The 72,089-nt window shown below is 37.6% G+C and overlaps 1 long non-coding RNA gene across 3 annotated transcripts; it reads right to left on the reverse strand.

Moving 5' to 3' along the window:
* Positions 1-20,959: 20,959 nt before the first annotated feature.
* Positions 20,960-49,828, reverse strand: LOC103877175. Of its 3 annotated transcripts, none has more exons than XR_002516801.2 (6): positions 48,751-49,828; positions 47,907-48,028; positions 43,212-43,295; positions 41,735-41,864; positions 37,330-39,834; positions 20,960-27,942 (listed from the first exon to the last, which is right to left on the reverse strand). It is a non-coding gene; the product is annotated as an uncharacterized LOC103877175 (long non-coding RNA). The 3 variants fall into 3 exon arrangements; XR_636763.4 differs by having other exon boundaries at positions 37,330-37,382; positions 48,751-49,812; XR_002516802.2 differs by lacking the exon at positions 37,330-39,834 and having other exon boundaries at positions 48,751-49,809.
* Positions 49,829-72,089: the final 22,261 nt, after the last annotated feature.

The raw sequence follows: 72,089 nt of genomic DNA on the forward strand, positions 1-72,089 counted from the left end.
AACTCTTTGATTTGAACTTTAGTTCTCTCTTTTAAGATTAACAGACTTTTCTTCAAAGTAGAAATGTTAGAATAATTTTCATTTGTATCCTATGAGAAGAAAGGATACATATTAACTCCTTTCCAGAATCACTAACAAAGCCTTTGAAAGAGAAGTCCTTGAACCTGTAGGAAAATAAATTACCAGATTCCAAAAGAGAGGAAAATGTAATGTAGAAATTTTAGAATGTTTGATAAATTTCCTTAAAATTTAAAAATAAACTTTGTGAAGATTTTGAAAGTATATTACTGGTGAGTTAGCACACATTCATATTCCAGATAGGACAAAGGACAATCCACTTTCTTCTGATGAGGGTATGCCTTTTTACTCGAGAGGCCAAAACTTCTGCAAGGACTTTTGCCTACATTTTGTTTGTCATGTTGGATTATGTAGTCATTTATTCAACAATAAATTATTTACTTTCCATCAAATGAGGCATAGGTGCAAGATACTAATGGTAAAGAGTAAAACATAAACCCTCCCAGTAATAATATTACAATCTAGAGATGGAGGCCAAAGGCTAAATAATTACAATAAAATATATTACATCTTATGATATTGATGTATGAAATTTAATGGAAGAAACTAGCTGGGTCCTAAACAATGTGAGAAATGGTCCCCAGGGGAATAGAAATCTAAACGACTTGAAGGATAAATAGGAACAATCATGTGTTAGGCACAAAAAAAGGATATACTGAGTCACCGAAGTGAGGTGAGTGCAGCACATTTCATTGAAAACAGCACTTGATGACCAAAGGCTCTGGGATGAGGCACTGGCTTGTATCCTGGGCAACTAGCTATTTGCTTAGATACAAAAACAGGGAAGACATACTGAGAGGGGACTATCATGAGTCTAGTCTGAGCATGTGAAGTTTGAGGGCTGTGATTTATATAGATCTATGTATTCAAGTTGGGAAATTAGTAGATAGCTGGATATCAGCTCTGGAAGCCATGAGTAGTTACGGCATGAAAGCAGAGTTTGGGAAGCCATCAAGGTCTAGATAGGCATTAAAGCTACAGGAGTAAATGAAAATTTCAGTAGGGGTGGTTGTGGAATCAGGACAGATCATGGCTTAAGATGGATTCTTGATGAACACTAACTTTAAGGCAGAGATTCTCAAGGGAATCCCCTGACTTAGAAGCAATTCGATGCTTGTTAAATCTATGAAACCATTGTCTCTTACAGTGAGGCTCATGCATTTATATTCATATTAAAGCTTTGGAACTAGTGATCTGAGGGCTTACTAAAGGAAAAAAACTCAGGAGAAGGTTTTAAAGGGAAGAATTAGGGAAATTTAAGGAAAAACAAGAGGATAACATTGTTTCAAAAAGAGGCAGTGATTAATAATGACAAATGTGATTGAAAGTTTGAGTAAGAAAGGTAGGAATTGCTATTGTGTCAGACCCAGATATTTTGTTGGTATCTCTCTGGTAAATGCAGTTTCAGTGGTGTCAGGGAATCAGGAGACAGACTGCCCTGAGTGAAGGGTGGGGATGGAGCAGGAGGGAAGGAAGTAGTTGGAGGAGAATGAGTAAGTAGCCTTGTAGACACTTTAAAGAAGCCTGGCCATGCAAAGGTAGACCAGAGATATAAAAGTGGTAGCAAAGCGGGGAGCCTTTTTACGAGAGTGGAGAGACTTGGATGATCATGGGAAGAGATTGAGAGAAAGGAGTTAGTGATAGGGGCCTAGGCTTCATGAGGGATGGGATCTAGGGCTGATGTGGAGAAAATGGTATCTGAGAATACCCAACAGCCCACCTGTGGTGACAACAGAAAAGGAGGAAGGTGAGTTGGATTTGGAAATCTCTCTGGCATTTGGAAATTTGATGGCAAGATTTTTCATATCTCTCTTCCATCAGATTGTTTTACAATTATTTTGGAGTTTCTCTTTTTTCTCCCTTGGTTGAGTGTCCTCTTTTGTATGTGCGGTATTTATGTTAGGTTTCATTACCCAAGATTTCAGTCAGACAACTTTTTAAGATGAATTGAGTGGTTAAAAAAAAAAAGAAAGTACTTTGAAATAAATTATGTAGCATAAAATTATCTAGTTCTGTTTTTTGTTTGTTTCTTGCTTTTGTGGAAGTCAACTGTAGATCAGAATATTCTTAGCATTAGCAATATGTGTTTTTTACTAATTCTCAAAATATTCCTGATACTGCAGTCTACTTTGTTTTAAAAGAAACTCTCTATCCATTCTCAATCTCCAGCAGAGAACAGAAACTCAATGTAATTTTTTGTTTGTTTGTTTTTCGTTTTTTGAGATGGAGTCTTGCTCTGTCGCCTAGGCTGGAGTGCAGTGGCACAATCTTGGCTCACTGCAAGGTCCGCCTCCCGGGTTCACGCCATTCTCCTGTCTCAGCCTCCCAAGTAGCTGGGACTACAGGCGCCCGCCACCATGCCCGGCATATTTTTATATATATATATATATTTTTTTAGTAGAGATGGAGTTTCACTGTGTTAGCCAGGATGACCTTGTGATCTGCTCGCCTCGGCCTCCCAAAGCGCTGGTATTACAGGCATGAGCCATCACACTCGGCCACTCAATGTACATTTTGAATGAGTGAAGGAACAAATCAACCTCACCCCTTCCAATTCTTCCTCTAAATGGATCCTGCCTCTTATGTTTACACCTAGGTTTCTAACTGGGGTGACTGGGAGTCACTTGAATAATTAACCTTTGTAGAGCCCCTGCTATTTGCCAGGCGTTATGCTAAGTCCTGAAAGTTTAGGTTAATTTAAAATTATCTTCATCTCACTCCTGCCTCTCACCACCTGCATCCTCGGATTCTAACTCAAGCTAATTGTACTCATAAATGCCCCTGGGTTCTTGCCTTTCCGCCTCTAACCGCTCTGATACTGCTTGAGTCTGTTGCCTCATGCTCTCTCACCGGACACCTGGCCAGCCTCCTGTCCGAGCCCAGGCTGCTTTCTTTTGTCACTCCTCCTACCTGTTACATTCCTCTTAAAGTTATCCTCCAAAAATATCCAATACATTCATGTCACTGATCTGATTCTAAAATGTTCATTATTCTTAATTAGTTTTTGGATAAAAATCCTAAATTCGAATTCTGAATCCTAATTCCAGATTCGTTTTTAGGATAAACACTTTCTAGCTGAACCACCCTTATTCTGGCCTTCGGTGGTCTGTCATTTCTCAGCTCCCTCCCGGGACACATCCCCTCCTGCCACCCTCACATTCTTGTAGCTCTCTAAGTCATTTCAAGTCCCATGTCTTTGCCTCTTTTTGGAATACGCTTCCTCCTCATAAATTTCTGCCCATCCTTTTATTTTTATTTATTTGTTTTTTTTTTTTTTTTGAGACGGAGTTTTGATCTTGTTTCCGAGGCTGGAGTGCAGTGGTGTGGTCTCTGCTCATTGCAACCTCTGCCTCCTGGGTTCATGCAATTCTCCTACCTCAGCCTCCTGAGTAGCTGGGATTACAGGTGTGCACCACCATGCCTGACTAATTTTTGTATTTTTAGTAGAGAGGGGGTTTCACTATGTTGGCCAGGCTGGTCTCAAACTCCTGACCTCAGGTGATCTGCTCACATTGGCCTCCCAAAGTGCTGGGATTACAGGAGTGAGCCACTAACCCTGGCCTCTGCCCATCCTTAAATTCCAGATCAAATATCACCTCTTCAGTGGAACTTGCCTCTTTTCCAGGTGCAATTACTTCCTATTTCTGCGGTGACAGTCACCATGGTGTGCACTTTTATTTGCCTGAACAATGAATTAAGTGGTTCCTCCAAGCTGGGGACATCCCCACCCATTACGTTTCCTGTGTCTAGAAAAGTATTTCTCACCTTCGATGTTACATTAATTTTCTAGGGCTTCCTTAACAAAATACCACAGTTGGGGTGGGTCAAATACCATTTATTTTCCCGCAGTTCTGTAGGGTAGAATTCTGAGATTAAGGTGTTGGCAGAGTTGGCTCATTCCAAGTGAAGGGTGTGAGGGAAGGATCTGTTTCAAGCCTCTCACCTTGGCTTGTAGATGACCATCTTCTCCTTGTGTCTTCTCACATCATCTTCTGTCTATGCACATCTGTCTGTGCCCAAGTTTCCCTGTTTTATAAGAACACCAGCCATATAAGATTAGCGGTCCATCTCACTCAATATTTAAGGAAAAACAAGAGGATTTTTTAATCTGATCTTAATTAATTACATCTGCAAGCACCCTATTTTCAAGTAAGTTCACATTCTGAGGTACTAGGGGTTAAGACTTCAACACAGGTGTGAGGGCATATCATTCCATCCCTAACAAATATGCTCAATCTGTGTTGACTTACTGAATGACTGCCTGATGAAGGATTAATGAATAAAGAGCTATCACTCCTTCCTTTGAAATATACCTCATACATAGTTTCCTTTCTTTCTCAATCCCACATGCTATTTTCTTCACTGTTTTACTAAAATGGCTTTTATTGATCTCTGCCATGTTGCCGTATTTGCCAATCTATTCTTCATAGAACTGTTAGACTATTCTGTCGTAAATACTTTCTACATCAACTCATTTATCTGCTTAAGGTTCTACCATGGCTTACTTTCTCTTGTTTTGGTCTGTAATTACCCTCCTGAGTTTCAAGAAAAATTGTAATCTGAATCTATCATGTTCATTATACTGCAGGCAGTTGATACGTTTGACTTATATGAATAACTATCAATAACCTGTATAAATAAACTGAGATGATCAGGTCTTGAGAGAAACAAGGATGTAAAAATTGACCAATTATTTAGGTAAACATAATCTTGAAGTAGACCTGGGGAGTTTCTGGGGACCAGGAGGCAGAATAACCTATCAATCAGAAAAAATTGATAATGAAGAAATAGACAAATGCCAACAGAGTGACAGGAGGTCTAGAACAAGTAGCAATAGGTCTCAAAAGGCGAGTGAAACTCAGAAACAGGCAGTCCAAAGACAGGTGAAATTCTGAACTCCAAGTAGGTAGCCACCACAGGAAAGTGCATCCGTGGATTTAGAAGCAGGAGCCATCAACTGCACCTGAGAAAACAAACAAACCAGAGATCAGTGCCAGAGGATTAAGCACAAGGGAGCCAGGTGAGAGTGATGAGTACAGTCAACCCAGTCCATTTAAGCTGGGCATAATATGAACAAAGTAGTAACATAGGAATGTTACTGAGAAGCTGTGTTTATATAATCAATTTTCCCTCTCAACTAGAAAAGAAAAAAAATAAATAACAATATTGTGTTTGTGACGAATTTTAAAGAAATCCACAGAGGTTTTCTAGTCTGAAAAATGTACCGCACAGGGTGACACATTTCTGATACGAGAGTGAATATTTCCTAAAATATCTGTAAATTTTTGTGAAAAGCAATCACGGTCCTGCGGGAAATGTAGCATAGCAGACGGGAAGAGTGGACACAGATTTTGAGGGTAACTTCCCAGCTCCTTGTATGAGCTATTAGCCCTTTTTAGGCCTTAGGGTCTCTTCTACAAAAAAAAGGGGAAAACAGTTCCTGAGCTGAACTGTTAGCTTATGGGGTTGTCTTAAGAACCAAATGAAATAACATATGTGAGAATTGCTATATTGACTAGAAGGTGCATTTCAAAAGCATGCCGCCATGTCACCTTCACAGATAACAGCTTAGAAGTGGATAATAGTGAAATACTAGTAGTATGAGAACTATTATTTGAAATCTTTGCTGCTTAAAGGAAAATTCGACCACAAAGAGGTGTATGCTTTTCTACTATTCTTCCTTGGCTTTATAAAGGTTTGGCCCTCGTCCAAGGGGTGCAGCAGCTTTAGAGGAATGACCGAGATGAACAAAGGGCGAGAGGTATTACAGGAAGAGGAGGCATGCTGTGAATGCTGTGAGGACTCTTCTCCTCCCTCTGGTCTACCCCGTCCCCCAGCTCCCTCGGGTGCATCTCTTCCAGTGCGAGCTCCGCTCCTCTGCCAGTTCAACAGTGACAATATGAGATATTGCATCTGAAGAAGCACAGCCAAATATTTGATTTGGACGATTACACTGAAGATGCCTCATCACAACTGTGGGTGCCCAGATTACCAACTCCTTGCTCTTGGCTTCGGTACATTTTGCAGTGAGTACAAACTGCATAGAAGAGCTCGTTACAACACTGATGGAAGCGATCCCAAATGGCTGATGTGGAGTGTCTTGTTTGGGGAAGAGTTCACTGATGAGGAATAAGCTGAGGAGGCAAGATGCTGTTGTTTTTCCTGTCAAGGCAAATGGTACTAAGAACATGGCAAGCATTTTTTTTTTCCTTTCTAACTTGGATTCAGAAATTCTTGGCGATGATAAAGCAATCGCTTTTCAGGGGAGATCACAGAGGAATAGTCACAATGACTCTTACCCTTCTCTCCTTGACATGTGATTGTCTCCATTTCAGAGAGCATCAGGGATGAAAATTACAGACCTGGGAGGGGTCTAGGTTTGGCTGTCTCTAGCACCCTGCTGTTTTCGTGTTTCTCTGTGATTGAAACATAAATAAAACCATTGTGCATAATTAGCACCAAATAATACCTTCTTTATGTTTTCATTCCACAAGGCATAATATCACTTAAACTTTATGTGGAAGCCCTTAGAGTTCCCAAAAGAAGAAAGCAGCTCAGAACTTCAGATTTTCCTACATCTGCTTGAAATGAAAGGTACACTGTGTTTTCATTTTAAAAGCATAAAAATAAATTTCTCTTTCAAAAGTGTCCAATCTTTCTGTCATTAGAGCTTCAGTGACAATAGTAATGCCTGTAAAGTACAGAAATTTTGTTGAAATGCAAGATTGGTGATGCTTTGGTCACTATACACATACATGTAGAGACCACATACACACTACATTAATTATAAGAACAAAAATAGAGGTGCCTGCATCAATGCACAATTATGACGAGGTCCACATTTTATATGTACTGTTGTTTATGTTTGCAGGTATTCACATACATATGCATTTGCATATATACAGAAGCATATGCACATGCAAACTTGTCTGTATATGTAAATTGAAGTCTTTAACATTGTCTAGAAATGAGAATTGAAGTGGTCAAGTGTGTGTGTGCGTGAATAAAATTAATAGATTTCCCTCTCAACTTTCATAGCATGCCCTGAAAACAATCAAGTCGTATGAGAGGATTCTGGATAATATGCTTCTGCTTTTCAGTTAGTTCGTTAGCCCCATGCTAATCATGCTGAGGTCATAGGTTCAGTCCCCAGGTGGGCCATTTACATTTGCTCTGCTCCAAAGCACCAGACTGCACTTCCTACCCCACATCAGATATGATGAATGCACTGCACAGGGTTTGGAGGTTAGCATGCAAGCTCTGGGATTAGACTTGATGGATTCAAAGCCCAGCTGTCCATCTCTCAGGTGTGTGACTTCACACAAGTTACTCAACCACCATAAGCCTCCATCTCCCTATCTGTAAAATTGGAATAAAAATTATATTTATCTATTTAAATGTTGTAGAAACGAAACAAGATACCATGGGGCAGAGCTTAGCGCAGTGTCTCAGGGCGCAATAAACAAGGATGACTGGAGGACAGGCTCTGGGGACGAGGGTGGAGCCTGGGGAGAGGTGGTGGAGGTAGTGATGACCACAGTTGGTCACAGCAGTACTAAGATTTTATGTTGAGTGGATCCTGTAAATTCCATCTAGTAATCATGATTCCATAGCAAATTTGAAACCCAGGATTATGAGCTTAAAGAAGTGGGTCCCTATAAATCCCAAATAAATGAAACAATGTCTAGCTTATTTCCCACCTTTTGTGAAAAAGTGAAAACACCAACATATTTAGTATCAATTTCAAAAAATATATAGTGAGCTTGTTACAGAAAAATGCATGCACAATACGAAGGTCATTAACTGTATCTTTCATGCATTTCTATTTGAACTGTACTTCTCTACTGAGTCTTTTCCACCAAAATTTCTTCCCTAATTTCACCAACTCCCACAGACGGCGAGCTCTAGAACTTCTGGTAGGAGATGAAGTCAGATTTAATTATTTTATCCAAAGTCCTAATTCATTGTAACTATGTTAAGACAATAAATAAGAAATCATGGTGAGCCCAAATATTTTCCAGACCTAAGTATGTAATTTGCCTATGTGACCAGTTACCTGATATCATTAAAACAGGGTCCAGATTCTTGTTTAGTTGGAGATGTGCTGTGAGCCCAAACTCTCTTATTTATTTTTTCTGCGTTTATTTGTGTTGATGAGCACTGCAATTTCTTCTCACAGTTTTAGTTTGTGTTGCTTCTTTAGATTAATTTTGCCATATGGTTCTGATTTCTTCCCCAGAGAAATCAAGGTCACATATAAACAAAACCTCAGCTTGTTAAAAAGTAGGGAAAAATTAAACCAATCATTTCCCATCATTTTCCACCTTTATATTTGTTTCTCCTACTCAGATAATCATTTAAACAAAATCAACCTCTGATATTATAATTGTACATTTTATTAGCTGTAACATCATCTAAGTCTTAAAAAATTATCTTACAGAAGCAACAGTGTCTCAGAGACATACTTTCTAGCACTTACTAGAATCTCTTCACAGGATACTTTCTAGAACATTGTTGTCTGGAAAAGGCCCAGTGCAATTAAAAATATGTTCAGATTACCGATTCTTCATACATTTTACAACTATGTCTATTGGTGCCTGCACAAATGCATCCTTCTTTCTTTCCTTCACCATAATTTTCTCTAAACTTCTGTTTATTCATTTTGTTTTCCATTGTAATACTAAAATAAAACAAAAATGAAATGAAAAACAGAATCTCTGATTATTGTATCTTTAATAAAACCAAATAATAAAATTTTTCATTACCTTCTCACCTAATTAACATCTAACAGGGGTCATAGAAATAATGGTAGAAATAAGAAAAGTTCCTGAATGTGGATTCATCTGCATTTTTTAATAGTAAAGAAATAAATACAACTACTATGAGATGGTGTTTACTGAGACACTGGTTATTCCCTCGAAAGTTTTCCTGACAGTTTAATGAGGTCCCATGAAAATAGCATCTGGTGTATTAGATTTACAATGACCACACAGGAGAGTAAGAGCAATACATCTTGGGGTAGACAGGGCCAGATTTCTCCCCTCCATTTTCCCCCTGTCCCCAACTCTGCTAAAGCTTAGCTAGGAAGACCTGTAGGTATCTGCCATCACCAGTAACTGTTTTCTGAATGCACTGTGGACACAATCAAAGCAGAGCCCTGAGCCTATGGAGAGTCGATAAAGGACGCGAGAGAAGGTGAGTGCATCCCAAAGTCCAGTGCAGTGCCTCCCCACTGCCTGCTTTGGTTGGGAACCATGATGACAGTGCCCATCTTCCCAGGCAGGCTCTATATGATCCTCCAGATATGGTATGTTTGGAGCAGGAGGATGTACCAAAAGACTATTTTAATAGAGAACAACATGACACTAATTTGGGGACTGAAACAAGAAGGAATCCAGTACGAATCAATACTTTTTCTACTGGTACATTTCAGTCATGAGCCAAGGTTGTAAAACAGTGTTATTATTTATAGCAACTATGAAGTGGATTCTTTTATGGCTTCAAACTTCAATGTTTAACTCACAAATGTTGTTCACAGCAAAAAAGGAACGAATACATGAATAGTATTTAATGGTAAATAATAGTTCAAGGGAGAGCAAAAAGCTACAGGAAAAGTGGTAAAGCTTCTCTTAAGACTAAATGACTATTGGAAAGTGGATTCTAAGTACTCACAGAGACATGGTATTGCCGAAGTCAAGAGCAGCTGAGAAGACATTTTCTGCATCGTCAGTGGCTGAAGTGGCTTTGGATGGCCTTCCCTGCTATACAGCACCTACCATATTGTGATGATCAACAAATATTAATGGAAGATGAAAAATGCATGAAGAAATAGACAGAAGCCTAGTGCCAGAGGAGAGGAATTGAGACCTCAACAATGCTTTCACTTCCATTTTAAGCTGGATAAATATAAAGAGTTGGAGTAGTGTAAGGAAATCCTCAAAACTGAAATGATGGGATGGAAGAGAACAGGAAACTGAGAACAGCTTTTAATTATTCTAAACCTACTTACCACCACTTTATATTTTGAAAAATGCTTCATAATGATGTATTCCTTCCAATAATGCTGTGAACAGGAGGAAAAGTGAATGTAAATCAAAGGGCAACAGACGATCAAAATTATGGAGGACTGAGTTCAACCATGGGAAAAAAATACAAGAAAGGAGAAAAAGAGAATAAAAAATAAAATACATACTCTACTTAAGCACAATAAATAAAATTTAACATGCAAACACCAGAAAAGAAAAGAAAATACGGACTAAGAACAGAAATTTGCTCTAAGTTCTCGTTTTGTTTTCTAAATTGGCACCGAAGGGCATACTTAAAAAGACTTTTGGTAGAGGGAAGAAAAAGTGTTTACTGTCACTTTAAGCAAGATACAGACTTCCCAAGGGATGATTCTTCCTGCAACCAGGTCCTCTCGTCATTTGTTGGAGTTCTGAAATTCTGGGTGTTCTGGAGCCAATGTACTGATGTGAAAGTGCACAGGGGAAAAGAAGGCTACCAACCAGCAAGACAGCAGTTGCTTGATTTACAGATAATCTTTATGTTAACAAACCATGGCTGAAAGTTACACAAGTTAGAACTATGGCTAATTCCTTTCTTGAGAAACTCATTTGTTTTGTGTGTATTCATTTCCTTGTTTTTATAATGTTTTTAATATATAGTCATGAGATCTTTGCTATAGAGGGAAATAAAGGAAAGGGTAAGAGAAAGCAATCAGAAAGTGTTTAAAGAATGTAAAATTACATCAACGGATGTCTTTACTTTGGTAGAGCATTTATTGGGATAATAATCATAATATAATAAAAAGCTATTATTTACTGTTTTAACTCCTAATGTTTCATCAGAACTAGTATGCCCAACCACAACTGCCACTCAACTCTTTACACATAAAGAACAATTTGATCCTTTAATTAATCAATTAAATAAATGATGATGTGATAATGACAATGATAATGCTTATTTTTTTAATAAATGATGCATGTGATGATCATTTTAATGCCTAAAAATAGAATGGCTAGGTCAAAGACCACAGAGTTGTTACCAAAGTGAGAAAGCAAAAAGATGTCAGCAATAAAATTTCTTTCATGCCACTTAGAATGGTGATCATTATAAAGTCAAGAAACAGGTCAGGCGCAGTGGGTCACACCTGTAATCCCAGCACTTTGGGAGGTGAAGGTGGGTGGATCATGAGGTCAGGAGATCGAGACCATCCTGGCCAACATGGTGAAACCTTGTCTCTACTAAAATACAAAAAATAAAATAAAATAAAATAAAATTAAGCTGGGCATGGTGGCACACACCTGTGTATTTCCTTCATTAAAAACTGCCTTGGTTTCTTCATACTAAAGAAACTTACGTAAAGAAAAAGGAACCCTTGTATGTTGTTGGTGGGAAGGTAATTTAATATAGTCATTAGAAAAAACTCTCTGAAGGTTTCTCATCTTAAACATAATTATTTTATAATTTGCATTTGATCATTTCATTATCTCAACTTCTTGGGTGGGGGGTACATTCTGTATTTCTTGTTTCCGTGACTTCTTGGATGAGTTTTTATGTTAATTTCTTAACTTACGGTTTTCTGTTACCTTGCAGGAAGTTTAAGTCCAAATCTGAAACCCATGTGGGGCAGTATCATGGTTATAAATTCTCAGCGGATGACATTTTTTTCCAGGCAAATCTCAGACCAAGACAAGTTTCATTAATTTTCTTACCTTATTGAATGATGAATTTCCTTTTTCTAGTCTACATTTTTGCTAAAGGCAGGTCCATACCCAGCTTTAGGTAAGTGCCTCAGCTCCAATGCCTACCTTGTCTTCTTCTCTCCTTTGCCATTGAAATACACTTAGCTTGGTTACACAGACAAGCAAATGCCATCAGGAATGTTAGCACATCAATATTACTTATCATTTAGATTTTGTTTCTGAATTTTTTCAGGCCTTATGGATTTTCCGTTATTTGTTGTAATGTCAGCCTTATACTGTTAGTTATATTTTATTAACATACTTAGATTTATTTAGGTTTGTTGCATAGGTACACACATGCCATAGTAGTTTGCTGCACCCATCAACCCGTCATGTACATTAAGTATTTCTCTTAATGCTATCCCTCTCCTAGCCCCCTAACCCTCAACAGGCCCTGGTGTGTGAGGTACCCCTCCCTGTATCTATGCATTCTCTCATTGTTCAACTCCCATTTATGAGTGAGAACACGCGGTGATTAGTTTTCTGTTTGTTAGTTTGCTAAGGATTATGGTTTCCAGCTTCATCCATGTCCCTGCAAATAACATGACTCATTCTTTTTTATGGTCAAATAGTATTCCAGGATGTGTAGGTGCCACATTTTCTTTATCCAGTCTATCATTGACTTATTTAGTTATAGCTCTTCCTTGAACAAGGGGAGAGCTCATATGAGATGTACTGGACACCAGCAGCAGCATAGGCAAGTTCTGTCTGCCCCAGATTTCTGACCACTGGGTGAGAGCTGAATCCTTCTTTGGGATATAGAAAGGGCTGTTGTACACAGTGTCCAACCAAAAAGACCCTCTCTAGAGGTCAGACCGTGAAAAAGGACAACACTGTATTCCAGAGGTATCAGACTCCCCAAACTCTGTCTGATGCTCTGACACTCTGTGGAAAATGGCCTGATTATATGACAATCTCAACCAGTAGAACAATTCTAAGCAACCCTTCTTCTCCTCCAATCCCAAGTCCAGTGCCAGACTGTCTCAGGATATCATTTTTGTTTTTCATCATTAGCCCTTCACAGGAGGGGAAGACTTGTCATAGTTTACACTTTGAAGACAGGGAGTAAAGAAAGCACCTTGCTTTGGATTGAATTGTACCCCTCTAAAAGAAAGTTGTTGGAGTTCTAACCTCCAGAATCTGAAAATGTGACCTTATTTGAAGAGAGGGTACTTATAGAGGAAATCTGGTTAAAATGAGGTTCTCAGGACCCTAACCCAAACAACCGCTGTCACTTATTAATAGAGAGAAGACAATGCGAGAAGACTCATAGAGAAGACAAACATGTACGAGTCAAGGAACCAGGCCTGGAACAGATCCCTTCCTCAGAGCCCACAGAGGAACCCACCCTGCTAACACCTTGATCTCAAACTTCCTGCCTCCAGAGTGGCAAGACAATAAATGTGCAATTGAATCCTCCCAGTTTGTTGTACTTTGTTGTAACACCCCTAGCAGACGAATACACACATATTTACAATTCTCATGTTATTAAACTGATAATTAAATAGATTATATCACCCCAGACTTCAACCATATGATACTCCCGAGGAGCTAGAACTGATGCCTTCTTGGGTTGGGTCATAGGTGTTCTTCTAGCACCTATGCACCTTCATATACATTCTCATATTTGTGCCAGGACCCCTGCAACATTCTGACTCAGAGTGACCAATATTCCCAGCCTAGTTCATTGACTTCTCTTATTTTAGATGGCAATTACATCTAAATGCAACATTTTAGTTGTGAAATATATTTTAAAAATCAGCTCTCAGTAACTCATTCAAGGTACCTACAGAGTCGACTGAGGAATTTGAGAGAGAAAAGAGGAAGAATCAATATGCAACCCTCAGTCTAAGGACACAGCAATGTTTGATTTGGACAATGGAAGGTTGGAGAGATACTAGACAAAGTTCCCCAGGGCACTGAGGTAATTGCTTTCATATATAATGAAAACAAAATGAATAACGCCTAAATGGAGAAGCCACCTGGAAACAGGTTTTCCTCAAAACGTTGTCACCAAGTGCATTGTTTCCAGCTCTGACATGATATGCTTGGTCAAATCATAGAATCTCACCATGCCTCTGTTTCCTTACATACGAAATAATGGCACCATTTAAAGTAAGATCCTACCATAAAATTCTACAACTGAAAATATGCAAATCATCATTTCTAAAAATATAAAGTGTTCTTAAAGTATCAGTGAAATGTGATATCAATGAATAAAGTTTTACTGTCCGGTTGCTTTGAAATATCCAAACGTGAACGTTCAAGGATAAGTAAAAGCTCCCTAACTTATTCTAAATTCAGAAAATGTACAGTCTATATCAAATAGCATTTAGCTTCTATAAACCATCTTTTTTTTTTTTTTTTTTTTTTTTTTTTTTTTTTTTTTTTTTTGAGACGGAGTCTGGCTCTGTCACCCGGGCTGGAGTGCAGTGGCCAGATCTCAGCTCACTGCAAGCTCCGCCTCCCGGGTTCCCGCCATTCTCCTGCCTCAGCCTCCCGAGTAGCTGGGACTACAGGCGCCCGCCGCCTCGCCCGGCTAGTTTTTTGTATTTTTTTAGTAGAGACGGGGTTTCACCGTGTTCGCCAGGATGGTCTCGATCTCCTGACCTCGTGATCCGCCCGTCTCGGCCTCCCAAAGTGCTGGGATTACAGGCTTGAGCCACCGCGCCCGGCCTATAAACCATCTTATAATACAACAAAAATAATAATATAATGCATGGCATACTTATATAAGGCTTAGCTATCACTCTAATCTTTTCGCTTCCCACAAAACAATCTCTCTCTCTCTCACACACACACACACGCACACTCTTAAACACATAGGTGCATTCCCATACCTGCACTCATATATTGTATACATTTCCTGACAAATTTTCCGAAAGTGAGAGTAGAACAAATACTGATACCCTCATTTGGTTGCTGTAGAAGCTCAGGCACAGAAAGGCGGGATGATTTGCTTAAATGTATTAAGCACAGGATTGTGGAGAAAAAAAAAAAGATGGATTAGAGTTCCCTGGCTCCCGTTCCAATGCTCAGCAGTAGACTTTGATGTGCCCCAGCTATCATTCTTGGATGAAGCATACCAAACAAAGAAAAAGATAGGGTCATCTTTGATTGTACAAAATAGTTTTACTCCATTTCTTAAAAAAAAAAAAAAAATAGGGAGGGAGAAAGGGTCCTGAGACGATGTCATTGGCTAATGCTGCCACGCTGTGTCCCTAGCACATTTTTTCTGAAAGCCTCCTTGATAAAGTGTCACTGCTTGACAGCCGAAATGCCTCTTGCTGTGTGGACTGAAAGCAGAAGATAACCAGCCGACATACGCTATGTCAATGGCGAGAAAAACTGTGTCTCTTTCACCTCCAAAGCCTGAAAGCCCTTTGAATACTTGGGCTGGGATCTCCTACGAGGAATCTATTTTCCATGTAACGGTGTGAATTTCCCACATTGAAACTAAATATTCATGACTTCCTGAAAGCGCTTAAGCTTCTGTATTAAAAAAAAAAAAAAAAGATTCTAAGTCCGTTTTATACATTTTGGACAAGCTAGTATTTGACATACTCTATATGTTCTGAATAGTATTATAATTTCAAATAAATCTCTACTGACATCATTTCAGTAATGTCATATCCTTAAAAACCATCTGATAGGTGAAGTGCCCTTTTCGTGGATTAACCAAATAGACACATGAGGGGGGATGTAGAAGAGAGAAGAGGGAGCAGGCCAAGAAGGCACCCCTTCTCATGTTCTTTGCTGGGATCCTTCCTCATCTTAGAGCCTCTTTTCTTTCTAAGCCTCTCACAAAGCTCCCGTGGAACTTCTTTATGGCTCAATGCCTGCGGCATTTCTCAACAGTAGTAGCATAGTACAGAGAGTTATTCCTGCTCTCTTCCTCTATCTGGGGGAAATACTAAGCAAAGTGTATTATACAAGCAAAACCCATTATGGGGCTGTCTCCTGGCCAAATTGAGTCAGGTAGGAAAATGAGGCATGTTTTAGGCAAGTAGCCACAAAGATGATTTTATGAAAGCAAATGGCCTTATTACCATGTAAATCTGTTGAAATGTCCTTTAGGATGTACTTCGTATTGGGAGAACCAAGCTTGTTTCTCTTTGTAGCATCCCCTCCCTCTCTTTTCCCCGGGAAATAGATTGATACTCCAAACATATTCACAGATTTTATTGAACATGGTATAGAAATCACTCCGATTCAAACAGCCCAGCAAAGAACATGAGAAGGAGTGCCTTCTTGGCCTGCTCTCTCTTCTCTTCATGCCTGGTGTGTAGTTGATGGATATATAATTCTTTGATTCTATGTTTGCAAAGTATCATTAAAACATCTAAGAATAAATATAGCTCTATTTTTATGAAGTATAATCTCAAAAGGTCAGGAATGGGAGAAGACAAAGAATCTGAAAGAGCCATTGTTTTTACTTAATGCTGCTGTCCGAGCCTTCAGAGATCTCTCTGTTCATGCTTCTAATATTACTGTTTAATGTTCATAGGCATTTCTTTAAAAGAAGTATATTCAAAACTTCTTGGTTTTCAATAAAATATTAATTGTACTAGAAGGTAGAAAATAATGGTTAGAAACAAAAGCCAGTCTTCACTTTTGAGTTAGAATATGGTAAAGGAGAGAATTAAGGAAATGTGCAATTGCATTGCAGAAGAAAGAGTGCTATGGGAGATGAAGTTTTCTCTAATCCCTGCACATGGGAAGTGAGGAGAGGCTATTTCCCTCCAGGCTCCAGGCTTGAATCTTGAAGTTTCCACAAAGTAAAAAGGAGGATGGGAAATTGAACATCCAGCCCAAGCCCTGGTACTGTGAGTTCATGTTCAACGTAAGGCGAAGGACCTCCCATTTCAGACAATGGAAGATCCTCCCCGTGGTTGCAGGTTGGTTTACATAGGCCCTCTCATGCTCCCTCAGGGAAACACTTTCCTGCCTTTCCTAAATCTACTTCTCTCATTCTTTCTAGTCCACCCTTCCTTATTAATTCTCTCTTCCATACTCTTCCAGAATAGTCAGTATTCCCTTCAAAATACGTAACTCTCCAATCTAGACTTGCATCTTGTTAACGAGTCAAATTGAGAAGACACGTGTTTGAACCAAAAGTATCCAAGGGAAGTGAGTGGGTCGAGTCTCTGGAGAAGGCAAGATGAGAGTTGTGTGAGCAGGGGTGGATGGTGGGTGGTGGGGTGAGAAAACAGCTCTTCATTCCAGGCTGTAGTTTCCTTTATTCTATGAGAATTAGAATATCAGCTTTATATGGAATCCTCAAGGATAATTTCCCATAAAAAACATTTACATGTTCATGAGATATCATTGCAACCTGCCCTATCTCAAATTAGAAAGCGGTTTTCCAGTACTGTAGTAAAGAATAGGTGCTATTCTTAATGTCTCTCTCATAATTTCTAAATATCTTCCCTGAACAGGAATAGAAGCCTGTTTTATAGAAGACATCGTGGGTATGGTTAGTTATATGCCTGGATATACAAAAATACAGATTTGGGAGTTATTAATATCTAGATTCTAATTGAAGTCAGAGGAGCAGATAAGGTGACTTTCTCGCTCTAACTGGATGTATAATGAAAAAAAGTGCTCCTCTGACAGAATACTGAAAAGAACACTATATCTATTGGGCTTGGAGAAATCGATGTATGGACCAGGGAGATAAGAACTTTCCCAGATGTTCTGGCCTCAGAGAAGTTGAGATGAAGGCAGACACAAGCATGTTCATGGGACTTGGTAACGAAAAATGTTTGAGTGGTTTCACTGAAGGCAGTGTGTAAAGTTGGGGAGTCAGAGCCAGGTCATAATGAATGGAAGAATGAATGGAGGACTTTTCATTTCTAGAACTATGGCAAATCAGATATTCTGAATAGTCCTCCCTACGGAAACAAGTAATCTACAGGCTGAAAACAAAACTGAAATGGAAAACAAAAACCAAAATACAAAAAATTAAAAAAGAAAAAGAAAACAAATATCCCTAACTCTTTAAATGTATTGCTGAGCAGACCTGGTATTAAATACACACACACACACACACACACACACACACACACACACTAAATGAAGTGAAACCATGCACCCTAGGAGATAGGAAGTCCAGCCTCCATCCTGAGGGATCCCATCAGACCCTGAAATCTTGAGTTTCCACACTGAGAGTTACACAGGTCACGGGGGCAGATGGTAAGCCTAGGTCCAGGTCATGTAGGAAGAAATCTAACAGGAGATTTCCCACATAAACCTGGAAACTCAAAGATTTTACTCTCGAGTAAGGACAAAGGTAAAAGAGCAAGGTGAGGGAAGGTAAAGAACAAGGCAACATGCTGTTTCAAAGTTCATGCTGATTGGAAGGGGATAAATCTTTCTCCTGGGAATTTGGAACTACAAACGAGCCCTGACATAGATTTTCATTCTGAATTCCCAATATGTATGAAGTCTAAAACTAAAGGAAAACAGGTTTGTAATGTATACAGGCAAATAGCAGAAGTAAAAGCAAATTCCTCCTAAGACCTCACAGAATTCTGAAACATTTTTAGAAGAGGAATGGCTTATATTTAAAAATACTGAACAGACACACAATAACCTGCACATGAATGTTTATAGCAGCTTTATTCATAATTGCCAAAAGTTGGAAGAAACCAAGGTGTCCTTCAGTAAATGAATGGATAAATAAACATTAGTACACCCAAACAATAGAATATTATTTAGCCCTAAAAAAAATGAGCACACACACACAAATTGAAAAGACACGGTGGAACTTAAAATGTATATTACTAAGTGAAAGAAGCCAATCTGAAAAGTCTGTGTTTCATACGATTTCAACTATATGACATTCTGGAAAAAAAAAACTGTAGAAAGAGTAAAAAGATTGCTGAATTTAAAGGGATGGGGTCATGGATAGGTGGAGCACAAAAGATTTTTAGGGCAGTGGAACTATTCCATATGATACCATGATGGTGGATACATGTCATTATGCATACACCAAATCCACAGAATGTACACCACCAAAAGTAAACTCAGATGTAAACTATCATCTCTTGGTGATGATGGTGTGCAAATGTAGGTTGATCTATTGTAACAAATGTACCACTCTGGGGAGGGGAGTGTTGATATTAGGGGAGGCTGTGTATGTGTGGGGCAGAAGGTGTATGGGAAATCTCTGCAGTTTCCTCTCAATTTTGCTGTGAACCTACACCTCTTCCAAAAAAATAAAGTCTTTAAAAAAATTCACATAAAAAATAAAATAAAATAAACAGACAAAGAACAATGAACAAGAACCTTCAGAAAAATGGATGCAGTAAAATAGCCAAAGTATACCCTAAGGTGTAACACAGGGCTACAGAGAAGTCACAGGACGACTTAAATTTTCAAAGGAAGGACAACAATACTTGCTGCCTATCAGACTCAGAGTAAATTCCTAGTCTGGTTATGGTTTTAATATTAGATCATGTTACAACCCTTTCAATGGCTTTATATCCTTGTGAAGATAGAAATTCAAGTGAACATGAACATCAATGTGGAACAAGAAGAGATGCATCAGTGCCTGACCTTTTCCAATGGTTTAAGGAGTTGTAGACCACCAAATGGTCTTACTTGTAATTAGCTGTGGTTACTAATTATGAAATAAAATGGATACATTTTCTTTTAATTTGTGTGTATTATTTTTTCAAATAGTCTGTAGATTGTTAAAGTGTAATTACTTATTGAATTGTTTGAATCTACCTACTGGTAGATATTTCTCTTCATCTAGAGACCTGGAATTAATCAAGAATGTTAGTTTGGGTCCTCTCAGCCACAGATATTATTATAAAGTTGGAAGCATAAGAGGTTTTGGTGGATAATGCCTGTGACAAATAAAGGGGTAAAGAGTGAGAGTAAGCAAGGAAAGCCTTGAGACTGCAAGGAATGTCTGGTGACTCTGGCAAAAGGAGAGGGAAAAGGAAGGAGGATGGGTAGGAGAAGACATAGACAACTGCATATCAGAGAAACTCTGTTAGCCCCATGGAGAGCTTGAGTAAAAGGATTGCCCAGGGAGGATACTGTGTTGGGCAGAGATGTTCAAGCCCCAATTCCCCACCACACTCAGCCAATGGCTGAAATTTAACTGCCTAGGGAGACTATGACTTGGTTCAAAGGCAGATATCAAGCAGTGCAGCTGGAGGCCACCACACTCTGCACGCCCCACAGCAGCTCTTCTTTGCGGGGATATCTTAGCATGGCTGTCTGCCCCACAAGCTACAGGGTATATAGAAAATACCCACTTCACCTTGCATATTCAGAGAGAAGCTCCTCCATGGTTCTCATGGGCTTCCTCAGCGGAAATGAGAAAAGGGAGGTTGTTAGGAGGAACTATATGCCTCCACCATTGTATTACTCTTGAAGCCACAACTGGTACTCGTTCTCTTCCCATACACTTCCTCTTCTGAATGACCCTCACGTTCAGCTTTCACCTCTACAGTTTTGAGTGGCTTGGCTGGTAACGTGACCCTAACTCCTAGTGTTGAGAAGGTAAGCCCTTGGTCACCACACTGTTTTCTGGCCCAAGTGGCAATACTTTTTCATTCACAGTTGCCACTGGTCACGGGAATAACAAAAGGGGCCCAGGCGGATCACCTGGGTGCCTCTATACATTCCTCCTCCTTTCACTGTGTAAAAACAGTCCTACCTCATCATACTAATCACTGAAGGAATATAAAGAGAAGGTTTACCTCCAAATAAGTACAGGAGGAGAAAATTAAAACAAAACAAAACAAATTCCACAAATCCAAAATATGGTAAGAAGGAAGGGAAAGAATAAAAGAAACACTGAAAATGTAGAAAAAATTAAAACGTAAGACAAATAATAATAAGAAGTTAAAAATAATTATAAAATTAACAGTGATCACAGTAAATATTAGTAGGCTACATTTTCAAATAAAAGATAAAAGTTTAAATATGTATGAAAAACAGAATATAACAAAACAAAAATAAGCAAAGTAAACATCTTTTCTAAGAGATATACCTTGAGCCTAAGGGTAAAGTAAAATCAGATGTCAAGACAAAAATAAAGATATACTAGGTATATATTAACCAAAGAAATCTGATGTAGCTACATTAATTTCAGATCAAATATGAATACAAAAAGCTTCATTAATAAAAAGTTTATTTCACTGGGAACATATAACAATTCTAAGCTAACACATGTAGTAATATGGCCTCAAAAATATGTAAGGGATAACTTGAAAGGCTTCAAACCAAATGCATTCATATGCGTTCCTAGTGGGTACTTTGACATACATCTTTCAACTGATGACAGATCATACTTATAAAATAGGACAAATGAACCAAACATAAGGCTATACAATATTTGAATATTAAAAGTATAAAAATTCATATAATGGGTATATATAAAAATCTCTCCCATCAATTGAAGACACCTTATTTTTAAGGGGAATATACAAAACAATTATGAAAACTGATGAAAGGCTACATTGTAAAGCTAGCCTCAAAAAAATATCTCAGGGGTTGTGTCACACAGAGCTTTCTCTGATATAACCTCAATACGATGAAGTTAGAAAGCACTAACAAGAAAAGATAATTAGAGATATTCTACATACTTGCATTGAAAACCATATTTTATACCTCATTGGTCAAGTAGTAAATCATAATAAAAATTAGAATATGAAAAGGAATAAGAGAAAAATAGTAACAATCTATGAGATATAACTAAAGCTAAGTTCTCAAGAGAAAATGGTAACCTTGAATAATTTTTTAAAAATGCTCAGATTTCATGAATAAATGATTCAACTTAGAAATTAGCTAAGAAGAAATAGGATAAGCCTAAGGAAAGAAGAAATACATAGAATATTATTTTCTATTATAAAGAGATAACATGTTACCAAATTATAACTTTAAGGAATTTTCTTAGATAATAAAAAACATAACTAGAAGACACTTTGCAGTAAGTCTCTCACGTTTCTACACATCTTGTGGGCAGAAGCATTGGCTACTTTTCTCTGTGCTACAAGGATGCTTGTATTGCAAAAAGCCTGGAGGACAGAAATAGTGTCTTCTTCCAAAGGGCAGATTTATTTACTGTTCAGAATAATAATGTCTCCCTTTGAGGCACAGTTTAGATAGGCTCAATGCTCATTATAAAATATTGGGCTCCTTCATTGTAGTGTTATTCTCCTATAACACAACCCGCTGCATGCACAGGCATCACCTAGCCCTTTTCATGTTATCCTGTGAGAATTGCAGTTTGGAAAATTTGCACAAAAATCATGACATCCTAGCTACTTCTATTGCTGTGACAAATAAGATGTCCTTTGTCCCTGACTCATAGTTTAATGTCTTCTGTCAATACCTGTGTAACAATTGCAGACTAATTTGTTAGCTTGGGAGTAGGTTGTTCTTATGAGAGAAAATAAAATTGGATTCCCACCTTTAAACACACCTCAAAATCTGTAGTAGGTTAATTAAAGGGTTAAATGTAGGAGATAAATACATAAAACTTTAAGAAGACAATATAGGGCAATCTTTGTGATTTCAAGACAACGAAGAATTTATGTCCAAAAAAAAGTGCTAAGTATAAGTGCAAATAAAGTTTGATAAACTTAAATCATTTAATATTAAAAACCTCTGCCTATAAAATCACCATTATAAGATTAAAAAGACAAACCGGATACTTAGAGAAGAAATTCTAACACATATCATTGATGAGGAATTCATATTTAAAATAAATAAAGAACTTCTAAAATATTAATAAGATTTTAAAAGTCAATTCAAAAAATGAACAAATGCAATGAAAAGCCATTCCACAGAAAACATATGAAAAGTTCATAAACAAATGAAAAAGTGTTTCATCTTATTTGTAGTCATAAAATGCAAATTATAAACATAATAAAATATCTTTTTCAAATTATTGAATTGTCAAATATTTCTTAAAAATCAGATAATATTGAACATTGCCTAGAATGTGAAACATCAGAAATTCTTCTCTGCTGTTGGTAGGAAAGTAATTTGGTATGACTTTTTATGGAAAATGTTTGCCATTACTTTTCAAAGTTGAATGTATAAAGACCTTTTTATCCAGCAAGTCTAATCCTAGATATATAGCCTAGAGAAATGGTTACACAAACAAACCAAGAGATGTTATAGCAAAATTGTTCATAATAGTAAACACTGGAACTAATTCAAATAGTCTTAAGTAGTAACAATGGTCAAATAAATGGTGCCACATTACACAATAGAATATAGCACTAAAAAACCAATAAACTATTGCCTATGCTTTAACATGAATGAATCTCAAGAGAGAATGCAACACAGAGTAGTTACATTGATAAAAAGTCCAAACATAGGTTGAAATGAATATGGTAGTGTTTGGGGATACAGATACATGAATATAGCTAGAAAGAAGCAAATTAGATGAAAACAAAATTAGGGTAATATTGCAGTTACCTCTATGAGGAAAAGGGAGCTACTCTTGTTGAGGGGCATAGAGGAAGCTTTTAAGAAGATCGTTTTTTAGTTCCTAATTTTGGTTACTAGTACAAGGGCATTAATTTAATCATTATTCTCTAAAAAGGTGTACAATAAAAAAATTTATGTAGAATCTATTTTTGCAGTAAAATTTTAAGGACATTTCCAATCTAAATATAACAGTGTGATAACTCCTTCAACATATGCAGTATGATATATAGAAAGTCTAATTACACCCTCTGTTGTCAACAGAGATAAATTATTCTTTTTTAAATGATGCATTTGCATTACAGCTCAAATATCTCTTCTTTAAGTAGCTTTGCACTGCTTTGTAGACTTTATCTCACTTGCTTGTTTCTCCTTGCTTCTAAAATTGGGGTCAATGAAATCACCTTTGCCGGTTTTCTTTTGTCTTGTGTTTTGTTTTGTTTTGTTTGTTTGTTATTTCAGAAAGAGTGAAGCTGTGAAATACGTGTTCTTTCGATGGCAAAAATGTAAGAGAGAACTACAATTTCAGTCCTTTTATATTTTAACGGTGTTCATTTTTCTGTATACGTATCTCGCTGTGAGTTAACGTTGTAAGTTTTGTGATGAGTGAACAGTCATTCTGGTGGATGACGGGGCAAATGGCAGGGTGGCTCCACACTCAAACAGCATCAAACTAGGATCCCTCTGGAACATGTGCATGCATTTTTCCAGCAAAAATAGTCAACTGTCTCCATATAAAAGCACGTCTTCTCATCGTCTCTGCCTTGTCATTTCTCTTTGTCATGAGATAGCTATTCACTCTTTCATTCATGCATTCATAGAAAATCTAAAATCAAAGGGTTAAAGCAACATTAAGGAATATTTACAGAGAGAGAAGTAAGGAAAAATATACTGGATCATTCAAACAAATTAGAAATTTTGATTACTACTGCTCGAGGCCAGCAATATTTGTGGTGTTTTAGGCCCAAGGGTGCCGGGCTGCCTGTGGAAAAGACTAAATTAATTAATGTTTTCTGAGATTAATTAGAAAATTAAATGGAAGTATAATGAAACCAGCATGGCTTAGCTCACTGGATGTACAACTATGCACCACTAAATTTCAGTGTTATTCAAAATTTCTATTTATTACTTGAATACAAATATAGTAAGATTGGCTGTGATTGATTTTTTTAACTATTCTATGACCTAATTCCAAACAAAACTACTAGGAATGTCACAGTAACATAAAGCACAAAGCTGTCTGACAGTCCTGGCTAGAGTTAATGTCCTTTGAAGTGCCTTCATGAGAAATAAACTAAAATATCCCCCAACTTTTCGGTGGTATTTTGGAAGGTTGCCACAGATCATGATATTGGCCTCTTTACTGGATAATTCTCCTAGATTCTGTGAGCGTATTTCCAGCTGAAACACTTTTGGTCAGTGCATGGCATCTCCCATCGGCAAAAGGAGGTATGAGAAAGGAGGCAATAAACTCCAATAGGGAGGAGGAAGAAACGAAGGGGTGAAACTTCACATTTGTTGCATGGAAGTGATGGACAAATGTTTTCACCTTCTTCTCTCTGTGTGTTGTTTTCTGTAAAATGAGAATATTTTAAATGTTTTCCCCATGTCCTATTGAGCTGTCAGGTAACTGAAACAGGTACAAGCCCATTATCAAATGATGCAATCCCATCAATGAGGCTTTTATCCAAGTTTAATATGGCTGGCAAATAAGGGTATCCAATAATTGAAAACTTATGGAAATAAATTTTTAAGTAAATACAACTCCAAGAAAATGCAATTTTCTTTTATTAGACTGCAGATGTGTCTTATGACTCGCTTGACAAGTCTTATTCAAACCTTTCCTCTGCCAATTTTTCAAATCCAGCTTCTCTGGGCTAGTCATCTTGCTGTTTTCAAGATATCGTTTGTATCTTAGAAACAGTATGATAGATTGCATATTGGGAAAGACAAAAGAACAACCAAACTCATCTACTTGTTATCAGTTGGACAATCACCGGACCCAGCAAGATGCAACAGATAATTGATTATGAAATGCATTATGTTTAGGAACCCCATGATTAGTTATAAAAAAGAAAAATTGTACCCACTTTCACTCCTAACCTTCCTTTTTCCACTTTTTAAAGAGAACAGTCTAGTTTTTGTTTGTTTTTAAAGCACATCTGGTACAGTGTCAACAATGTCAGCATAGAAAATGTTCTTAAGGTTTGATATAACAAGCATTTTAAAGAGAAAAATCATTCTATCACACTCTTAATATCATTTGTAAGCATTGTCTTTTCATCTTCAGTTACTAAGACTCTCTTATTTAAAACTGAACTTATAAATAAACACTAAAACTTGTCTCCTTTTAAATAGAATAGATTTTTTTCTCATGATATGATATTAATATTTTAATTTAGATTGGTGATTCCCAAAGATGCTTCAGTGGAGTCTCATTTGATGAGATGTTTCTGGAATAGTTTTCTACAATGAAATAAATTTGGAAAATACTTCTATCTCTTGAATTTACTCAGCATACAAGAAACGTTAAGTCCCTGAAAATTCTTACAGAAAGGACATTGGCTTAATTTTGTGCAAATATATTTATCTATATGTAGATTCTAAATTTAACATCTAATTAGGTCTATTAGATACTGATTCAAACTTTATGTTACCCACAGCAGAAACTGGAGTAATCTTGTAAGATCCCTATGAGAACCCTGTAGACCCATGATAAATAGCATTTGGTGATTTTAGAATTCAATAATTTGACTAAACTCTAGACTAGAAAAAAGGGAATTTTAATTCCAAGTCACATGTGGGAGTATAATGGTATCAATCATATCAAATTGAGCTATAATCCTAATTAATTAGAATTTTATTTAGTAATTTGTGTATTTTTGTCCCCCAAACAAATGTGATATACTTATTGGGCTAATTCATTGTAATTTCTGTCACACTCAGAACTATGAGATGAGTTTTGCTGTGGTTCTCATACTTTGCAGGTGTCAGCATCGCCTGCGGGTTCTCCATGGTCTTAACCTACTTCCACTGTCCTGGCCTCCACATTTCTCATTAGGTTTAATGATGATTCTGATAGCCACTGCATTTGAGAATCACCCCACAATGAAATTGGAGCTGTCCTCATTTTGTTCTTTTATTCTTTAGCTTCCCACCACGTCCCACTCTGGCACCTAAACATAAGACACAAAAATAGAACAGTTGGTGAGATACTAGCCTATTGTACAGGGGAAACCTCCACCATACATTCTGGAGGGCATGGTTTTTGCTCAAAGAAGTTTCAGTTGTCGATACAGTTATAAGAATGTTGTTTCCTTTGCAAAACTGTCCCACTACCTCTTCGATGAATGACACAATTTAATGTATGAACAATGTGTTTTGTTTTCTTCCAATGGCTCCCAGAATGATCCTCATCTGTGTTCAATCAAGTCCAGTTCAGAGAATTAATAATAGCAGTGGGGGTAAGAATAGCAGAAAGCAGGGTTCAAGGTGCAGGGTTCAGGATAAGATGAGACAGGCTGAAGAGCAGAAGTGGAAGAAATCAAACCAACAGGGACAACTATCCCAGCATGACGGCATTCTATAACCCCAATTAACTAGAATTGTATTTAGTGCTTTGTATATTTTGGTCCCCAGACTAATGTAATATACTTATTGGGCTAGTTCATTGTAATTTCCATCACACCCAGAAGTGTGAGGTGAGTTTTGCTGTGGTTCTCACACCTTGCAGGTGTCAGCCTCACCTGGGGGTTCTCCGTGGTCCTAACCTACTTCCACTCTCCTGGCCTCCACATTTGGTGGATCAGTTGGTGAGATACTAGCCTATGGTAGAGGTGCCTTAGGGGTGGGGGTTAACAACCAGTTGCAGTCACGGCGGCATGAGGTAAAAGTAGATAAACTGAAATTTTGCAAGAAGTCAGGAAAGCGTCAGAGTCATTTGGTGTCACTCTCAGGCAAAGCTGGGTTAGTCTTAGTCTGAAACCCATCTCCTGATGTGACTGGCTTACGTTTCCACTGCCCAAGAAGGAAGAGTTTTTCTTACATTCATTTCTCTTTCTAAGAGGCAAACCTGGAGTGACTGCATCCTTTACAAGCACTTCATCCTGATTTAGAGTCAAATAGAGTATCCTAGCTAGCATTCAAACAAGAAACAGAAACACCTTTCTAAACAGGAAGCCCTTCAACAGCTTTGCTGAGAAATCACTGCTTTGATAAAACCAGGTCCTAAAAGAGCATACACACAAAAATTCAAAAATTCTTGAAACCAATTCTTCTTCTAACATAAAACATAAAATCACAACAAAAAGGACTCTTTTTCTACTGCTTTCAAATTATAATGTGCTCTCAAAATTATAGGTCAGTTGCACCAATCTGAGAGGTTCTTCTTTTTATTTTGTTTTTCTTTCCATCCCCCTCTCTGCTGTCTGGCTCTCCGTAACACGGCTTTTATTTTATTATTGTTCGGGTAGCACTATGGATAAAGACTTCAGAAAAAAAAAAAATGCCAGTGCCCAAGACACTTTGCTGGCCTTTTCGCTGGGTAATTATTCTCACTCTTGATAACACTAAAGGCATGCCTTATTCGTGGTGGTTCAGACACCTCCTTTTTCACAGAAAGATGGATTGTTTCTACGGGCCTTGATGGTCTTCAAATTATCTAAGTGCAGAAAAGAGAACAGAGTGAATTTTATTTTAACGCATTTTATTTCTGAATTTATTTCCCACTAGCTAGGAGGTGGTGACTGCCCCAGCAGTCAAGTCAATTGTTATCTGTGGGACTTGATTATGTTTGGACCCAGTCGCTCATTTTGAGCAAGACACAGTTAATGAGGAGAGAAATGAAAAGTGCATTGAGTCACAGTGTGTTTGTGGTAATTTGTGACACATTTACTCCACTCAGTCCTTTGTTTATTCCTCCCCGCTCCATGCAGGTTCTGTAGAAAAAGAAGCAGATAAGCGAATTCACTAGTAGACAGTTAAGGGTGTTGAAGGTAATGAATCTCTCTCTCTCTCTCTCTCTCTCTCTCTCTCTCTCTCTCTCCCTGTCTCCATTGTTGGCAGTAATTGGGGCTCCGTTCATCTCTACGGTAAAATGCTGGGGAAGCTCATGTTAATGAAACATCTTATTTTCTATTATTTCACAACATATTTTTCATTGACACAGCTAGTTTTTATTTTCACCGTATTTTTTTTTTTTTTTTGGTATGCTCTTGCCACTTTTCTAAATAATAGTCCATTAAACAGTTCACAGTGTGTGTTCTGTAGAAATGTAAAAAAGTGATTGGATGATACTAATTAAGGAGAGATTTTGTTTCCACTTACTGCAGATCAATGGTGGGTTACATTAAAGCTGCATTTTGCGATGAGTTTAACACAAAAGAACAGCTGTGCTAAATACATATTTCAAGACATACAGGTAGGTCAAATAAACATTCCTTTCTTTGAAAAGTCTGTATGTTATAACCATAAATTCTACTTGCAGAACTGTGGGGAGACACAAAGGCTAATTATTCACTACAGTCATTATTAGTTTCAGTAGAAACTGTGAAGGATAAAATTGGGAGGTGTTCTGTTACCTCTAGTTCTTACTTTAATCTAGGTCCTTCAATAAACTGGTATCACTGTGATATTTTTACAGTCTTATTTTCAAATGAATCATGTCTTCTTTTTCTGATAATGATTTTGAATTGAGGAGGAGACATGTCCATGTGTTTTTATGACTTAACTGTAACTGTGTTGTGATTATCTTTAACCTGCTACATGATAAGATTTATTTGTTTCCAAAAAACATTATCTTTCTCTAAACAAGTTTGAGGTAATATGGTCCAATTCTGTAAATGACAATTAGCAACCATTAAAAGAGCATTATAAACTCAGAGGGACACAAACCAACACTTAGATCAATAGAATTCAAGAGCAGAGAAATAGCAGAGAAAATATCTACATCTGCCACATGATTTTAGCCAGCAGTAGCTGCATTTCAGACTGTATGCCTGCAGCCTATACTTATATACATCTCTTTGAGTAAGTGTTATTTTTCACAGCAGTAGTATTACTTGTGCTGCTTTTGTTGACATTTAGATAATATACAATAGATATCTTATAACAGTGATCTGTTTCACTTACAGTTTCACTTGCCTACAACAGTGTCCACTGCAGTTACAGGTTTGCAGACTCACAGATACTCTCTTCCAGATGCAATTTTGCTGTAACTTAAATTTTTGTCAAGCATATGTTCTGCTTAAAGGTTGGATTTTTTAATAGAATGAAATTGATTAAAAGGCCTGCAAGTGAGGACTCCAAGATGACTTCCTGATTCCACATCTGACTTGCTGGATGAGTCAGGGCCAGTGGCCCCGTCCCTTGGTCTCGACATCTGTAAACCCTTCTCAATGGTAATGAGAGTTACATAGGACGACCGGGACACAAGAGACTTCAAAGGGATTTCTTCACCTGAGGGAGATGCAAGCCAGAGTAAAAATCAGGCTGTGAAAGCAAATTTCTTTCAACACGGGACCAAAAGCTCAGGAGGCTATGGTTGATTAAAGGGCACAGCTTTTCAGGACAGCCAGTAGAATTCATATTAGTTCTGAAAAAGGAAAAAAAAGTGCTTTTTTTTTTTTTTTTTTTTTTTTTTTTTTGCATTCTAGGGTAGTAAGATGAGACAGAAATGAAATTCGCTGGTGTAATGTAAATGACATGTATTCATGTAAGTATATCTATAGGAACATTTACACTATGGTCTTTATGATGCTGGCATCTACTTTTATGTTTTCCTTTACTTCCCAGACATGAAAACTCTGCATCTCAGTTACATCATCTGTAAAATTGGAATAATCCTCACTCTCCTTACATCAGACTTTGTATGAGGGTTAAGACAGTAACAACAACCAAACCACACATTGTTGTTGTGGAATTAACTGTGCCTGTTTGTCGTGGGATGGCCATGGTGGAAAGAAGCATTGATTATACACAGGGTGGTTGAATTGGCTTTGATTGCTTTTTAACAAATATACATTGAACACTTGCTGTATGGTAGGCAATGTTTTTCGCTCTTGGAATATAGTCAATAAACATATAGAGCAAAAAAAGTTTTAGCTTTATTGAATTTATAAATATATATTAATTTTATTTTACTTATGTTATGGGATAAATGTGCAGAATGTGCAGGTTTGTTACATAAGTAAACATGTGCCATGGTGGTTTGCTTCACCTCTCAACCCGTCACGTAGGTATTAAACCCTGCATGCATTAGCTATTTGTCTGGATGCTCTCCCTCCCCTCATCCCCCACCACCCCATAAAGCCCTGGTGTGTGATTTTCCCTTCCCTGTGTCCACATGTTCTCATTGTTCAACTCCCACTTATTAGTGAGAACATGCCATGTTTGGTTTTCTGTTCCTGTGTCAGTTTACTGAGGATCATGGCTTCCAGCTTCATCCATATCCCTGCAAAGGACATGATCTCATTCCTTTTTACGGCTGCATAGTATTCCATGGCATATATGTACCATATTTTCTTTATCCAGTCTATCATTGATGGGCATTTGGGTTGGTTCTATGTCTTTGCTATTGTAAATACTGCTGTAACAAACACACGTGTACATGTATCTTTATAATAGACATTTATATTCCTTTGAGTATATACCCAGCAATGGGATTGCTGGGTCAAATGATATTTCTGGTTCTAGATCCTTGAGGAATTGCTACACTGTCTTTCACAAAAGTTGAAGTAATTTGTATTCCCACCAACAGTGTAAAAGCATTCCTGTTTCTCTACAGCCTCACCAGCATCTACTGCTTTTTGACTTTTTAATAATCGCCATTCTGACTAATATGAGATGGTATCTCATTATGGTTTTGGTTTGCATTTCTCTAATGATCAGTGATGTTGAGTGTTTTTTCATATGTTTGTTGGTCACATAAATGTCTTCTTTTGAGAAATGTCTGTTCATGTCTTTTGCCCACTTTTTGATGGGGTTGTTTCTTTCTTTCTTGTAAATTTGTTTAAGTTCCATATAAATTCTGGATATTAGATCCTTGTCAAATGAGTGGATTGCAAAACTTTTCTTCTATTCTCTAGGTTGCCTGTTTACTCTGATGATAGTTTCTTTTACTGTGCAGAAGCTGTTTAGTTTTATTAGGTTCCATTTTTCAGTTTTAGCTTTCATTACAATTACTTTTGGCAATTTCATCATAACATCTTTGTCCATACCTGAGTCCTGAATGGTATTGCCAAGATTTTCTTCTAAGGTTTTTATGGTTTTGGTTTTTACATTTAAGTCATTAATCCATCTTGAGTTAATTTGTGTACAATATGTAAGGAAGGGGTCCAGTTTTAATTTTCTGCATATGGCTAGCCAGTTTTCCAAACACTACTTATTAAATAGGGAATCATTTTCTCGTTGCTTGTTTTGTCAGGTTTGTTGAAGATCAGATGGTTGTTGAAGTGTGATCTTATTTATGAGATTGCTATTCTGTTCCATTGATCTATGTGTCTGTTTTTGTACCAGTACCATGCTGTTTTGGTTACTGTAGCCTTGTAGTATATTTTGAAGTCAAGTAGCATGAAGCCTCCACCTTTGTTCTTTTTGCTTAGAATGTTCTTGATTATATGGGCTCTTTTTTGGTTCCATATGAAATTTAAAGTAGTTTTTTTTTTCTAATTCTGTGAAGAATGCCATTGGTAGTTTGAAGGGAAGAACATTGAACCTATAAATTACTTTGGACAGTATGGCCATTTTATGAAATTGATTCTTCCTATGCATGAAGATCAAATGCTTTTTCCATTTGTTTGTGTTCTTTTTTCCCCAAGCAGTGATTTGTAGTTCTTCTTGAAGGGGTCCTTCACATCCCTTGTTAGCTGTATTCCTAAGTATTTTATTGTTTTTGTAACAATGGTGAATGGGAGTTGATTCATGATTTGGCTTTCTGCTCTTCTGTTGTTTGTGTATAGCAATGTCTGTGACTTTTTCACATTGATTTTATATTCTGAGACTTTCTGAAGTTGCTTATCAGCTTAAGGAGGCTTTAGGTTGAGAACATGGAATTTCCTAGGTATAGGATTATGAAAATGTCATTGGCAAAAAGAAACAATTTGACTTCCCCTCTTCCTATTTGAATACCCTTTATTTCTTTCTCTTGCTTGACTGCCCTGGCTAGAACTTCCAATAATATGTTGAATAGCAGTGGTGAGAGAGGGCATCCTTGTCTTGTACCAGTTTTCAAAGGGAATGCTTCCAGTTTTTACTCATTCCATATGATATTGGTTATGGGTTTGTCATAAATAGCCCTTATTATTTTGAGATATGTTGGAATTTGTATTTTGTCAGAATGTGTTTGCTCTTGTAACCCTTCTCATTCAAGAGGTAAAATGCATTTTGGGGCCATGTGTGTGTGTCTGTGTCTGTGTTGCTACTGGAAAATGGAACAAGCACAGGAAAAAAAAAACTTTCATTATTAAGTCCAACTGGATTTGAGTGAGCGTTAATAAGTGAAATGTATAAGAAGTCATGTCAGAAACTCTAAGTCTAGAATCAGCTTTGCTTTACTCTGTGTTCTTTTGAGCCAGCCTGGTCTGATCATCTCCCCTGACATGTACATGGATGGCTCTACTTTATTATGAAGTGAGATGGAAGACTGGAGAATCATCCCAAGAAGAATATCAGATTGTCTACCAGGAAGTTCCTAAGGTGGAGGTTAAGAGCTCAGATGAGAGTGTCGGAATATGCAGGTCCTACTTACCATCAAGGATTGTTTCAAAGGCTTACTCCTATTGGATTAAAAGGTAATTTTTACAAAAGTGACACCAATTAATTATTAAATTATCTCAATGAACTGGTTTATTATTTAAAATGATGACAAAAACATGAAACATCCATGTTCAGGGTCAGTAAATATTTGAAAATATTTATTGGCAATTATATATGAAGATGATTATTATACCATGATTTATACAAGAATGAGAAAGTTTTACTCTAATCCCTCCTGTGAAGTACATGAGAGGCACAGAAATGAGAAAGTGAAACTCCCTTTATAGGCAAATTCTAGGTCTTTGAAGGCCTTGATGCTTTGTAAAGAAAGTTGCAGTCCTTCATTTAGGACTCTGGAGCCATTGAGGTTTTTAAGTATCAGTGTTTCATGATCTTCTTTACAAATGAAAGGGACCCTTTTATTGCAGAAGATAGAGGCTGAAAGACTAAGTAGACAGGTGATGAGGGTCTTACTTAGGACAACAGCAGAAAGACCAAGAGAAGAGTTTTTAGGACAATTTATGATCTAAAATTAGCATAACTTGGTAATGTTTAAAATAAGAAGCTTGAAGAAGTAAGAACAAATATGCCATTTCAAGCTTCTAGGTATTATACATGGTGTCACCAACTAAGAGACAGACTATGAAATTAGAAACAGGTTGAAGACGTTACACAGAGTGTCCTTTGGCATCTGGGAAAATTGTGGTGCTGAAGGGATTCCAGGGTGGACAGGCCATCAGGCTGGAAGTGTAGAGACTGATAGCTTATGAGAGAAGAGTGGGTTTGAAGTGCGGATAGATGTGCAGGTCACCAACAGGTTGATGGTAGTTTACAATCACATAAGGATGAGATCATCTAGGGACTACACATAGCAAGAGCACTGGGGACAAGGCTGGAGCACATCTCCACCACATCTCCCCTGGAATGCTAGTCCGCATTGACACTGATGGGTTGGTGAGAAACGGTAGGCCAGGAATATGCCTAAGATAGCACATGGCTATGGCAGGCAGAGTTCTGAAATGCCTGCCACCTAGTGTGCACACTCTGTACTACTTCCTCTACTTAAGTGTGGGTGCCTGTGAACATGATGGGATAGCCCCTCTTGTGACTGAGTTACATTATACAACTCCATCTTGGCAGACAGAAGAAAAACTGTCCTGCTGGCTCTAAAGTAAGATGCTATTCTATAAAGGAGTCAGAGAGCCACGTGGCTATGACCTAAGGGCAGCCTCTGGTAGCTGAGAGATCACAGGCTGACAGTCAGCAGGAAAACAGGGACCTCAGTTCTCCAACACAAAAAAATTGAATTCTGCCAGTGACCTGAATGGGCTTAGAAAAGGGCCTTGAGCCCCAGATGAGAATGCAGTTCTGCCAACATCCTGATTTCAGGCTTGTGCAACACTGAACAGATAACCCAGCTATGCTGTGTGGACCTCTGACCTCCAAAAACTGACAGATAATAAGTGGGCAGTGTTTTAAGCTACTAAGTTTGTGGTAATTTATTGTGGACCAATAGAAAACTACTATAATGGTCTGAGAGGTGGGAAGGATTTTTTGATGGCAACAGTGGTGTTACATTGAAAAGATTCCTTCTACAGAGACAGTCGACATGCACACAGTCCAGATGCTCAGGGCCTAATACACGCTAGTAGCAGTATATGCCTTTTGCTTTTTTCTTAATTTGGAAGCTTAAACTCAGGGTCCTAAGTCTTCACACAATCCAAAAAGCTACAACACTGTTTCTATCAAAAGAAGGAAACATATATATTTACTTTAAAAGTCATCTCACTTAGCCAGATTAGATATCCACCCTGGACAAGATCTATGGATGTATTTTGGTATCTTTAGCCATAGAGGAGAATTTAACGTAGCTTCTAAAAAACCACCATCATCAAATACATTATGTACTTATGAACTATGTACCAAAAAAAATTAATGTCTTGGCAAGACAAATGTCCATGAAGATAAATGACAATCCTTCTCCCTTTCTCCTTTCTCCTAAGAAGAAAAAAGACCTGGCCCTTTATTGCCTGGAAATACTCTCTGCAGTTCCTTGTCAAAACAGTCTGCTACAATTTGAATAAAGGAAGGTTTTGAAATGCTTCTCAACTTAACATTTCCAGGGTAATATTTTCTTTTGAGTTGACAGACAAAGCCTTCATCTGTCAAATGAATGTACTCAAGAGATTATATCAATGGCTAATCCAATTAAAAATCTTTGGTATATTCAGTTATCTCTGCTGTGAATTTGATGAGATGTAGATTGTGGAGAATAGAAAGTTGTATTTACTTTTCCCTTAAATCTTTATTAATCATTTTTGTATTTAACTTTAGGAAAATTATAACTTCTAATTATTTTTTCCTATATCTAGAATGAAACAAACTAATAAAAAAGAATAATCCTACCCCAAAATGTGTTTTTATTTTAGTTTTGTTTTTTCTTAGTTAACATCATATGCTTAAGCAAATTTATTTTACTAAATTCAGTGGGTAGAAACAAAAAAGAAACACATAAGTAGGGCCAACCTAGTGTTATGTTCTGGGGTGTGTGTGTGTGTGTGTGTGCGTGTGTGTGTTTCTGTGTGTGGTTTGATTAGGGATATGCCTCACAATAAAGTCGATTCATTATGATCCAACTTTCCAAGTAGTTAATTTGGCAGTCTTTAGATAGAGCTACCAAGTGTGAAGACTGTATAATATAATTTTATTTCTGCAGAAACATTGTAAGAAAAGCGATTAATAATTATTCTGGAATAAAAACAATTTTTTTAAAAAAGAAAACTATTTATTTATTTATTTATTTATTTATTTATTTTAAGACTGAGTACTTTTTGTAGCCTTGGTAGCGACGGGGTTTTACCATGTTGCCAAGGCTGGTCTCGAACTCCTGGGATCAAGTGATCCACCCGTCTTAGCCTCCCAAAGTGCTAGGATTATAGGCATGAGCCACCATGCCTGGCCAAAAGTAAAAACACTTTTTGGAAACCTTTTAGAAATTAAGTCATGAATAGGTGGTAAAAGCATTGTGAAGACAAAGACTGTTTTTGCTTCCTCCTTCAGACTTCAAGGTTTTGGTTGCTTGTTGGTAAGAGCTTGTGTTCATGTGAAAGGAAAAGAGACACAAGCCAATGTTTTGTTTTATTATATATGATAATCTTCTATTTCATTTTGTATTTGGTGTGGGAAATTCGAATCCTCAGATTTGTGGCCTCACTGGCTTTCCTAAGAGAATTATTTTTCCAAGTTACAAGATGCTTCAGGCTGTCTCCCAAATCATTACGATAAACACCACAGTGAGGGTATGAATGCATCATAAGAACACTGGGGAGGGGGGCTTGAGAATATCTGGATATCTCCTAATGGCATCTGAGCAAGCTTCGTATCTTACCTGAGAATGTCCAAGCTAGGTTACCGTAACCAGTTCTCTAGCAGATTCAGTCTGAGTTAAGGGAATTTTCCTCTAGAAGATTTTTTTAATGACACTCTCCACTTTACCTGAAACCTTGTCTCATGTTTTTAATTCTACCTTATAAAATGTTACAACCAGAAAACCCACATTCCTTTATTAAGTGCTTCCCCCATGAAGAGAAGGTGGCTACAATGGGAATTCTGCTCCCCCAGTCGTTTGGCTATCATCGGCTTGGCCCTCCTCTCCTTTACATCCCTGAAGCTTTGCATGTGTGATTACCATAACTCCCTTTTGTGTGGGATTATGTGTAATTAAGTTTTCAATCAATTTGACTAATTAAATGGAAGTACTGTCTGTGGGCTAGATCAGGAGACTAAAATCTGGGTTTCTGAGTATTACCACTAATTCACTAGGTGGATACAGCAGTTTATTTAACCTCCAATTTCCCTAATGGAGGAAGCAGAGTAGGACGTCTTTAAGGTCAGATTCTACAAGAAGCCCAATTTTTGTAAGAACCGCAAATTTCTATCTCCAGACCCTTGTTCTCTCTGTGCCTCAAATCCAAATTCCCAGCTGCCTCCTCTTGCTGGGGAGTGCAATACCTCACCAGGTCCATCTGAAAAGCCAGCCATATCCATGAGAAATTACTGCAAACCCCTGGCTAAGGATGATGGCACTGATACTGGCCTGGATTTTATAGGTTTCCCTGCTCAAATGGTGGTAGACATAGGGAAGAGACTACATCAAATTCATTGGCTAAAGATTTGTACTTTATTTTACTTCTTCATGAATTAAGTATCGTGCTGGGAAGATATCCTTTGCCTTATTAATGTTTCTCACTTTGGAACAAATTTAAAATAATAGAAAATAATTTCTGAAAGTTACCTTAGTGATACTGCAGCCCAACCTCCTTAGGTTCTATGAGGAAAATGAGGTCTCTGCAAGATAAGGATTGACTCACTGTAGAAGGAGCTAGAACTCCATGGCTCCTTCCCAGTGCTCTCGCCACTGCTTGTCACAACCGCAGGTCATGTATGATTTTCTTGCACAGCCACAACCATGTATGCCACTCGGCATGATGTCATCTAAATAAGGGAGTGTTCAGAGCAGAGCTGACTCATCTCAATGGCAGGGCAGTCGGATGCCATCCAGTATGCCTTAGGTGTCCAGGGGAACAGAAAGTACGAGCATGGCAGAGTCGCTGGATGGCCCTACAATCTGTATTGCTTTCCACCAGGCACACTCTTGTCACACTATGGAGTAAATGAGAGCCGCAGAAAGAATCCCCAAGAACACATAATTTCCAGAAAAACAAGCAGCAACCCAAGTGAGAGGGAAGAGGCACATAAACCCCGTCAGCCTATCCAGCGTCAAAGAGGTTCCAGGTGAAGATGAAGAGAGCTCACTCCTGGGCCTGCCTTCCTTCTTCTGCTGGGCCTTTCTGCAAGAACTCACACTAGACCTCTAACTGTTGATCACCATCCTCACTTCACTTCGCCAAGCCTAAATGTATATTTCCTTCAGAGATTACATTAATAGTTTCCTTTCTTCTCTGACCACAGGACAAGGCAAAATTTCCCTTACTTTATATTACTTCAAAATTTATTTATATCATCCGCTCTGTAATATCATACACTATTAATATGCTGACTTGCGTGTGTTCTGTAGTTATTTCATGTGTGTATTTCACATCTCCCTGCAACATGACAAATACTCGAGGGGAGAGGCCGTGACTTCTGCTTCTTTGGAATCTCTAACAACCCTTACCACATAATAAGCTCATTGAGTGGACATAAATCTCTATGGAGACCTGAAAAGGGGTGAGTTTGTTTGTTGGTTGGTTGGTTGGTTTTGAGCCACTCTTTTGATGTTCTTTTCATGGTTAAACAAGAAAATAAATGACACAGGCCTCTAGTGAGTTAAAACTGGCTCAGTACCCAAGCACCAATTCATTAAAAGCATCTGTGGATTCAAAAAAGGGAAAAGCAAATTTTAAAAATGTTTAATAATTTTTGTTGAAATCTTAGCGTCTGTATCTGCATTCTTAAATTAATATGTATATTTACATGTTAACGTAGAGTAACAACGAATAGAATTATTATAGATTAGTTTAAAGCAACCCCTGAATCAATAGTTGTGATGTAGAAATACGATCACAGCAAGTGCAGAAATATATCTCTGCACTGGAAATGAAATCATTTTGCTTTTTCCTGCTAAACTAATTCTTATTCTGTCATGCTTACTGCTCACGAATGTTTCAGTGAGTAATATGTGTTACAGCTATTAGAGACAGGTCTGCAATGTTAAATAGCAGCAAGTCAAAGATGGCGAGTCTTGTCATTTAATGAGTTAAAGATCAGATACTAATATTGTATTAAAACTAGGTGATGCACACTCATAGCCTGCTATTCTGTTTGCTGGCGAAATGTCAGCAGAGAAGCAACAGGAAATAGCAGAATGTGGAAGACAAAAGTTGCCCATACTTAAAGGATGGCAATGAAACAAAACGAAGTTTGTTTAATTGAAACAATGAATTGTTTAATTAAAAGAAATTCCTATCTCCTATTCATTAAGATAAGCATCATCGAGATTCATTTTAGAACAAAAATCTAATATCTGCTTTGCAACTTCAGTGCTATTTTTACATAATTTTGTTTTCCAGAATAATACTAGCTGGAAAGAGGAAAGAAAAAAAAAGTCTGCATTTATGCTTCCCTATGTACTGAGCATATATGACTGTTTCAAATAAAATTAACAACTTCAAAAGAACTGCGCCATGAATTTTGATTAATCCAGAGATATAACTGGGAGGTGAGGAGGAATTTGACTCCGAGCCCTCTTGAAAACTTTAAGTCTCTGAAAATTTACATTCATGTCCACTGAATGGTGACAGATCAAGGAATTTCTAGGAAACTCTGAAGGCACCTAGCACATTGGATATTTCCTTTTTATGAGAACATTTAGACAAGTAGAATAAAAATTTCTCTATCAAAAATAAAATTGACATATGGTGGAAAGAAACTAATTCCAGAATATAAAATACATACAACCACATTTTTCCCCCAACTACACTGGTTAAGGAAAGCTTACCTTTTAGATCCTTAGAACTATAAAATTATGTGCTGCGGCATCTGTCTCCAGTAAGTAGAATAATTTCCCAGAGAAGAGCAAGACTGTCAACACAACAATAGGAGACTTGCCAGTTGACAGGAAAGAATGTTCCTTGACCTGACCGTGGCTGATGGGACTCTGATGTGATCTCCCAGGACTAGATGGTCTAAAGCCCTGATTCATTAGTCTGTTTAATCTTCATGCTTGCTAAAAAAGAGATCCTCCTTGATTTAAAGGCTGTCAGGCTGTCATCTCAAGAGGTCCATCCCTTGTCATTCTCTGCATCCACATTGAATAAAATGATTCCTAGTCTTGTTAGAAAGAATTATCATAAAGACAAAAGCAATCTAGAAATAGAACCTGAAATTTTTAGCTAGGGACATTTACATGTCTAGCTCTACCTACTTTTACTCCCACTGTGATTTTCAGTCACTGAGGTAGGTATTTTCTATTCTCACTATAGTTATATCATTTCTGAAAAGTCTGTGTTATAAAACTACATTGTATGGTTAGTGTTGCACTGACAATTAAGCTTCAAACTAAACCTAAGTTTCACAATTATAATGTGATCACTTAGAGTTAAGGTTTTGATACAGGAACCCAGATACATTGCAAAGAAAGTTGAGAAAAATAGATTGTGATAGTGGGAGGAACAGGGAACTGGGAAAGTCCAAAAAGAATTATCGTTTGAGTCCCCTAAATGCACACATTTGAAATATACCATGTTGGATTGGATAGTATTTCACATTGCTCTGAGTTCTGTTCTGAAGTTCCCAGATATCTTTTACAAGCTCTTACCATGTAATGTGTTGAGTCCATGGTAAAATCTACATGCACAGTAGCTGAATTAATGTTATGGGGATATTTAGTGTTTTTAATACCAGGTGACAATGTTTACCTGACATTGTATGTGGCAGATACGCATGTTTACAGACCACCATATTTACTCTTGCCCGATTACCTTTAGTTAACACTCAGATTATACTGATAGATTTGTGTTAAGATTCGTTGTGTTTCTCTGTTTCCAGGACCCAATAGATGGAATTTGCTCATGTTGCTCACGTGATCACCTCTCTGATTATTGACACTATATTGAGTGAGAATACCAAGGCATGGTATGATTTTTTTGCAGCTATGAATGGAAAGGATACTAAGTACTAAGGGTTCATGCACTATTGTAACTGGTGCATACTTTTGTACTATGTCATCTGGAAGGTGAACATCCCTTAACTCATTTCTCTCCATCTACTGATTCATATAAATGAATCAAGGTTCCATCTTCAGTTGTCTACACTCCATTCTCTCACTTATTAGTCCTAGTCTTATTTGTAACTCTACCTTCAACTGGTTTCCACACACATATAAAATCATTGTCTGCTTATCATTTCCTCTGTCTTGGAAATATTCCTAATATTAGCATTCAACATTCCAGATATTCAATGGGCTGTTCAAAGGCCCTTCTAACTGGACTGCCAATATTAGACTCTTCCCCTTTCTAATTTACCATACATCTTTGTAGAATTAAATTTCCTAATGCACAATTGTAATGATTCTGTCCTGTTTAATATATCCAGGACCTGTCCCCATTGCCTACACCACCAAGGGCACACTAATGGACTGGGCAATTATTACTGTCCTTCCAAATGTTAGGTCAACACATCTCATTCATAATGAATGAGCTTTCATTCTCATGAAAAATGGACAACACGTCTCATCTATCTTCACTCACCCTTGTCCACTGCCACGTTTCTGTTCCACCTGAAGTTCTCTTCCTCCATGTCTGGACATTTTAAATATGTGAACTTTGAAGCCCAACAAAGCCTTCTACTCACTGCTTCTGTAAATCTCTTAGCCAGAAAAAATATATTTGCTTTCTTTTCTAAACTCCCACATCACTATTTATTGGAACCTCATTTATGAAATATCATTTCTATCATTTACTTCAGTCATTCACACAGTAACTGTAAATTTCTTGCAAGTAAAGCCTGAGTCTTTTAGCTTCTCTGACTTCGAGGATTCAATCTGTATGTATTTTTCTTAGATGTATACCACAGCATAACACAGGGTGAATTATAAATGTTTTCCAGAGTATTTCGTGCTATTATTCTCACAGACGTCTGAGTCTACCCAAACCAAGAGTTTTCTGTTATTACATGTTTATTTCTAATCTTTGACTCACCTTTGGAGAAATAGAAGAATACTGCCTTTGAAATAAAAAGGCAAGGTTCCTTATATGAAATATTAGTATAGAAATGGTGAATTTATTTGGGGGTGGCTGGGTATACATTTTTGAAAGAAAAGCTTGTGGCCTGAAAAAGAGAACACAGTTTTACCAAAGTAAAAATCAACATGTTCAAGAGTGTTCATAGATCAAAAGTATAATCACTCAATTCCTAACCATTTCACAATACAACAAGCCATTGTGTTGGGGTTTTATCAAAGATGAGCGATATCAGTTCTCGCTTAGAAACTGATTTTAGCCATTTCATTCAATTCAGTAAAAATGGCAGTATTACAAATTCTAGCATTAGAGCCAGGAGCAGGATCTTCCCCTAAAACATTGTGAATCTTTAGGAATAGAACTCCCAGGGTTGCAATTTTTAAAAAGGAATAGGTGGTACGGTATTAGTAGCTGTTACTTGAAAGTTACCCTAGGCAAGATGAAGAAGGCTGAGGAGATAAATATCTCCTTGGGTCACTTCCTGTCCTTGTTGAATACAAGGACTAATTAAGGTAAGGCCAAACACCATTTTAAAATAAAAAAATAATGAGAACTGCCTTAGTTTTTGCAAGGACTTTCAACCTCATCTAATCAGATAGTTGTGCCAAGAAATGGGAAAAAACAAATCTAGATTGTGTGTTCCAGGACTCAGCCCCAGGACAGAACTCACGCCAACCCGACCACAGGCCTGATATAGGAAGCCTGTGTCCTTAGAAGGGCTTTTCCCTCTTGAGTATCCAAAGGCTTTGTTATCTCTGATTTCATTGCCTCACTCAAAACCTGATTTTAGCCATTGCCTTCAATGAAATAAAAATGACAGGAGCAGCTTAAAATGTCATCCTTCCCATGGATATCTGTATTTTAACAAGGGATTAATCTTTAAGCTTAAGTGCCATCAATGATATTTCAGGCAATCCCTCAAAAATGGAGTAACGTTTTGGAGACAATCTAGGAAATCTCTAAAATCTCTCTTAAGTGGCCACACAGAGTACTGAGGGGGCATGCTAAGTGTACCATCCTACCCCAGCTACACCTGTTTGAAAGAGGTGCTATCTTTTATAAGCCAAACAGCAGCTACTTTTCTGAGCATAATTAGCTTAAGAGTTCTCTAAAATAACTTGATTTAAATATCTTAACTTCATCTGCTCTCACTTAACAATTCACCTCTTTTGTGATACACGTTATGTATACCTACTTCAAAAAGACACTAAAAGTTAACTTTGTTCAATTACCATTAATGGACTGTTGAATCCAGACAATTCGCTTCTAGACTGGAATATATTGAGTATCTTTAATTCGCCCTTGTAAGAATGGGAGGGGTTAGTGTTTTTAAAAAGGGGTTAAACAGGAATAAATGCCTTTTCCAACTTCTTTCAAGTGCTGTCATTGACTGAGGCTACTTTACTAATTATTCTCAGAAAAATACAATACTTACAGGTTCAGAGTTGTGGCAAATTGAGAGACTGAGTTGATTCTTCATGAAAAAACACATTATCAGTGGTCTCCTATGCAGCAGGCACTGTTGCAGGTACATGTGGGGAAACAGCAAGAGAAAAAGTAGATAAATATCACTGTCTCTATGAAGCTGATATTCTGAGGAGAGGTTGAGGCTGACTTAAATCTAGGAGCTCTGGTAAGTAGAAGAGTTTAACCTGATTCTGAAATATCTGAAACATCTTGCTCAATACTCCGTATTTAAAAAATAAATTCAGGGGAAAATTGCACAACAAAGATTAACATAAAAACCAGAATAAGTATCTAATATGCTTGCTGAATGAATGGATTCTGAATTTTCACCTATGTCAATATAAAGGAATAAAATAATAGTCATAATATGTGAAAGATGAGAATGGCAATTGGAACTAAAATACGTTATTTCTTCCTAGTAAGTTAGTTAGCTCTTAAAACACAAATCGAGTACTTCCCCAATAGTCAAGTGTTGTTTCTCTTGTGATAACTAGAATAGAAATAGAAATAATATAAATAAATCATGTCCCAAATCCATCAACCTATTATGCTTCTTATGGTTTTACTAAAGAATAAGTAAACTTACCAAGTCGGTATATATGGTAAATTAGTAAATTTGCCAAGAAATTTGTCTTTCTTGTGACCTAGGACTGTATAGAAAAGGCCTATCTATTCTCCTTCTGGAATGTGCCATGATTAGTCTAGGTTTTGATTAAGCAAAAACTGACATAAGCATGTTGCATGCTATGTGAACACTAAATGATTGTCCTGCTACTTTAAAAATATATCTGGGGAAACAATAAAACAATGAAATGCAATATAATATAGTTGAAGATGAAAGGAAATGAGACTTCGGCAGCATCTGTGATAAGTGAACACTTGTCTCCTTCCGTGAGCTCTTGCTGCTGCTCCTGCCCACCCTCTGTCACTGGACTCCCAGCTGCAAGGTGGCCCATATTAACAGTCACTCTGGGTTCAACATCATTAATGTTCACTCTCAAGTCACCACAAATCCCACGTTCCCCTCATCTCTCAGGCTTAAAAAACTCATTTAACACCAAGGGCTAATTAATTAACTGGATTTTCTTATATTTAATGGGGAACATACTAAGCCATCAGAATCCAGCCTTGTTCAAATTTAGGTCACCAAAGAGGTCTACAAGTATGCCAGTCAACAGAAAACCTAACCATTTATTGTCTAGATTTTACTTTAATAGTAATCAAATTTTTTTACAAAATGTTACGTTAAAGCAGAGCAGGAGGGATGCTGCACTAGAACAATTTTATAATTTCTATCATCATGCAAGTCCTTATTTCCAATATGCCTTCATTTTACTCATGAAATGATCCCTTCACCTGAAAATACACAGTAGCATTAATTCTGGAAATAGTGTAAAGACCCGATGTTAAATGTTTGTGTATATTTGATTACAGGAGGGTGCCTTGTTCTCTGTGGCTAAAGGCAGAAAATGAACTTTTTGAAACCATGGTTGTCAATTTTTCCTATGTTAGAGTTAGATCAGACAATCTAACACTGTAGCTAGTCTTTTATTTGAAGTTGGCAATCTCCTGAACGCAAACAAAAGCATGAAAGAAAATAGGAATTTATTTCAGAGTATACAAATAAAGTGACTTTATTCTGCAAAGCTTCAAATTTGCAAATATTCACATGTCAATTTCCATAAACACCTTACCTCTGAAACTAGATCATTTCTCCAGTGCAAATCTAAGGCCTGTATTTCTTGAGGATGAGAAACTCTGCATTCCCTATTGCTGTCAGAAATGTACTTTCCATCATTTTGTATTACCTGTTCAGATTTATTTAAAGATTGTTTTCCAAAATAAAACTCAAATGCATCCTGAGATAAATTCACAGAAGAAAGATTCAATCAGAAGCTAAATTATTTTTGAAGATTTATTCTCGTGGATACAAATGGATTATTCTAGCCAACAGCTCTCTAAAATCCTTTGGGTTAAACTTTGATGATAGTACTCAAAGCTAGATTTCCAGAAATATTAATTTCCAGTGAAACTGCACTTAAACATGTTCAAAATAATATAAAAAGTGTTTTGGGATTTGTTTTTATATACTCCCCATAGAAATGCCAGTGAAAATATTTGCTGAGGTGAGAACTGTCTCAAACGTGTCTCCTGTTCAAAGGGACCCTTTCTAGAATGAAGAGAAGTGGAGCCCACTGTGCCACAAAATTTCCTTCATATTCCCTCTGAATAAACAGGTTGACTACAGGTTATATTAACTTGAAAGACTCTCCTATGAGTGGCTATTTAAGACAGAAAATCCAGACCTGAAAGCCCAGAGCACTGAGCCTTCAGGTGGGCAGCTAAGAAAAAGAAAGAAGCCTAGAACTCTTCAAGGGAAAGTGACTAGGGAGGCTGGATCCATTACTAGACAGCCATTGGCTTTGGTTGGCTCCATAGTTAGCCATGTAGACCCTGAATCCTAGAAGTCGCTTCAGGATAGCTACACAACCTATTAAACTTCCAGAACATCACCAGAAGGACAATGACCTGAAGTGCACTGGCCAGTTTTTGAGGCAGCAGATGATCTGTGAAGGAGTCAGTTTTCCTCACTCTGTAGCTAAGACAGAGACTCCAGATCTGAAAACAGCTGGGCCCATAGGGTTCACCTTGAAATATTTGGAAGCCCCCAGGCCTCCTCCTAACAGACAAGTCCTCATAAAGCCCAAGTGCCTCATGTTGTTGAGAATGCCACAATTTTGTTATATTTCTTTTCTTTTTTAGAGGAGTGGGGGGACGGAGTCTGGCTCTGTCACCCAGGCTGGAGTGCAACGGCACGATACTGGCTCACTGCAACCTCTGCCTCCTGGGTTCAAGCAATTCTCCTGCCTCAGCCTCCCAAGTAACTGGGATTACAGGCACATGGTACCACTCCCGGCTAATTTTTGTGTTTTTAGTAGAGAGGGGATTTCACCATGTTGGCTAGACTGGTTTTGAACTCCTGACCTCAGGTGATCTGCCCGCCTCGCCCTCCCAAAATGCTGGAATTACAGGGCATGAGCCACCATGCCCAGCCTCATATTTCTTAATAAGTTTATTGAATGGTAACCTTGGATGACTTTAACGAAAGAAGATGTGAGCTTGAGGAGAATAATAGCAACTAATGGGCTAATCAGCGCAGGCCCTTGCTAAGTGACTGGCTTCTTGCTCTGCTCTGCCATCAGAAGACTCAAATTTATCCTCGAAGAGAGTAAAAATTCCCAAATGCCTCAGACCTTCACGAACTAAGCCATTAATGCTTACAATGAGCACGCCAAAGGTCTGCTTCCTGAGTGTCACATCATTTAGTCTTTGAGAACAGGACATACACATTCGTTTGATCTGCTGACAACACCTAGCAAAGTACCTTGCAGTGGGAACGTATACCCACATACTTGCCAGGGAAATGAAGTACTGAATGGATAAATGAATTCATTACTCACAATCATTATCAGTATTGTGGTTCTTTGTATCTGCTTGCTGGAGTGTCTGAAAGCACCATAAAAATAGCACATTTGGATATCACAAAAAGCCTGGATTCAAGTAACTCTTCCATTTACTCTAAATCCCTGTTGTATATAATATGATTTGACGAGTAAGCATTATTTACTTGCTTCTAATTTATTACATCACCAATTATATTTGAGAATAAATTGCAAGTGTGGATGGCAAGTAAAAGTATTATTAACAAGACTTGTATACATCCTGGACAATAGTAACATCATTTAAATGGTGATGGTATTGGGATATTTTTATAATCTAACCCTAGGCATGCTAAAATACAGTGAGATAAACATTGAATGGGCCTTGCATTAATCCATTCTCACACTGCTATAAAGAACTGCCAGAGACTGGGTAATTTATAAAGAAAAGAGGTTTAATTGATTCACAGTTCCTGTATGACTGGGAGGCCTCAGAGAACTTACAATCATGGCGGAAGGGGAAGCAAACATGTTCTTCTTCACATGACAGCAGGGAGAAGTGCCCAGCAAAGGAGGAAAGCCCCTTTCCTCCATCACATTTCATGGGAACACACTCACTATCACAAGAACAGCATGAGGGTAGCCGCCCCCATAATTAAACTACCTCCCACTGGGTAATTTAGTCCCACTCCCCCTTCCCACAGCACATGAGCATTATGGGAACTACAATTCAAGATGAGATTTGGGTGGTGGCACAGTTAAGTCATATTAGGCCTCTTGCTATGTTGCTTCACATTTTTAAATCAAACAGTTAAATAGTTTCCAATTTAAAAGAAATCACATATTTGTATACAACTACTGTATTTTAATCTGTCACATGTTTTATTATCAGGGACATTAATAGTTAAAAAAAATCCTTTTATATCACTTTCTGATAGTGATTTTCCATATATCCTTTATTATATCCAAAAGTGTACATCCGTGTTTTAAAACTTGAATCATAAAAATATTCAGGTACTGTGAGATTATCTCAATTTTGAAAATGTTATAAATTTAAGGACATCTTGGAATAGTACTGTGAAATGACTTATATGTCTACATTTAGGTGGCATATCTATCTCAATGGGATTTGCACATCTTTTAGAAATGTGATGTAATTACTCCATATTTGAGACCAGCAAGCAATCTCATTCCTTTTCTAATTCAACTGGCTTTATTCCAACCTGCTTGGATGAATGTGGAAGGGGAAGAATCCAGGCTTAGATAGCGAGCAGCAGTCCTTCTCCAGATAGGTTTCCAAGGATGAGCCAAGGGACAGCTACCTCAGCTTCACAGATGAGACAAGCTGTGAGCCAGAAGACAGTGGGCAGGAAGAAAAGACATGGGTTGACAGAGATACTCTAAGTCTAAGCCTGCAGAGGATCAAGCAAAGTGAAGAGGGGAGAGGAAGGCAACATGGAGTGAAGTCAAAGAAGAAGCCCCAGTGAACCCAGCCACTGCTCTGCCTCCAGTTCACTTTTTGGGGCTCACCCTACCTTGGCAGGCAGGAGTTGGGGCAGAGGTTACATTTTAAAAGAAGGCAGTAATGCCTGGACTGGAATTATTCATGGGATTTTTGTGACACTTTAATTTATGTCATACTTCTTGCATATTTTCTTATATCACCATCAGCCAAATCTAAGTACTATTATTATGTCCATTTACTTTGTTCTTAGCTATCTATATATTTAAATATTGATAATCATAGTGTAAGTATATTTTCCCTAAGCTCTCTGAACAGTAATTCTACATTGATTCATTATCCTGAAGATATCTGTGTCCTTACCATTCTGATCACTGTATCAGAGACATCACCAGTATTTATGTGTGGACATTTCCTTGTTTATCCTAAAATGTGCTTTCTCTTCCATCCTTGCCCCTCTAAACTAAGATATGTGCCTGGGGTCCCAAGCACCCTCTGTGTATTTCTCATTGGGGTTATTATTTTAATAGGGAGGGAAGTGACAAGTTGATTTCATGTCTTGATTTAATCTCACCCCTTAAGTCTAACAGGCATTTTCAACGTACCGTGCATTTGGATTATACCTCTCCCCTAATTTTCAGTGCTGATTTTTCTCTATTTTTGAATTTTCTTCATTTTTTTAACATCTGAGAAGTCAGATGTTAGAAGATTTTGTGTAAGTCATCATTGCACCCCTGTTTCAAACCTTCCGTTTTGGTAGCCCACCTGGCTGGCCTCGGAATTTCAACTTGTGAGTAGAACCCTTTCTAACTGGTTCAAGTTCTCCCAGGGGAACAATGATTCTGTCTCTGAATGGTTACTAGGACACAGAAATTTGCTAATACAATTGCTTTCTGATATGAACTTGAGAAGAATCTGTTTGTCTAGATCCCTTAGAACTTTGTTCCTTTTGCCAGTAGGAATAGCTTCCATCTCTGACTCATTCCTTAGTTGAGTTCAACAAAAAGTTTTTGAGTACCTTATATGTGCCTTAGGAATAGTCAAATGCAAATCCATTGGACTTAGCCCCTGCCTTGTGGGAGCTTCTATCTAATCTATTGGAAACATAGACACATAAATGGATAACGTTCAACAAGCTTTAAGTAACTGGACAGTGTTTGATACAGTTCTACATGTTAAGATGAAGGTTGGAGGGAGGAGTCAGAAAACCTGGATTCACACTGACACTTTGCTACTTTTAAATGTAAACTACTAAGTCCCTTAACCGTTTTCATCTTAATCTGTATGTTAAACTATTATATCAATACTTACCTCATTGAGGAATTATAAAAACAGATTGAAGAAATTTGGAGGAAGAAAGATTTTCAAATATATACATTTAATTTTAAAGTGGTTCTTATATGATTGCCTCTGTTTCTAAGCAATGTGATTATATTATCACTTATATATTATTAATGCACGGCAGTCCAAGACCACCAAGAGAACACCTACCTATATTTGACAATTTGGATATGTTGCTCATTGCAGAGAGAGAGAACTCACACCACACGGAACCATGGAATGTCTCAGTAGTTGGGTATTAGAAGAGAGTTATATGTCAATGGAAGTTTAATGGAAATAGCATTCAATCTATGAATCTATAAATTGAATCTATAAATTGGCCATTTTATCAATATTGATTCTTCCTATCCATGAGTATGGAATATTTTTCCACTTGTTTGTGTCATCTCTGATTTCTTGGAGCAGCGGTTTGGGGAGCCAAATGATGAGAATATATGGACACATAGAAAGGAACAACACACATTGGGGCCTTTTAGAGGGTGGAGGGTGGGAGGAGGGAGAAGATCAGGAAAAACAACGAATGGGTACCAGGCTTAACACCTGGGTGATGAAATAATCTGTACGACAAGCCCCCATGACACAAGTTTACCATATAACAAACATGCACATGTACCCCTGAACTTAAAGGTTTTTAAAAAAGAGAATTCAAGTTCGGATTAGGTGACATGGGGGTGAGTTCCAGGACGTGGGGCTGGGGGTGGATTGGGTGCTGTCAGGAAGCCAGAGCAATTCTGTGATTGAGTATCTTAACAAACCTTTTGTAGAAAGAGGCAAAACTAAATAAAGGCAAAGGTGGCCGGGCGCGGTGGCTCACGCCTGTAATCCCAGCACTTTGGGAGGCCGAGATGGGCGGATCACGAGGTCAGGAGATCGAGACCATCCTGGCTAACATGGTGAAACCCCGTCTCTACTAAAAAATACAAAAAACTAGCCGGGCGAGGTGGCAGGCGCCTGTAGTCCCAGCTACTCGGGAGGCTGAGGCAGGAGAATGGCGTGAACCCGGGAAGCGGAGCTTGCAGTGAGCTGAGATCTGGCCACTGCACTCCAGCCTGGGCGACAGAGCAAGACTCCGTCTCAAAAAAATAAAATAAAATAAAATAAAATAAAGGCAAAGGTGTACTTAATTACTCAAGAAGCAGTAGTCACTCATACAAGCCAGGACAAGGGGGTGGTTGGTCATTATTGTGGTTTAGACAATGTTCATGATGCCTGTGTTCAACCATGATGTTGTCTTGTGTTTGTACTGATCCATCATGGAATAGCCTTGTCTGATGTTGATGTTTTCTGAAATCTTGTTCCACACAACACTGAAGCCTGGCTTTGAGTGCTGGGCCAACTTCTGGAGGTCAGGGGTTACTTTTCTGTTTCCTAATATGAGTGTGTGTATGTGTGCATAAGCATATACATAACCCTAGAAGCGTGTTGTCAAATTCAAATTCTTTAAATCTAAATAAATGAAATTCTCAACATATTTTCACTACTAGAGGTTAAATCCTTTCCATTAAAACAAAATCAAACTACTTATTCGTAATTTTTTTCATACTTATTTTTCTGTCATTTATTTTGCTTTAAAATTAAAGGATTATAACATTGAAGCATAAAAACGTGTGTCAGATAACCACATATGGTATGAAAATCATAACCAAGCATTAAAACATTAAGCAAAAATAATAGCTTGGTTCTAAAAGGGAGAAAAATTCAAAAGTTTATGAAAGTAAAAAAAAATAAACAAATGAGATTTATATAGCTGTTTTTCTGAGTTCAACTTTTAATTATATCTTGAACTACCTTGCCTGCTCACTGCCAAAAAAAAGAAAAATTATATTTGTGGGCAAAGAAGAAATAATTATTATTTCCAAAACATATTTACCCCAATACGTAGCCCTGAACGATGCTGCTTAGACATAACAAATCATCCTCATTCTTAACCATGCTTGCATTTTGCATGGAACTATCTATGCCAAATGGTCATTTTTCTCACATTTATTACGTTAACAGGATAAATGCCAACATTTGTCAACATCTTGTAAATGATGAGTCTTAATGAGGCAAGCTACTGTTTCACTCCTCTGAGGAATTTCATAGCAGAATAAGCAAAATATCAGGTTAACGCAACTGGGAGGGAATCCCAGAGAGCAAACCTTTTCTATGAACGTATATTCCTTGAGGTTTTGCTTAGAGTGGGTTCTAGGATGCAGGCCAATTTGGCCGAAACCTTTCTACAACATTTTAATTATATTTTTAACAAATCCTACAAAATGAGGTTCACATGTTGATTCAGCCAAAAAAAGAAAAAAAAAAAAAAAAAAAAAAAGCAAAGCAGTATCTACAAGCTGAACAGAATGCAAGAGAGAGGGAGTGATTTAGTGGTGTTGCCAAAAGCCAATGAATACAAGTGTTTTATAATAAGAGGCCATGTTCCACTCATATTGGGGTAGGTACAAAGAGTGGTGGAGGAGATACTCCTGCTCTAGAACAAATGAATCAATAAGTTTTTATTTACTAGGCATGTGCTAGACCCAGAAGTGAAAAATGTAACATTTAGAAAAACATTGTTTACAACATGGAAACTGAAGGCAAGACAAATGCAAAATAAGATAATACCTAGGCTTGCCAATGTGTTCTGTGACAAGCTTGGAAGCCAATGAAAGAACACAGTTAATGCCACAGGTTTCAGGGGCAGAAGTTTTAGTCTGTGTTTAAATCCTGATTCTGGTAGTTACAAATTAAACACACGTGGACATACGATCTTATTTCTTTAAATCTCAGTCTCTTTATCTGTTAAATGGAGATAATGATACCTACTATATAAGATTACTGAAATAATTCAATATGATGCATATAAAATGATTCGTAAAAAGCAATTATTGCCGTTATCATATCTACTAATGACATTAAATATTGCTCATCTCTGGTATAAAAAACAAATAGTGGGTAAGAGAGTACCAACAGTTCTTTTTTTAAAATTTTACTTTAAGTTCCAGTATACATATGCAGAAATTGCAGGTTTGTTAATAGGTATACATGTGCCATGGTGGATTACTACAACTATCAGCCTGTCATTGTCATCTAGATTTTAAGCCCTGCATGCATTAGCTACTTGTCCTGATGCTGTCACTCCCCTTGCCCCCCACCCCCTGACAGCCTCCGGTGTGTATTGTTTCCCTCTCTGTGTCCATGTGTTCTCAATATTCAACTCTCACTTATGAGTGAGAACATGCAGTGTTTGGTTATTTTGTTGCTGTGTTACTTTGCTGAGGGTGATGGCTTCCAGCTTCATCCATGTCCCTGCAAAGGACATGATCTCATTCATTTTTATGGCTGCATAGTATTCCATGGTATATATGTGCCACATTTTCTTTATCCAGTCTATCATTGATAGGCATTTGTGTTGGTTCCATGTCTTTGCTATTGTAAACACTGTTGCAATAAACATATGTGTGCATGTATCTTTATAGTAGAATTATTTATATTCCTTTGGGTATATATCCAGTAAAGGAGTTGCCAGGTCAAATGGTCTTTCTGGTTTTAAATTCTTGAGGAATTGCCACACTGTTTTCCACAATGGTCGAACTAATTTACATTCTCAGCAACTGTGTATAAGTGTTACGATTTCTCCAAAGACTTGGCAGCATTTATTGTTTCTTGACTATTTAATAATGGCCATTCTGACTGGGGCAAAATGGTATCACATTGTGGTTTTGATTTGCATTTCTGTAATGATCAGTGATGTGAAGCTTTTTTCATATGTTTGTTGGCCACATAAATGTGACACTTCTTTGAGAAGTGTCTGTTTGTGTCCTTTGCCCACTTTTTGATGTTATTGTTTGTTTTTTCTTGTAAATTTGTTTAAGATCTTTGTAGATTCTGGATATTAGACCTTTGTCAGCTGGGTAGATTGCAAAAACGTTGTCGCATTCTCTAGGCTGCCTGTTAACTCTGATGATAGTTTATTTTGCTCGTTTAATTAGATTCCATTTGTCAATTTTGACTTTTATTGTCATTGCTTTTGGTGTTTTAGTCATGAAGTCTTTGCCCATGCCTATGTCCTGAAGGTCTTGCCTAGGTTTTCTTCTAGGGCTTTTATGGTTTTAGGTCTTATGTTTAAGTTTTTAATCCATCTTGATGAGTCCAAGATGTAAGGAATGAGTCCAGTTTCAATTTTCTGCATATGACTAGCCAGTTTTCCCAACACCATTTATTAAATAGGAAATCCTTTCCCCATTGCTTGTTTTTGTCAGGTTTTTCAAAGATCAAATTGTAGATGTGTGATGTTATTTTTGAAGCCTCTGTTCTGTCCCATTGGTCTATATGTCTGATTTGGTACCAGTACCATGCTGTTTTGGTTACTGTAGACTTGTAGTATAGTTTAAAGTCAGGTCGCGTCTTTGTTCTTTTTGCTTAAGATTGTCTTGGCTATACAGGCTCTTTTTGGTTTCATATAAAATTAAAAGTAATTTTTTCTAATTCTGTGAAGAATTTCAATGGTAGTTTGATGGGAGTAGCATTAAATCTACATATTACTTTGGGCAGTATGGACATTTTCATGATATCAATGCTTCCTATCCATGAGGATGGAATATTTTTCCATTTGTTTGTGTCCTCTCTGATTTCCTTGAGCAGTGGTTTGTGGTTCTCCTAGAAGAGGTCCTTCACATCCCTTGTTAGCTGTATTCCTAGGTATTTTATTGTCTTTGTAGCAATTGTGAATGGGAGTTGATTCATCATTTGGCTCTCTGCTTGTCTATTGTTGGTGTATAGAAATGCTTGTGATTTTTGCACATTGATTTTGTGTCCTGAGACTATGCTGAATTTGCCAATCAGCTTAAGGAGCTTTTTGGCTGAGACAATGTGGTTTAATAAACATACCACATGTCTTCTGCTAACAAACAATTTGACTTTCTCTCTTCCTATTTGAATATCCTTTCTTTCTTTCTTTTGCCTGATTGCCCTGGCCAGAACTTCCAATACTATACTGAATAGGAGCAGTGAGAAAGGGAATCCAGCAGCACATCAAAAAGCTTATCCATTACAATCAAGTCAGCTTCATCCCTGGGATGCAAGGCTGGTTCAACATACACAAATCAATAAACGTAATCCATCAAATAAACAGAACCAATGACAAAAGCCACATGATTATCTCAACAGATGCAGATAAGGCCTTTGATAAAAGTCAACATCCCTTCATGTTAGATACTCTCAATAAACTAGGTATTGATGGAACATACCTCAAAATAGTAAGAGCTATTGATGACAAACCAAAGCCAATATCATTCCAAATGGGCAAAAGCTGGAGGCATTCCCTTTGAAAACCAGCACAAGGGTGCTTAACAATCCTTTAAAAGAACATGCTTTTTATTGCAAGTAGTTGTTATTGTTGTTGCTGTGTGTGTGTCCGAAGGAAAATGTTCTCATGTGAAACCCAGAATCCTTTAGAAAGTAATGAGCAAATATTTCAATACCCTTATTGAACACTCCCTACTATTAGATTGGAGCAAAAGTAATCACTTTTTTGCTATTACTTTCATTGAAAAAAAAAACAGGCTGGGCGTGGTGGCTCACACCTACAATCCTAGCACTTTGGGAGGCCAAGGCGGGTGGATCACAAGGTCAGGAGATCAAGACCATTCTAGCTAACATGGTAAAACCCCATCTCTGCTAAAAATACAAAAAATTAGCCTGGCGTGGTGATGGAAGCTACTCGGGAGGCTGAGGCAGGAGAGTGGCCTGAACCCGGGAGGCGGAGCTTGCAGTGAGCAGAGATTGTGCCACTGCACTCCAGCCTGGGCGACAGAGTCAGACTCCATATCAAAAAAAAAAAAAAAAAAAAAAAGCTACAGCAATTTTTATTTTTATCTTAAGAGTTACGGGGAATCACAGGAATACTACAGGTATTCACGCTTGAGAAATAACACTTTTCATGCAATGTCATAAAACAGCTGGAGGTACACAATGGAGTATGCAGCAGCCATTCACTAGGGTGAGTGGAGGAACAAGTTAAGAAAGAATATTATGGGTTAAGTTTTGGACATATAAAATGTGAAAGCGTTTTCAGTTAATCCAAGTGGAGAAGTCCAATTTGGATAAACAGGTCTAAAGGCCAAGAGAAAGTTTTGTACTGGAGACAGAGATCTGGCAATATTCAGCATAGGGACACTCAAAGTAATGAACATAGTTGATATTGGGCAGGAAGAGAATGAACAAATTCCATAAGGACAGTGAAACCAAGCCGATAGGAAGAGTGATTGAGGAGCCAAGAAACACTAAGATCTCTCAAAGAAAAGAAGAAAATAAGTCCCTTAGGAAACTAAAAAGATCAGGTAAAGGAGGAAATGAAAATGCCAAAAAATCAGGGTATCATGGCAGATGAAAGAAGTGGCCAAGTGTGGTAAGTATTATTCAAGCTCGAGTTCTAATACTGTCTAGCATTCTTTAGTGCTTATCGTATGCCAGGCTTTGTTCTAAGCCAGGGTCCAGCAGACTTTTCCATAAAAAGCCAGCTAGCAAATATATTGGGATTTGTGGGCAGTGCCATCTCTGTCACAGCTGCCCGCCTCTGCCCTTAGAGTGCAGAAGAAGCCACTGGAAATACATACAGGAGCGAGTTCTGCTGTGTCCCAATAAAACTTTATTTACAAAAACAGGCTGGCCAAAGTTTGCTGACCCATTAGCAGTACTTTATACTTATTCACTCAGTCATCTTCAGAACAAATGTAGGAGGTAATTTTACTCCCCTTTTATGGACCAGGACACTAAGGTATAGAGAGTTTGTCACCCTTCCAAGGTGACAGAGCTAGTAAGTGTTTGAGGCAGAGTTCAGATCCAAGTAGCTGGCTCCACAGCTGGTACTCTTACTTCGTGGCAGTTTCCTATAGCCAGGAAGGTCTTTAGTGGTGTGGGTAACAGCAGCTTCAAGGCAGTGATAAGGCAGGAGGTAATGGGCTGTGGTGCAGGTGGAAAGAGGAGAATCAAGCTCAGGCAACTCCACCTAAATGTTCAGCTGTGAAGTAAGAGATAGATCAAGGGGAAAGAAGGATCAAAACAAGAACTTCTAAGTCAGAAAAGACATTGCATGTGTTGAAATGATAATAGGAAGAAGAGAGAAAGGACAATATAAAGAAGTTTCTGGGAAGAGAGCAAGGAAGGAATTCAGAGGTCAAGTACTTACCAAATAGTAGATACACCTCCCTGAGAACAGGAGGGACAGACGAATACTTAGTGTGAGTAGAAATAACTGTTAAGGAAATGTGAATGGAAATTGAGAAAATTTTTTTTATAAAACCTTCTACTTTTCTTGATCAATAAGGTTGTTTTCTCAGGGAGAGGAATTTGAAAATAATGGAGAATATCTGAATTGCTTGCTTTACAAAAAGTTATAATTAAAATGAAGTAATACGTTGAGCTATTGAGTATATAAGGTGCCAGATACCCAAAAAAGCCTTTTATAGGCATTACTTTATTTCAAATCTAGACCATCCATGAGAGGTAGATATTCTTACATCAAGTTTAGAAAGAGACACTGCAGTTTAATTAGACAAAAACAAAAAAACAAAAAAAAACAAAAAAAAAACACAAAAACAAAAACAAAAAAAAACTTGCCGATTAGTGAGAGGTAGATCTAAGAACTACAACTTTATTTTTATCTAATTTCAAAGTTAGTACTTTTACCTGTTATTCTATAATGCTCTCTAGAATAGAATATAGGGAAAGGTTTGACCAGGAAATGATAGGTCGGAGATCATGAAGTTAGGACAGCATTTTCTGCCTACTTGCATAGTCGCACTAAGGCAGTACATGATAAATTACACAAAGAATGATGAAGACATCAACTGCTCTACAAGATATAAGATGTGCAAAGTCATTCCATGTATCCAGTCAGTCACGAAATTCTATTTGTTTTTCTACAGAATGATTGTAATATATAAAAGAGGGAAAGTTCATTGAGATATTTCTGCTGTGTTCTCTAGAGAGAGTTGACTCAAGAGCACGGAAGTCAAACAGTTCAGCACAGGAAAACATGGGACATGAAACGTACCTATAAGGTAGGTACACACATATAGGGTAGAAAATACAAAAATCAACACTTGAGGTCATCAAACTTAATGAATGAGAATTATGCTCAGGAGCATGGAGATATAGTCAGGAAAACAAGAGCCCATCACACATTCATTTAATCGGTCATTCAGATAAATACTCACCCAGTGGCCCTGGTGCCTGAGGCATTGGAGTAAGCTATAGAGAGGGTGCAGTGATGACAAATTAGAGGAGCATCCTCTGTAGGAACCTACACTACTGGAGAGGAGAAAGCCCTATAGCGTGTCACTAAAACATGAGAGGAGGGGACTGATCAAGATGTCCTCTAGAAAACATATTGAATGACCACAGTGAGCCATCTACATACTTCCACCCATTCGCTTTATACACATTCATGCACACAGACACCACCCAAATGGTTGGTTCATGTCCCATGAAAATGAAAATAACTCTATCTTCTTTCATGCTCATTTTATACCCCTCCAAGTCTGAAAACAGTTTTGTTTCTTGGAATTAGTTCCTCATTTTTGATTCCTCACAGATTTACACACCTTGATCACTGTGCGTGATTCTAAATAGATTTAGCTGTTTCCAAAAACTCCTTCTGCCTTTGAAGGATGCTGATTTTCTGTGTGAGAATAATCACAAGAATGTGCTTTAGGTTTACACAGTATCTGGCTTCACATTTTGAAAGCATCTGAGATCTTCCAAAAGAAAGTTTTTTGGAAAAGATAAAATGTATTCAATGTTGAAGTTTTTGTATGTTTACTTCCTAAATGGTCACATAACTTTGTATCATCTGGATAGTGAGGACCACGGCTTTGGTAAGAATGCTTTGTCACATGTCCTTCTCGATAGACTCATACACCCTATGCATCATCACAGCAGGAAAGGATGGTTGCTGGTAGATGATACCTGCATAAAAAAAAAAAAAAAAGAAAAGAAATGAGGAGGAAGGAGGCATGGAGAATGGTGTGGGTCATGGACATGGGCTGGTAGCAAGAGTCCGTCCAGCAACAGAACAGGAGGAAAAGCAGCCTATCTGGAGAATAATCCCATTAGTGTCAGGACCCATTGACTCTGACCTTCCATTTGAGCTTGCTGCTTTGGGCCCCAGAGTTGAAGCAGTCTTTTCAGACCATCAGTGAGTGCATGCACTTCCTCCTGGCACACGTCCAAGTCACTCCAAGGACGCACACACACCAGGTGGAGAATCAGACAGTATTTTAATCACAACACATATTGAGTGCAGGTGTAGTTTTTGAACTACTTTCTTCATGTGTTTTCTGTGGAGGAGACTAATGGCAGAGGTTTAAACTCCAGAATGAATCAGAAGCAACCTCAAATCCAATTGTGGAATGAAGCTGGAAATTGGAAAATGCAAAATTAGAAAGAGTAAAATACACAGCATCTAATAAGGAAGGCAAGCATTCCCCATGAAAATGTATACACATTCTCTCCTGTTTCTTAGGGACTGTCTGGATCTTAAATCCCAACCTTAAGACGAAGTCAAAATGAAAAAGTTGCAATGATAATACAAAAGTCCTCTGGCCAGAAGGCAACTGCTTATCCCCGAGGTCTATAAAAATGAAGAGAAAGAAGAAAAGGTGGAAAAGCCACTCAAGTATAATTTTATTCCTACTGTTTCCAAGGCACTGAAAAGTTTCATTAAATATCCTGGGACACGGTTGGAGAATATAATAAAGTTTCTCCAGAAATTATTATTTTCTTGAACTTTACATTCTCAGTTTGTAATCTAATGCGAACACATAACACAGATAATAATAAAACCCTGATTATTCCTATGGGAAAGAAAATGAATTTGGAGCTTAGCTTGTTTTTCTATCTTTCAAGAACTATTAGCTCTATTTACATGTGCTGTTATAAATTCTGTAGAAGAGAAAGAGTAGGCGGAAACTTGAGGATAAAAGCATTAACCATGTAGCAAAAGAAGGACACACACTGGTTAAAAGCTACAGAAGAAATTTCATGGGAAAGAAAGAGATATAGAGATATAGAGATATCAAGCAATATCTCTTTTTTTCCCATGACTCTCAAACACAGCTAATATAATTAGAATTTAGTATAGCCACTTTGGAGGGCATTTCACCAGAATTGAATATAACTGGAAAGGTGCACAACCAGAAATTCCACAATTCTGAGAGGAACATCTAACAAAATTGAAAACTATGTCAATAACCAATAGCTTCTCAGGTATGCATGTCTTTCTATTTGGTGTTCATGGAAATTGTGGAGGAGAAACACACTGTGCCCAAAGGAATGCCATCATACACATTCAATGTTGTATGGCCTTATAGTCTTGATTTTAAAGTTATATCTAAATTCTTTTCCTGGCTTGGACATTTAATTAATAGCTGTTTGTTTCGGCAGAATTGTGTTATTTTTCTGTCTTAGTTTCCTCATCTATAAAACATCAACAACAGTAATATCCACCTCCTCAAAGTCTTGTGAAAAAGATTAATTAAGAGAATATTTGTAAAGAACTTATCAAAATGCCTAGAAGAGGGTGAGTATAATTATAGCTATATAGTTATAGCAATTTTGACTGTTGTGGTACAGGCTTCCTCAGACAAGCTGCTTAAACACTTTGCCCAGTCATTTTTTTCAGTTGCATAAATTATTGTCACTAGAGGGCAAAACCATTCCCTAACATGAAGGTTACCCTCGAGAGCAAAGCATGGCTGCTGAGGGAAGCAGCAGTACCAGCTTAGCAACATAGAGCGACTGTGCTCTTAGCTGAACACTGGAAAGCTTCCACCAGGTCTATCAAACTGGAAATTGCTGCTGTGTTTGGACTTTCGTACACTGGCTACTCACAGGGAGGTACAGTTCCTCCTCCACCACTGTACACAACTCCTGAAGGAAGACGTCTCCAGTTAGACAATAGGAAAGTGAGAAAATAATAATGAGATCATTATTGACCATAATGATTGACCTCACCACGTGCCAGGCACCGTTTGCAGCGCTTGGATATGTAGTCCCTCATTTAATCCTCGTTACAATCACAGGAAGTAAACACTATGATTATCTCCATTTTAGAGATAGGGAAAGGAGCCTAAAGAAAAATAACTTGCTGATAGGGACAAAGTTAGTAAATGGCAGAACCAGCTTAGACACTTAGATGGACTGGCTCCAGGTTCCCATGGTGTTTACTCCCAAGCTATGGACCTAAAATGCAAGAACTCTGAGTGGAGCCTAGAGTCATGAATTATGTGCTGGAACCCACCAATCTTATCTGCCAGAGACATGTCGTAGGAAAGAATGGTTAAACCTGGAATCTAAATGACAGAAACTAGCTATATGGAGCCTAACAAGTCTTTTGAGGTTACTCTTTTAGTATTACATATTCAGTTTCTCAGTGCAAGCATGCAAATGAATGTTATGTAGTTTAAGCTTGAGTCTTAAAACAAGAAACTTATTCTGATAATGTTCTCTGAAAGAAAATAGTCTTTCTTCATGTCTTTATAATATTAAAAATAATAATCATTTTAGAAAGCATAGCGTATACAAGCTATATCTGCAGGGTTTTTTTTGTTTTTGTTTTTTTTTAAGTAATCACTTTAAGTAGGCTCTTGCAAACCACTTAGCCAAGGAAAGGTATTAACGCTCTGATGTTATTGATAATGTGCTTATATATTCTTTGCTGATTTCTTGTGGTGTTCTGTGCCCCCCAACTGCTGCCAGGGGCATGCAATTTTCATTGACTTTGTAGAGAGAATTGCAAGCAAGTCGGCTTCGTGGAAGTAGAGAGAGAAAAGGCTAGAAACAGATTCATGGCTGACAAAAGAAGAATCATGCCGAAAATGGAATAAATAATAACAGTCCTATTTGGATGAGTCTGCCACAAAATAGGAAGCCAAACCATCTTAAGATGGGCCAAGGCTGCTCCATCACGGACAGTGGCGTGTAACATTATCTGATGAAGGGAATGGATTTCTTTCTTTTCATCCATGCCTGATATGTCTCGTAGGATTAAAGGGTCTGGTAGCATAGTGAAGTTACTAAGATGGAAGCTGAATAGCACCAGTAAGAGGAGACGACACAATTCCAGAGGTTAGGATGTGGATTAGTTGGCCAAAGGCAACCGGCTTCCCAGCTGTATACGCTTACAAGGGAAATAATGGGTTTCCATCAGTCACTACATGTAACTCTGACAATATATGTTTAAAGGTCTTTTTTTAAAAAAAGGAAACAAGATTATTTGTGAAGATGAAAAGCGTACAAGATCACTTTTAATAATGTGACATGAAACAAAGCATCAAATAAATAGATGTGCAGGTTCCTAAGCCACCTTTCTGATTGGTTTTGTTTGTTTCTTTGTTTTTTTTCAGGTCTGTGTAAAGAAAGGCCTGTTGCTTTGCTACTCAATAGTAAGGGGGATGGAGCTCTGGTAGCTGCAGCTCAGATTGGAATAGGGGCCGGGGACTATTTAAAGCCAGTAAGAAACTGAGCATGCACGAGGCCAAATAATACTATTTCAATCAAATACAGAGTGAGGAGCATTAGTGGTCCACATCCTTTCCTCTCAAGGTACTAGTGATTTTTTAATTGATTTACCGGAATGTTAGCCTTTCTTTATATTTGCCACGATGATGGCCCGATTTTCAGTTTGCCGCCTACATTTGCTTATGAAAGTTTTTGGTACATAGAAATGGTTAATTTTTAACGAAATGGAATAATAATTCTCTTTATGTTTTCTGTTACCACTTTTCTGCTTAGAAACTCCTTGCTCATTCTAAAATTACTTAAATAATCATAAATTTTCTTTGCCAGTTTCAGTGCTTGTGAAATTGGTTGTGGTGCTTTTACTTTTTACATATGATCCTTTAATTTATCTGAAATTCTACCTTCTGTTATGCTTGTTTCAACCTAAGATATTTAGATCCCATTTAAAACATATATTTGTTGAATTCAGTTCTGAAGGGTGTTGATCCAGCTTTAACTGTCTTCAATTCAGGCAGTGTGCTGCTTTTAGTTTTTTGTTTAACACGATCTGCATCTTTCAGTATTTTTCCTGAGAGAGCCTTTAACCTTTCAGACAGTCGCTAAGAAAACCAATCTATTTTAAACCCCAGAGAAATATCACAAAGCATTTAAAGATGACGCTTATAATGTGATATGTTATCACCGATATTTTTTGCCAGGTAGCTGTAGTTTGAAAAACGTAGCTGTTAAATGTTGATTAGTGCTTTTCCTGTTTGAGCTGCTATTTTCTTTCTTTTTTTTTTTTTTGAGACAGAGTCTCGCTCTGTCGCCCAGGCTGGAGTGCAGTGGCCGGATCTCAGCTCACTGCAAGCTCCGCCTCCCGGGTTCACGGCATTCTCCTGCCTCAGCCTCCCAAGTAGCTGGGAATACAGGCGCCCGCCACCTCGCCCGGCTAGTTTTTTGTATTTTTAGTAGAGACGGGGTTTCACCGTGTTAGCCACGATGGTCTCGATCTCCTGACCTCGTGATCCGCCCGTCTCGGTCTCCCAAAGTGCTGGGATTACAGGCTTGAGCCACCGCACCCGGCCAATTTAATTCTTAACTCTTGTCTGCCAAGTCACTTAATACAGTGCTTGCATAAGCACTAATGGCTAAAACTATAGCTCCTGAAATTCACACAGTCTGGTATGTAGATCACAAATTCCTATACTCCCATATCTAATATTACACACAAAGTGAGCACAGCCTTTTCTTAGACAACAACTAAATAAGCACAAAAAGAAAAGATGGTAGAGGGTTTAAACAACTGTGGATTATCTGTGCTTTAAAGTAAGTTCTCAAAAGCTGTTCCTCACATTTAACTATCTTTTTCTGCATAGAAGGGGTAATTGATGTTTCACTAAGTATACAAGTTTGAATTACAGAAAATCATCATGATTGTCTCAGTAGGCCAAAAAGAAAATTTTTATTCTGAGAGCATGGTTCACTCCACTTTCACATGAGGCCTTTAATAAATATTAGGTGTAACTATTCTATCAATGGAAGAAAAGTAGGCCCACATTGTCCATAATTATACCCTAGAATATTATGCTATATTCAGGAAAATGACTTAAACAATACCAATAAAAGTCAGTTAAATCGGAATGACCTGGTACTATCATTCATTTAATCCACAGAGAGGAATGAAAAGTTTACACACAGAAATCTCATATATAGCATTCATAGGTTATTGTGACTGTTGTTGCTTAAATGAATTATAGATTAAATTATGCCTAGTTCTCTCTCACCAATGTTAGTGCTCAGAAGAAAACATCCAAAAGGTCCCAGAAACAAAGTTCTTCTCTGATCTTCTGCCCTCCTGTCTCTTAGTCTCACTCTCCCCAGAGTCCAGCCACAGAGACTAGAATCCCATTCTTTCTCAAGGCTGGGTCATAGAAACCAGGACCCCTTTTCCCCAAAGCCAGCCATCAAGCCTAAAATTATCATTCTAACTTTCCCTCCACCCTCCTGTGTAAAAACTGGCTATAAAGAAATTATCCAAACTACCTTGTTTAACTGTAGGTCTTAAGACCCCCATTCCAGAGGGAGTCCTGCCCCACACCTAGAAAGAAGGGAGGCTGCTCAGAAAGGCCAAGGAGAATCTAGGCTGACAGGCCTTGCTGGGTTTTCCCACTCAGTCTATTAGTATTAGCTCCTACCCTTTTTGCCCAGTCATATTTCTACATGGCTGTTGATATGGTTGGACTCTGTATCCCCACCCAAATCTCATCTCGAATTACAATCCCCACATGTCAAGCGAGAGACCTGTAATCCCCATATGTCAGGCAGTTCTTTACAGCAGTGTGAAAATAGACTAATACAACTGTCCGTATTTTGTTGAAACAAAGCACAAAAATGGACATTCTCCACTTGTCTTTGGGTCTTTGTTCTGAAGGATCCTGTGTATACACATTAAATACATTTGTATGCCTTATCTTCCATTAACCTGCATTTAGTGAGTTGATTTTTTAGGAAAACTTCATTGGCCCTTACACTAGTATAGATTTATCTATTCTCAATGAATGATTTAGCTGCCATAATCCGCTATTGTTGTTTTAAGCAAAGGAAACTTTGGTGAGAATTACTATAGTACTAGGAGTAATGTTTATGTATCAGTCTCTGGACTAGAAGATTCTTTCCTACCTCTTGTTGTTTGTGGGAAAATAGATCTGCAGTCTTTTTTACATACTATTTCCATTACAATGTTTATTGCTCCTGAGTGTGAAAACTCACTGTATTTGTCTTTTCATTTTATTTTAAACAGGTGACTAATATGTGGATGAGTTAGTAAATCTGTGGTATCAGTTACCTGTGCTTCAGTTCTGTAAGGGTGCCAATCCTGGAATTAAGTTATTTTAAAAGGCTCTTTGAAGACAGCCACTTTGTGGAAAAGATTAGATTATGTGACACAGGCTATGGCAGAAGATGTGACAATAGCCTGGATTATTGGCAAGGAGTTCCAAGACGGAATTGTCCTCACATAAAACAGCTGTTGAAGATACTCAATTGTCTTCCTCATCATTGATGCTCAAAGGCACACTTGCTGAGAAAATTATCACTAAATGTTAGGAGAAAGAAAAAGGACTTTACTTCACATCTCTCTAGTAGACTGTGCCCCCTCCCCACCCCACCCCCCAACCCCAGAAAGAGACTCAATGGTACCCAGAAGGATTTCACAGATATAGGGAAATACACAAAGGCATTGGAATATTTAGGCAAAAAAGAATGGTCTTCCCATGTGAATGGACTGTGGTTATGATTTGGAGGGCCCCCAGATGAAGATGCAGATGTGGATTTAAAAAGGACTCTACAGATATGTTGGCTAGAATGCAGTGGTCTGAGAGAAACCCATATTGCTTCAATATGTAACGCTCTTCAATTAAGTGCTGCTTATTTTTTTCTTCAAGAATTTTTTTTAAAAGAAGACTGCATTTTTTTAGAATTTTTAAAATTACTGTATACTCAGCACCCCATGATATAGGACTTTCAAAAAAGATATATGGGCAAAGGTACCCATCATCTGGGAGGCCTCTGCAACTTCTACAAAGGTATTGGAAGAGGTCATTTAATGGAGCTCATATGTATACGTGTGTGTGTGTGTGTGTGTGTGTGTGTGTGAATATTTATTGAGCTGTTGTCCAGAATATGAGCTCAATTAAATGTATATTCATATATATTTATATACATACATATATACACATATATATTTACATACATACATATATACACATATATATTTACCTATAGCACACACTATATATACGTGTGTGTGTATATATGTCTATATTCTGAGCCCACTAAACTTAACTGGCTAAAGAGAGCAGTTTTCCTATTTATTTTGTTTGAATAGAGATCTGAAAGATACACATGTCAACATCATGCAAAGATGGAGTCACCCTTCACCTGTTAGCGAAGTTAGGAAAGTTAGCCATTGAGTACAGAAAATAAAATGATTTCCAATAAGCTGCAGTAGAGACAGGCCCAGATCTGACTGCCAAACGCCCCCAGAAAAGCAAAGCAGTTTGAAAGGTTGGGTTGTCATCAAATAGGGATAAGGGTCTTGCTTTATTCACTTGGAAAGTTCCAGAGAGTTTTCTGGATCAGTGAAAACAAGTAAAGGTTGGTTTACCAACTTGCTTTTTAAGATTCAAGGTGATTTTGAGGGCTTGTGTTGAAGTGAACTTTAATGTGCTCTGTAATAAAAAGTGCATAAAACATTTGTTTCCAATCAGCTTTCAAAAGTCATTACTCATCTGAGTAGAGATAAGTAAGGGTAGGGCATTTTCTGATGCTGGCTGCATGCCTGAGAATATGTATGGGGAGAAGCATATACTAGGCCATTCATGAGAAGTGCAAAATTGAAGGGATTGTTCCAGATTGGTAACACGACAGAAATGGGAAATCAAAAGACACACCTAAGAAGGAAATGCTCTCCTAAGGGGTGAGGCCGGGAGAGTGGTGGGACTGAGCCTGAAGCTGTAGGTTAACATAGGCTGACGTTCAGGCTTACAGGCTTTAGGTAATAAGTACTGGCTCTATGGCTTACCATTTAATGACTATGTCACCTTCGGAAAGTTATTTAGCCTCTCCAGGACTTAGTTTACCCATCTATAAAATCAAAATAGTATTTATGTCATAAATTTATTTCAAGAACTAATTGCGATAGTACCTATAAAGCACTTGGCATAATACCTGCAACATAGGGAATGACTTCAACTTAGCTAGTTGTTAAATATTTTCTAATTAGCAGAGGAGGCTAACATCTGATATGTCACTGTTATCAACCTTGATTTCCTAACTCTGAAACTTTCTTCATGTTGTTTCCTATATTTTGAGAATTTAATGAAATATTATGTGCAAAATATAGTCAGCCCCAGTAGCTGGAACATAGAAGGGATTTGACAATCATTAACAGATATTATCATCCTTCCTCATCTAAGTAAGGAACTGAGATGCAGTTCTTGTATTGGTGCCTCAGCAAAAATAAAATAAAATAAAACATTCTGTTGAAAAACCAAGCTATAGAAAAGATCCTCCTCAAAAAATGAAACAAAACAAAACAAAACAAAAAAGGCTTCAACTGAGTCAACTGAGACCTAAAGGGTGAGTAGAAATTAGCCAGGAGAAGACACGAGGAAGTGCTAATGTCCAATGTCAAGGTGCGCAAGTAAAGTGCACTAGAATTTAAGAGAGTTGTACAACATAACACAAACGAAGATGTGATGAAGTATGAGCTGGAGGCAAAATTATGGGAGTCTAGCACCCCGAATGCAATCCATGGGCCATTGCTGTCTGCCCTACCTACAAAAGAGGTCTAGAACCTAAACAATTCGCCCACATCTACAATATCGCTGGTCCAACCCAACCTCACTTCCGTCTTGGATTTTTTTGCATATCTTCTATCCCGGAATTCCTACTTCCACCATCGCCCTGCTGCAGAAGCCACAGGGATTGTTCTAAAATCCAAGTCAGGTCATTTCACTCCTCCTCTCAGTGGAGCAGCAATTGACTAACTTTCCATTGTATTAAGAATAAAAAAGACAGTGTCCTTTATCTCTTTTTTCACTTAAGCTTTTTATTTTGAAATCATTGTAGATCCATATGAATTGTAAGAAATAATATAAAGAGATCCCCTGTATGCTTTACCAGGTTTCTTCCCCTGGTAACACTGCAGCACTATGGTATAGTAATGCAATCAGGATATTGATATTGACACAGTGCCTTTCCAAAGCCACAAGAATCCCCTGTGTTCCTCCTTTATAGCCACATCCAGCTGTCTTCCCCAACTCCCCCTTCTCCAGCCCTGTCAATCACAAATCTCTCTTCTATTTTTATAATTTTGTCATTTCAAGAACGACATATAAATGGAATCATGCAGTATGTAACCATGTGGGATTTTTTTTTTCCCCTCATTTAGTATAATTCCCTGGAGATGCATCCAAAATGTTATGTGTATCAGTAGTTCATTCATATTTTTATTGGTATTGATGTACTACAGTTTATTTATAATTCACCCACTGAAGGACATCTGGGTTGTCTCCAGTTTGGGCCTATTATAAATAAAGCTGCTATGAATATCTATGTACAGATTTTCTGTGAATATAAGCTTTCATGTCTCTAGAATACACAAGAGTGCAATTTCTGGATGGTATGGTAGTTACATGTTTGCTTTTAGACGAAATTTTCCAAATTGTATTCCAGAGTGGCTGGGCCCTTTTATATTGCCACTAGCAGGGTGTGTGTGACCCAATTTCTTTTCATCCTCACAAACATGTGTTGTTGTCAATAGTTATTTTTAAATTTTAGCCAGTTTGAAATGTTTGTAGTGTTATCTCATCATAGTTTTAATTTGCATTTCCCTAATGGCTAAAACATCTTGTTATGTGTTTCTTGGTCATCTATATTTCCTCTTCTATAAAATGTCTTTTCATATTATATTTTGTCTATTTTCTATTTGGATTCTTCATTTTTTTAGTTGTTGAATTTTGAAAGTACTTTACATATTCTAGATACCAGTTCTTTTTTTAATTTAACATGTGCAGGTTTGTGATACAGTTAAACTAGTGTCATGGGGATTGTTGTACAGATTATTTCGTCACCTAGATATTAAGCCCAGTACCCAATAGTTATTTTTTCTGATTCTCTCCTTCCTCTTATACTCCACCCTCCAGTAGGCCCCAATGTCTTTGTTTCCCCCATGTATCCATGCATTCTCATCACTTAACTCCAACTTATTAGCGAGAACATGAAATATTTGACTTTCTGTTCCTGTATTAGCTTGCTCAGGGTAATGGCCTCTAGCTCCATCCATGTTCTTCCAAAGGACATGATTTCATTCTATTTTATGGCTGCATAGTAATTCATGGTTTATATGTACCACATGTTATTTAACCAGTCTACCACTGATGGGTTTTTAGGTTGATTCCATGTCTTTGCTATTGTGAATAGTGCTGCAATGAACATATTAGTACACATATTTTTATGTTAGAATGATTTATATTCCTTTGGGTAAATACCCAGTAATGAGATTGCTGGGTTGAATGGTATTTTTGTTTTCAGGTCTTTGAGGAATGGCCACACTGCTTTCCACAATTGTTTTAAGTAATTTGCATTCCCACCAAGTGTATAAGCATTCCTTTTTCTCTGTAACCTTGCCCATATCTGTTTGTTTGTTTCTTTGTCTGCTTTTGTCTTTAGTAATAGCCATTCTGACTGGTAAGATGGTATCTCACTGTGGTTTTGATTCGCATTTCTCTAATAATCAGTGATGTTGAGCTTTTATTTGTATGTTTGTTGGCTGCATGCATGTCTTTTGAAAAGTGTCTGTTCATGTCCTTTGCCCACTTTCAAATTTTTTTCTTGTAAATTTGTTTAAGTTCTTTACAGAAGCTGGATATTAGACCTTTGTCAGAGGCATAATTTGCAAAACTTTTCTCCCTTTCTGTTGGTTGTCTGTTTACTCTGTTAATAGTTTCTTTTGCTGTGCAGAAGCTTTTTAGTTTACTTAGATCCCATCTGTCAATTTTTGTTTTTGTTCAAATTGCTTTTGGTGTCTTTGTCATGAAATTTTTGCCCATTCCTATGTTCAGAATGCTATTGCTTAGGTTGCCTTCCAGGGTTTTTATAGTTTTGGGATTTGCATTTAAGTCTTTAGTCCATCTTGAGTTAATTTTTGTATATGGGGTAAGGAAGGGATCCAGTTTCAATCTTCTGCATATGGCTAGCCAGTTATCCCAGCACCATTTATTGGATAGGGAATCCTTTCCCTATTGCTTGTTTTTGTGGAGCTTGTCAAATATCAGATAGTTGTAGGTGTGTGGCCTTATTTCTGAGCTCACTATTCATTTCTACTGGTCTATGTGTCTGTTTTTGTATCAGTACCATGCTGTTTTGGTCACTATAGCCTTGTAGTATAGTTTGAAGTCAGGTAGCATGATGCTCCAGCTTTGTTCTTTTTGCTTAGGTTTGCCTTGGCTATTGGGGCTTTTTTGTTGTTGTTGTTCCATTTGAATTTTCAATAGTTTTTTTCTGCTTTGGTGAAGAATGTCATTGGTAGTTTAATACAAGTAGCATTGAATCTATAAATTGCTTTGGGCAGCATGACCTTTTCAATGATACTGATTCTTCCTATACATGAACATGGAAGGTTTCCCCATTTGTTTGTGTCATCTCTGATTTCTTTGAGCAGTGGTTTGTAGTTTTCTTTACAGATAACTTTCACCTCCCTAGTTAGCTGTATTCCTAGGTAATTTATTCTTTTTGTGGCAATTGTAAATAGGATTGCATTCCTAATTAGGCTCTCAGCTGTTGGAAGAATTACTAGGAATGCTAGTGATTTTTAATATTGATTTTGTATCCTGAGACTTCACTGAAGTTATTAGCTTTAGGACCTTTTGGGTCAAGACTGTGAGATATTCTAAATATAGCATCATGTTTTCTGGAAACAGATAGAGTTTGACTTCTTCTCTTCCTACTTGGATGTCCATTATTTCTTCCTCTTGCCTGTTTGCTCTGGCTAGGACTTCAATACTATGTTAAACAGGAATGCTGAGAGAGGGCATTGCTGTCTTATGCTGATTTTCAGGGGGAATGCTTCCAACTTTTTGCCCATTCAGTATGATGTTCGCTGTGGTTTGTCATCGATGGATAGGTGGGTCTTATTATTTGGAGATGTGTTCCTTTTAATACCTAGTTTATTGAGAGTTTTTAACATGAGGAGGTGTTAAATTTTATCAAAATCTTTTTCTGCATCTGTTGAGATAATCACAGGTTTTCTGTCTTTAGTTCTGTTTATGAGATGAATCACATTTATTGATTTGCTTATGGTGAACCAGTCTTGCATCCCAGGAATCTACTTGATTGTGGTGGATAAGCTTTTTGATGTGCTGGGGATTTATTTACCAGTATTCTGCTGAGGATTTTTGCACTGATGTTCATAAACTTGGCCTAAAGTTTTCTGTTTTTGTGTCCCTGCCAGGTTTTTGGTATCACGATGATGCTAGCATCATAGAACGAGTTATGGAGGAGTCTCTCCTCCTCAGTATTTTGCAATAGTTCCAAGAGGAATGGTACCAGCTCTTCTTTGTACACCTGGTAGAATTCAGCTGTGAATCCATCTGGTCCTGGGCTTTCTTTAGTTAGTAAGCTATTTATTATTTATTCAATTTCAGAGCCCATTTTTTATCTGTTCAGGAATTCAATATCTTCCTGGCTCAGTCTTGAGAGGGTGTATGTAACCAGGAATTTATTCGTTTCTTATAGATTTTCTAGTTTATGTGCATAGAGGTCTTCATAGTATTCTCTGATGTTTATTTGTATTTCTGTGGGGTCAGTGGTAATATCTCCTTTGTCATTTCTAATTGTGTTTATGTGGGTCTTCTCTCCTTTCTCCTTTATTAGTCTAGCTAGTAGTTTATTTCATTAATTTTTTCATAAAACCAGCTCCTAGATTTGTTGATCTTTTAAATTGTTTTTCATATCTTAATCTCCTTCGGTTCAGCTCTGATTTTGTTTATTTCTTGTCTTCTGTTACCTTTGGGTTAGTTTTTTCTTGGTTCTTTAGTTCTTTTAGTTGTGATGTTAGATTGTTAAATTGAGATCTTTCTCACTTTTTGATATGGACATTTGGTGCTATAAATTTCCCTCTTAACACTTCCTTAGCTGTATCCCAGAGATTCTGGTATGTTGTATCTTTGTTCTCATTAGTTTCTAAGAACTTCTTGATTTCTGCCTTAATTTCATTATTTAATGAAAAGTTGTTCACGAGCAATGTTATTCAATTTCCGTGTAATTGTAAATTTAATTGTGTTGTGATCTGAGATATTGGTTGTTATAATTTCAGTTCTTTTGCATTTGCTAAGGAGTGTTTTAACTCCAATTACGTGATCAATTTTAAAGTATGTGCCATGTGGCAATGAGAAAAATTTGTATTGTGTTGTTTTGGGGTGGAGAGTTCTGTAGCTATCTATCAAGTCCATTTGATCCAGTGCTGAGTTTCAGTCCTGAATAACTTGGTTGATTTTCTTGATGATCTGTCTAATACTGTCAGTGGGGTGTTAAATTCTCCTGCTAGTATTTTGTGGAA

Source organism: Papio anubis, chromosome 14, assembly GCF_008728515.1.
Source record: "Papio anubis isolate 15944 chromosome 14, Panubis1.0, whole genome shotgun sequence".
Lineage (NCBI taxonomy): Eukaryota > Metazoa > Chordata > Mammalia > Primates > Cercopithecidae > Papio > Papio anubis.